The sequence below is a fragment of the Phaethon aethereus genome (assembly GCF_964289735.1).
Source record: "Phaethon aethereus genome assembly, chromosome: 8".
In the NCBI taxonomy this organism is placed as follows: domain Eukaryota; kingdom Metazoa; phylum Chordata; class Aves; order Phaethontiformes; family Phaethontidae; genus Phaethon; species Phaethon aethereus.
In genome coordinates, this window is record NC_138584.1 from 33,365,321 (window position 1) to 33,436,911 (window position 71,591).

Here is a 71,591-nt window from a genome sequence, read left to right on the forward strand (position 1 = left end):
AGACTTGGTGTTACACCGAATCAGGGATTCTCTTTAGGTGTTTGGAGGCTCAGCGCAGAACCGCTGTGCCATCCCTCCGCCTTCAGACTGTAGGACTGGCGGTGTCAGCCCGTAACGCGCCGACCTTGGCCCGTTCCAAAGGAACGCACCTTTCACTGGCGTGATAGGTCTTAATGTTGATCGCTATTTCGAGAACCTCGTCAGGCCGGCTGTACAGCCGAACCCTCCGAGCTGAAGGGCCTCTTTTGGGAGCGGGATGTGTTTGCTAGAATGCAGGGATAACAGCCCTGGGGCAGGAAATGGTGTAGATCCAGCACTTCTCGCTCACGAACCGCTCGGCGCCGCTGACACTCGGGGGACCTTCCCCTGCCGAAACCGCCCCGGCCGCAGCGTGGCCGGTACCTCGTCACCTAATTAATTTGACGACGTTTCTAGCGGGTGCCCGGCCGCCTGGGCCGCGGCCTCGGCGATTGCTTCCGGGCTCCGGAGGGGCGGGAGGGGGCGGCACCGGGTAGGCGGTGGCGAGCGGGCGGCCGCCCAGTCCCGTCCCGTCCCGTCCCGCCCTTCCCCTCCCCTCGGGCCGGCCGGAGCACTTGTCTTCCCCTCCTGCCGGCGGCGTCAGAGGAGGTTCTCCGCCCGGTTCGCCCATGAGCCTGCTCGGGAGCTACCGGAAAAAGCCGGGCGGTGACGGCTATGAATCCTTGCAGCTGGTGGACAGCAGCGCTGACGGCGGCGGGGGCAAGGCCGGGGCCAGCGCGGCGGCGGCGACGGGCGGCCGGAGCCCGGCGCGGCAGCAGCGGCAGCAGCAGCAGCGGCGGCAGCAGCAGCAGCAGCAGCAGCCCCGCGCCGAGGGCGGCAGCACCATGGACAGCTCAGGTAGGGGCGGGCCCGCCGCCTCCGCGGGGGTCCCCGCGCCGCGCGGGGGGGTATGAGGGCTGGGGGGGGGGGTGTGACTGTGTGTCCACGTCTGCTGCGCGGCGGCGGAGTTGTTGCCGTTGCGTGGGGCCGGGGAGCCTCTCCAGCCGGGGACAATAGCGGCCCTTTGTCCCAGCGGGATGAAGGGAATCCGGGCGAGGCTGGGGGGGCCGGGCGGGTCGCGCTGCGGGAGCCAGCGGCTAATGACTCCTCGCGGTCGGCTCCTGTTTTCAGCCCCGAAGAGGAAAAGGTGGTTTGGAAGCGAAAATGGATGGAGTGCTTTGGGATCTTTCCCCAACTGACTTATTTCCCAGCATCATCATTACTTCCCTCCCTTTCCCCCCTTCCCCCCCCAAGCACTCGTCAAACTGAGTTGGATTAATTCTAGTAGGTGCTGCACTGCATGCACCATTTTTTTTAAATCAGGGAGTGGGGCACCAGATGGTCTTTACGACTGATAATGGGATAGAGAGCTCTTCACCTCCAAATCACAGGTTCCAATTTGCCTGGGTCACCAGTAATCGAGAGTACCCATCTGACGGCTTTTCAGTGATCTCGTGAAACAAACTGGCTCTGGTTCTGTTTGCTTAGATGTGTGCCCATCACAATGAACATCTGCAGCCTTTGCAGAGAACTTATAAAGATCAAACTCGTCCAGGGAAAGACCCTGTTTAGCTGAGGGGAACCAAATTTGATGTCTGCCCATTGTAATGGGGGGGATCTTGCAGCAATACCTGTACTGTTCCATGAAAGAAAGGAGTGGGCCCAAGACAGCAAGTATTTAAAATACGTTGCCTTTGTTTTAATGTGGTAACCTCTTCTCGAGGGGAAAAAACCCCTAATGACCTATGTCTGGACTTGAGTGGGGAGAAAATCCCCTAATGACCTGTGTCTGGACCTGGGCGGGGAGAGCTTTGCCTTGAGTTTTCTTTCATGTTTTCTCTGATGTAATAAGAGTCATATTTTCCTCTTTCTCCTTGCGATTTGAATTTGCTTTCAAGAGTTCTTTTTGGGGTTGGCTATGTTTTTTAACTTTTTTTTTTTTTTACTCCTGGACTTGAGGAATGTATTTGAATTTGCTGCTATGATCTCTCTGCTACAGTTGCTGGTAATCACACTATGTGTCAGTAGGTTCTTACACACAGTAGGCTGCCGTGTTACAGTTATTTGGATTCTTACATCGGCATCTGCTGAGACGGTTAGATATTGCAGTCAGTCTAACATCTATCATTAAAGCAATTATCTGAATGAGTTTCCTAGAACTTTAAGAACCCAAGGCATTGGTGTTGTGGAAGGTGGCGTTCGCAGGTGTGGGAGAGTGCCGCAGCTCATGCCAAGTCATGGCTTTTGTCTAGCGTCAGCTCAGTGTATTATTTGAGTGTTGCTGTTGCAATCATTCTGTTCCGTTTCTTCAAGCCATTCCGCTCCCTGCTGAGCACAGGGGAAAAAAAAAAAAAAAGGGCTCACGGATAGCTAGGCAATACCTTTACTTACAGGTTTTGTGCACTGTGCAGCCATTTCAACACTGCAGCTGCTAACTCTGAAGGCATCCCAGAGCATTAACTGTACTAACGCTTTCCATCAGTTTCCAGGGTGTTCTCCCCTTAAACACATGGGCTCGCTCAAGGGCTGTCTCTGGGCTTTGGAAGCTAACGGTTAAGAGACCTGTGTTAATCAGAGTTTGCTTCCTTTTGTTCACTTTGGTACTCTTGCTGCCTAAATTTTACAGGCTCTCTAAACAGTGACACACCTGACACTTAAGCAGCAACCAACCTCAGGCCTTAATATGGCCCTTGAATTGAGTGTATAGGATTTTTTTTGTTTTTAAAATACCTTATCTGTTTACTAGGGGCTTTTTGGTGGGTGTTTCTGAATCTCCACATGAAGTTGAAAAAAGCTGTATGGAGCTTGATGCTCTGTTCTAAACCTGAACAAGGGAGATACAAGTAAGAACTTCATTTGAACACTTTGAATAAATGCCTAATTTTTATCAGTTCATTGCAAAGACATTTGTCTTTGCCAAGTATGAAATTCTAAAAGCTTAAAGAACCATATCCACCCCTCAGGTGTGGTTGTGATTTCTAGAGATTTGGTAATTGAAGCTGCTCATGAATTGTGGGACATGATTTATCTTTAATGCAGTGCGAAGATAGATGGTGGGGGGAATTAGGGAGCAGCGGAAGAGAAAGACAGGGAAATACGGTGGCTTATCAGGAGCAAGGGAAAAACAACCCTCCACCTTCTGTGTTTGTTGGTTTTGTAATAAATAAAATAGAGAATATATTCATATTAAAAATACTTGAGACTCCTCCCACTAATGATGCCAAAGCCTAAATTCCCAAGATGTGCAGTGGTGGAGCGTATTTCAGTTGGGAAAAGAGACCCAAATTCCTCGGGAAGGAGAAGAGCGAGATAAACTGGTGACATTTAGGGAGGTGTGCTGCTGGGTTCTGGTGGGGCAGGGGAGCCTCTCCTCTGCGTCATTAGGTGGCAGACCCTGAAGGTGAAATCCTGGAGGTGCCCTGGCCAAATCAGAGCTCGCTATGTACTTCCCACATGCCTGACCTCCCTTACGTTTCAGGGTTTTTGAGGTTTTTTTTTTTCCTGCTTTTAAATGATGGTTTCATGTGTGGCGGAACAGCTGCTGCCTGAGTTGTCAAAATGGCTGTTTGCAGTTGAGAAGTGAAATAGTCGTGAGGTAAAACCCTCTGTCACCAGACCATTTGGGACACGGCGCAGCAGGCTGCGAGCGCCGCGCTTTGGCTTGTCTGGCTGGCAGGGTTATTGCCGCGCTCGAGCCCAACGTCTCTGGTTGCAGTTAAACGGCATCTTCAATGAAGTTAAATAGTTGGAGAATCCAACCTTCCTCTTCTCTCCCCACATCACGCACTGGAACTGGCTGCCCAGGGAAGCGGTTGAGTCACCATCCTGGAGGTATTTCAAAGACGTGTAGATGTGGGGTTTAAGGACATGGTCTAGTGGTGGGCAGCGCTAGGTCAGCGGTTGGACTTCATGATCTTAAAGGCCTTTTCCAACCTAAACGATTCTATGATTTTATTACGTTTCATCTGCACCAGGGCAGTGCGCTCTGGGCATATAAAAATGGCCTTCGCATCTGGAAGATGTGTGTGTAGATTCATATTAAGCAATTATAGAAGTTAGATGGGTGAGGATTTGTGCTGAAGGCGAATTCTGGGGCAAATTGCCGTTGGTTTAGCTAGTGTGGCTGTATTTGCTATTGCTGCAATGACACTAACTCGCATGAATTGAGAAAGTGAGCCCCTGTTGGGTTTTTCTATTAATTTTTTTTTTTAAACTAATACAGAGTATTAGATTTTAAAGTATCATCTCTTAATGTGGGCTTGCAATCTCATAAACAGCTTTTTGCAATGAAAATAATCAGCAGTTACAGCCTTGCTGTAACTTCCAAGCACTTATGATTATTGGCTTAATATTTTTTTTGTCTAGTATTGCTTAGTGTCAAAAGCAAAAAAAGCCAGGAACCAGGAGCACTGTGTGCGTGGGAGGGGGGTGCTGTTGGGAGGCAGGATCCTTTGAGGGTTTACCTCAAAGCAGCCAAGAGCGGTACCTTTATTTCGGGTAGGGTGGCAGTCCCGGTTACTGCTGGTATCTGATGATGCTTCTGTGGTGACCTTGCCTTTGGTTGCTTTAAACTTTGCCAGATTTACACTGGTCAGAAAGAAACGTTGGTCAGGGTGTGGTTTAAGTCTCAGGTTTAAATCTCACAGGGTGGTCTGTTCATACAGGGTTATGCTTAAGTTCTGCAATGCCTCGAGTGGGCTTTAAAGCTCCGTGCAGGTTTAGCGCGTGCCCATAGCTGCTGGATGGTCAGCTCCTGCTGCAACGTTTTAAACAACCCCTATGGAATATGCCGGATGCGATACAGTAACGTGATCATAGCGCGTAACTCTAAGGGGACCTATACGTTACTGCTCGCTGCCAGTTCCTCCAGAAAGCGTGCTGGACTTGGCTTGGAAGTTTGAGGATGGAAGGAAGGGGAGATAAGGGGAGACTTGAGCTGAAGCTAGCAGGACACAAAACATTGCAAATTTAAAAAAAAAAAAAAAAAATTCCAAGAAGAGCATCTGTGTAGTACTCCTTTTGTCTCTTTATTTTCAAGTTGCTGAAAGCGCTCACAAGATGAGGAGCAGGCAGTGAAGCAGCAATTTATTTAGGTTTTTGCTGTGGTATTCAATAATGCATTCTTAGCAGCTGGCGGAGCACTGAAAGAAGAAGAGGTTCTAGGAAATAAGATATAAAAGTAACAGCAAGGGTACATGTTACGAAAGAAAAAAAAACCTCTGTGCTCTTCTGTGGTGTTTATAAACTAGCTAATCTACAAAATAGCTTTTTAATGCGCAGGGGATAGACTTGCTTGTGCTAGGTGTTTCCTCAGGCAGAGTTAACTGCAAAAGAAAAGCATTCTAAATAAATTGCAGGTGCTGAAGTTGAGATTTCTTGAACTGTTTTACACTTGCGAACATAATCTCTTGTAGTCTGGTGATTCCTCTTCACTGAGTCAGAAGAGAGACATCTCCGTGTCACTGGCACAGGGACAAAGACCGTCGCTGACAATGTTGTCTTGTATTCTCTTCTAGCTGCCTTTTCAAACGGGGAGGTTCGGTTTAATAACTCTTTTGTTCGGTTGGTGTTTTTTTGGACACTTGAATGGTTTGGTGTTGGCAGTAGCGCTTTTCGTTTCTTGTTGTTTTGACAGGCAGGAGAAGCAGAGAGAATGTCAATCAACTTTAAAGACCAATTTCATGGTTTGTGCTAGTAGTTCAGTATTCCAGCCTTGCATGCATTTTGCTCACTGTAGTACGAGCGTCAGAAGTGAAAATATATAACAAATGAAACAATTTAGCATAGCACTGGGGGGTGATTGAGTTGGGTGATTCCCCAACTCTCCTAAAAAAGGAAGCAAAACTCCCTCTTTGCAGAAATCCTCCATATGCTTCTTGATGGTGCAAGCAGCATTCTTTAGTTACTATTTCTTAAGCAAAAGCAGAAATATCTTAATTCTTCAAATTTCCATGAAACTTACATTTAGGCAGTCTCAAATGAAACTTCAGATAAAAAGCTTTGGGCTCATGCAATATTAGTTCTAGCATTTCATCACAGAAAAGCACAAATAGAAGTTGTTGAGCTTCTCTACCCTACAGCATGCTACAAGGTGCCAGCGGCTCCGAGTGCTTCTTAGGGGAGGTCAGGGACCCTGTCCCAGCCCACACACAGAAAGGGACCGTGATTTCTCGTGGGAGGGGAAATACAGTTTTCCTGTAGCCAGAGCAGTAATCAAGGAGGGAGGCAATGCTGCTTGCCTGGACGTGCGTTGCCCAACAGCAGCAAAAATGCACAGAAATCTTCCTGTGCCAGCGATTCCTTAAGGTGTGAACCCAAACCTCTTGCTATTCGAAGCACCTCCTTTACAACCTTCTCGGTTCCTCCTATCTCCTCTCCTTCCTCCCAATGTCTATAGTATATCAGCCCCTTGCAAGGTTATCACGGCCCTATTTTCCCAGCCTAACTTCATCTGAAAGGACTGCTCATAGATTTTTGGGAGTGAGAAGGGCAGAACAACATGGGGTGACCCCTCTGTTGGAGGTAAAGCTGTCAAGAAGTCCTTGGGCAGGTAGTTACGCAATTTTGGGTCTTGAGGCAATTTCTATTTGACGTGTTGGCTATTCCAGGCAAAAGGCCTGGAGAGGTGCAGTGCCAGCTAATTGCTGGAAAGTGGCAGTAAAAAAACCCATGAAACAAACAAACAAAAAACCCCAAACAACAACAAAAAACAACTACTCCCTCATTTGAATAAATTATTGAAGATGTCTTGATGCTCGGGATGTCTGCACCAAAAGATGGGTCTGTGCTGAACCCTCCGTGCACTGAACCGGTCCTTACGATGGAGGGGGCAGATACTGACTGGGGAGCAGTGGCTTTGGCAGCTGCCTGCGCTGCCTGTCCTTGCCTCCTGAAAGCTGGAAACTCCTGCAGTGCTTACCTCCTGTAGCCCATCCTTCTCCCGACCTCGCCTAGCATTGCTTATAGACTTTGCATTACTGCCTCTGCCTGCGTCCTCTGCTAACTGCTTGCGAAGGAAAGAAATATTCTGAAAGAAATATTCTGGCTTTCCCCCCGTGTTTCAGAGCTGGCCGTGCTCTGGGGGAGCTCCCTGTGGCTGCGTTTCCTCTCTGGGTAGCCAGCCCCCAACTCGCCTCCGGTGAGTCCAGCTCTCCCCTCCGGCTGACGAACCGCTGGGTTTTGTCTTGAGCAGTCTCATCGTTAATACGCTTATGGCAAAATAGCCAAACTGCGTGGGTTTTGGGGTAAGGGATGACACTGGTTTATAATCTCACGTGACTTGTGATCCGATGGGCCCTTATCTTGCACCAGGCTCCTTGGCTCATAGCGCATCTCCTGCTTCCCTGTGCCCTTAGAGTCCAAACATCTTCATAGCCTGACGTTAAACTTCCCTTTGGCCACGCTGAAGTCATTCACATGGGCTTTAACCTCTTTTCTTGGGGATCACGCTTGCTAAAGCAGCCTTCCACTTGCGTGCCTCCACTGTGTATTTTAAGGCATCGGGATAAGTGAAACCTGGGTTTGGGGGTTCTTGGCGATGGCGTTATCAAATGGTAGGAGCCTGTTCTGCTGCTGTGGTCCTGCAGTTCTACTCTGCATGTGTTTTGCTATTTATTTTTACAGAATAACAGTTTAAGATATCTGTGCTCAGCCTTGCAGGGAATCTAACTCTACCAGGAATCTGGGGCAGCGGTGGAGGAGGGGACAGATGAGACTGGTAGCAAAGAAAAAAGGAAAAAAAATCAGTCTTCAGGGTCTGTGTGAGTCTGAGGAACTTCCCAAGTAATTTCCGCAGGTAGAAGCGCTCTCCTTCCCTGCGAACGCTCCTTTGCCGCTGTTTTAGCTGCTGCTCCTGCTTTCTCCTCAGCCCCTTTGCAAACCACCACTCAGTGCCCGTTAAAAAAGCTGATGCAATTATGACACCTCTGCTCTAAGGGAGGATGTAAGCGCATATAATAGCCTACATGTTTTAGAGCCTTTGCTTAAATACGATGAAGCTCAGCGGCCCAGAAGAGAGCGACGTGCTGGAAGGAACGGTTAGGGTGGATTCGTCGTCGGGGCGCTGAGACTGTGCTCTAAGACGTAGTTGGCAAATGAAGCGCTCGGATCTGAACGCTATCGATTATCACTGGGTGCAAAGGAGCCGCCCGCCCAGAGATTTGAGTTTAGAAATACTTGCCACCCTCCCCCTCCAAACGGGAGTTTAAACTCTTCCAGGAATGTCTGCAGATTGATTTGCAGTCCCCTGAAAGACGAAGTGCTGAGCATGGAAGATAGACTCAGTGCGGGGAACGGCAGGAGCTGGGGATGCTGGGGGTACCCAGGGATGTGGGGACGCTGCTCTGCCTGGGCTGGTTTGGCTGTCTGTCCGTTTTTTGCACGCATACACCCCTCCACACGTGATGTACCTATACGAGGATGCTCTGATCATTTTGTGGCGGGGATGGCTCCTCCGGGGCTGCTCCTCCTCCCCGCCGCATGCTGTGTGGGCTCTCGTGCGATGCTGGGGTGAAGCCCATAAATACGATGCCGGGGCCACGGTAGCCTGGCTTTATGTCCCTTAATGCTGGTGTGAAATCGCGTCCCACAGGCTTTGCTGGGGGAGCTGCGTGTGGGAGGAACGTGAGCTGCGGCGGCTCCTCCACCGGCTGGCGGGGCTGCTGCGGGGAGGCAGGAGCACAAATAGTATCGTTTTTTGCTGAGTGTTCCTCAAAAACAATTTGGGCTTTGTTGCCGAAGCCACAACAACAGCGGCTCAACTTCTTTCCGTTTGGGGACATTTAAAAGGGCCCTTTCTGCCAAGGCACAGGGCAGCCTCCACCGCACCCCTTGCTCCCCTCTCATGCCCCGGCAATAGTTTTGGGGAAAAGACAAGCAAACAACCCCCCCCCCCCCCCCGCCAAAAACCTTGTGGGGAGGGAGAAGGCTGCGGTGAGTGGCTAAAAGCTTCCAGAAATGTGGAATTTTTGACATGTACACAGCAGCTAACAAGTTTTTTCCTCATCATAGAGTCAGGCTCTTGCGGTGCTGCAGAAATAGAATACAGAGGTGCATTTAATACTCCCAAACTAACCTCTTTTTTGGAAGGGTGGGAGATGAAGGCTTTAATGCTTTTTTAGAGGAGAACCCTGGTGAGAACAGGCAAGGTTTAGCTCTTTCCTCACTCCACCTCTAAAGAAAGCACAGGCAGTAGCTCTCTGAGGGAAAAAAAAAAAATAAAAATTTGACATTGAAGATACTGTAAGATACTGTCACATATAGTCTGGGCAGACTGAGGTAAACCTGCTTCCTTGCCTATTGTTTCATGTCTGCTTTTTGTCTGCCCTTTACAGGCAAAAAGGGTCTGTTTACTCTTGCTAAGTAACCTGTGAAACGCAGTACTTCACTGCCCGTCTTCAATTTCTAGACGTCTTGCTTTCAGCTCCCCGCTCTCAAGCGAAGTATTGCTTCATCAGCATAAATATTCTGACTGACGTGGTCTTAAATGCCTTTTAAACGTCGGCTCATTTCCCCCTTAATTCTCTGGAGAGCTGGAATTCATGCCCTGTGGTTTGTAGGGTTTGTGGGTTGGCTGCAGGGGCTGCTGCTCAGGGACTCCCCAGGCAGACGAGGACCACGACGTGCAGCTCTGGCAGGGAAAGCGTCCGCATCGGGCATTTCTCGCTTGTTCCAACCGGTGAGTGTCTCCAGCAGCTGGTGGTAGTGTGGAACCCTCTGTGGCTGGCCCCTCCGCGGTTCCCTGCAAACCCTCCGGCTGCAGGTGGTGGTGGCCGCTGCCGAAACATCCCCCGTCACGCAGGGTCACACTTGTTTCATTCACCCATTTCTGGCCCCAAAACCCAGTCTTTAAAGCTGGGCTGGTTTCAGTGTCTTTGCTTTTGAGACTGAGCACAAACGCTATTTGTGGGACTGCAGCAAGAGGAGTTGAGGCGAGTGGTCCTTCGTGGGGGTACGGGAGGAGAGAGGTATTTCCCTTGCGGATACAGCGCAGTTTCTTTCTCTGTCCACGTGCAGAAGATGAGTTTCCTAGTTTGGCTGATATACACACTTCAGTGGTTTTGCTCTACCAAGGGACGACAGATCACAGCGGGTCTCTTTTGACAGTATCGATGAGTATCAGTCTCTCCATAAGCTCCCGACGCCCCAAAGCTGTCCTGCTAAAGCACTTCACATCGCTCTGGCGTAACGCCTGTGCCTTCGGTGAGCAGGTCGCGGCGGGACGGCAGGCAGAGGAGCTGTGCTCAGCGGTCGCCGTACGGGAGTGCGTCCTTCTGAACTTCCCTGGTGATCACAGCGGTCTCCTCCGAAGCTGTGCACCCACTGCGGCGGGACGTGTCTATAGCGGCGCAGGGTTTGCTGCGGTGTCTCGGCCTCGGGAGAAGTTCTTCCGTGCTGCACGTCCTTTTCCTGATATTCCGTAAAATCAGCTGGAGAGCAAGCAGAGAGCTGAAGTGCTTTAACTAAGATTTCTATGCTCTCCAGCTTTCATCCTGTACAGCACAAGGCTGGTGCTGTCAGCAGAGGCTCCTTCAGTTGTAATCTGCTCAGAGCTGCAGAAATCCCACCCTTGAGCTGATGATGGGAAAGGACCGTGATAGGAACGCTACTAGATGACACCTTTCAGTTTTGTAAGGAGATGCGGCAGGTTGTCTCTGTATGTGGTGATTTGCTGGAGGTTTATTCTGAACGCAGAATAGTCTCTTCTCAGAGCAGGCATTAACTCAGAGCAAGTACGTCCAGCCAGAACGAACAGAGGTTTCACCTTGTCAGCTGAACGGATGAAGTGGTCTCTTTTCCATGCCACTCCGTTGAATTGAAGCGTTTCAGTGAGGAGATCATCGTTGCCATCACCTGGCAGAGCTATTCCAGAAGAGCAGTCCCGGGCATCCCGGGCACGCTTTGCCGTGCACGCGCAGCAGTAAAACCGCCACGTTACAAGTTCCTTTATCAGGAAACGAAAAGGCTGCCGTTAGCCAGCGATCCCTCGGAAACCTGTGCTACAAATACAGGTCAGAAGCGTGTCTCCGAAGCGCACTAGCGTTTCGGGGAATATCCAGTAACTGAGTTCTTGCCGTGTAAGGAACAAGATGCATCTCATATACATAGAGACTAATTCTCCATAATGAGACTTCTAGACAGCAGCTCCAACCCACGGTCAACGTGACCTGAACTGCTGTGTGACAGCATGCCGAAAACTGGGATCCGAGCCACGTGGCAGGCTCCTGCATTTAGTTTGCTAACTTGCAGCAAACTATTTCTCTGCAGACAAGCTTGCAAGCTCCTGTTTCTACCATGCCAGAAGATGCTTCTGGGGCTTGTGTGGGGTCTGAGAGTGTTAGTTTTGGCTTTGGCCGCAGCATAAGTAAATGTGCGCACAGGATGCGGTTCCTGGTGTGGTGGAGGGGAGGGAGGGGTGTCACGTGTGTCATGTGAATGCCTTGGGCACTTCATTTTAATACAAAATGTGCCTTTTGCCTTTGTGCTAAGGGAGAGAACTGTCTGTCTCTTCTGGGTTTACCACCCAACTCTGGTAGGAAGACCTTTCCGAGCAGGGAAATGCTGTTACACCGCTAACTCAATATCCTGACCAAGCTGGTGGTGATCACCTTATCTGCATGGTGAAACCTGAACATCCTTCCTGCCCTGCTCCCAGAGGGAGCAAGGACGGGCTCGTCCCTTCAGGCTCAGCGAGTGTCCTTGGTCCTTCTGCCACAGAATAGGTCGCGGTCCTCTGCAGGCTGGCCAGTGTGCTTGAGGGAAAACTCAACTGCTCTTTTCTCGGGACTTTTGTGCTCAATAAGAGCAAGCAGATGAAGACAGCTGTCTCTGAGCATGGTTCAGGGACGTGCAATGGCAGCGGTAGGTGATACCTGGCCAGGTGGCTGATTTCCACCGGAGACCTGTGGGACGTGGGGCTCAGGCTCCCTGTCCTGGTGCCACGTTCCAGCGGCTGTTGCACGTGGCCCAGGGAACTGCAGCCGTCCTCTGGAAAGGTCTGTGGTAGCTCTGAAGGTCTCCATTTACAAGAGGGACTTAGCAGAGAAATGTTTTATCCAGCAACAAATGCAGGGGCAGGCTACCTTTTTGGCTGTTCTTGTGGGTTTCTGTATATATTGTCAGGTTCGTGTGTTAATGCATTAACCCTTTCTGCTCCTTTATACAGTTTTGTGCTTTGTAGGAGATGCTGCCTGGCAAAGGAGCCTTTGAATGTATTTATTTTTGTCTTCTATGAACAGTTTGTGAAGACCGTATCCTTCCCAGTAACTGAGGAAGGCTGTCTTTGTCAGCACCAGGGATGCGTTCTAGTTCCAACTGCTGCTACACTGTAGGCTTCCTCAGTAGCTTCACCATATCAAAGTAATACTTGCCTCATGTTATATCTCAAATACGAGTTTTGTGCTCTTGGTTAAGTAGCAGCAGCTTGCATTTCTTCATTAGACATCCTTTCTGTTTCTCTGTTTTAGTGTACATAGTAAACCTGGAATTACTTGCTGCTGCTTCTAGAAATATAGTGAAATTCTTCTCTCTTTTTTTTTTTTCCTTAGGGTTGGTTTCTAAAGATTCTAGGCTTTCCATGCTCTTGAAGCCTTTCTGTTGCTCTCCTACAGCATTTCCAACCATAAAAATTTGTCGAGTACCATTGGTCCTCTGATCCTTTTGCCCCCCTTCACCTGGTCCAAGTTATCACCTTTCTGCCTTCCTTTCTTTTAAAAGTTGACCTGCTGAGCTGAAAGTACCTTTTGAACATTGCCTCCTCCTTCCACCCTTGGCTCTTCTAGCACAGAGTAATAAAAAAGCAAAGTTTTTGAAGGGAGATCAAACACTGATTCCATACTTGGAAGCCGACAAGCTACTTTAATTTTTTTTTTTTTTTTTTTAATCATTCTTGAAGTAGATACTTGCAAGTCATTTGGCAAAAGAAGTATTCCTGTGCCATGAGAAGGCATCTTCTGTTCTGAAGCTGGAAGAGTGCAGAGGAGAAGAGATGGCCTCTGATTTTACTGGTCTAGCACATGGATCACATGCATGTGGATCATGACTACATCAGAGTGCATTAAGCAGCCTCTGTGCATAGGGGAATAAATAGCATCACTTTACCAATGGAGTCTCCACTTTAAAGATATATATTATATTTATTGATAGCTCACTCCAGGTTTGAAAGAGTGAATGCTATTTAAATGGGTTTGGTAATCTACAGAGTAAATCAGTGGGAGCTTTTTTAGATGTAGCTTTTTTCATGTTTCTTGATAGTCTGAATGCTTGTAGAATGTTTCTTCTGGTCATGATGATTATATGAGCGATATTTCAGTAGCATGTCTCTAACACCACTCAGGGATGTGCTGTAGCACCAGAGAAATGATAGCTGTAAGGTCTTTTTGTAAAATGTATAATAAGCACTGGCAATGCCACCAGCCTGCCTTAACCATGATAAATCATTTCTGGGTGCTGGAGTAATTAATAATGACCAGCATGTTCATTTTACAAATCAGCTGTTCCATGGCTCTACAGCAGGACAAATGTTCTCAGACTTTCTTGGTGCTCTGGGAAAGTCAACGCTTAGCAGATGCTATCTTGATTATGAGTAGTTAAAATTTGCTAAGATCAAAACAGTTGAGGCCTAGTGACAGAAAGCAATTTAAATAGTCAAAAGCTTAATTTATAGCTAATAAGCAGTTAAAATACCATTTCACTAGGTTTGTGTTTAACAACTCAATTCTGCAATAACACAAAACCACATTTACTCAAGTCTACATCCAATTTATTACACTTAACTTTTCTGAGAATGTCTGACGCTATTAACGCAGCACTGCTATAATAAGGCAGGCTGCAACAAATCGGTTCTTGGTTACGACAGTGGAATAGTTATTCTATGATAATTGCAAAATGCAAACACTTGAGGTGTATGGCCATATCACAGTCCACCAAAATAACACTTTAAATGGCTCTTGCTCTATGTTAGTCTTCTGTTGACTTTGCAGCTTCATGACATGTCAAGCTGTGAAAGAAAAGATTACCGAGGAGGTCATCCCTGCTCTGTGTTAGCCTTAGCAATTCGCTGAGTCCTGTACTAAGGCTGCAAACATACAAATATCCGAAAAAGTTCTCATTCTCATCTGGAAAGTTTAATTCCTGAACTTTCTTCTTTTCTTGCCAAACCCCAAACTTTTATTTTCTTCCACTCAAGCAAATCTAACTGGACCCTTAAGTGACGTAAAAACCTTCTGATGACTACTTCTATATCCGTAGAAATGGATAGTTATAAGACAACTTTCAGTCGTCTAGCTGCAGTCAAACTGGCAGCTTTGACAGTTAGGCTGAAGAGCTGTCATATATACTAGTGCCTTTTTCTTAGCCCTGTGGAGGTGGTTGTTGATTTGGTCTTGGTTATGACCAGCAAATTAGCTGCATGCTGAAGAGCTGGTCTTGCTTTGGGTTGGGTTGAGAGGTGAGGGAGCTTGTATGGTGGTTGTCCATACTGTGCTTATACTAAACAGTAAACCTACGTACAACGCTGAGAACCGATGATGGTTTCTGAGCCCAGCTGGCAAGAATGTGCTCTCTCATCTCTGGAAAATCATGACTTTAAAACTACCTTTGCTCTATGCAAAATTCGGTCTTAATAGAGCGGTGGGTTTGTTGGCTCTGTGGATTTGTTCCAAACAAGTGATGTTGGCTTTGGTTTTGTTGTACTTGAAGGTGCCTCATCACCAGACATGGAGTCCAGCTATGGGGGAGGCTTGCTAGATATGGTGAAAGGAGGAGCAGGGAGACTCTTCAGCAATTTGAAGGATAACCTGAAGGATACCCTGAAAGATACATCTTCAAAGGTCATGCAATCTGTTGCCAGGTACAGTACAGCTGAAGCTGCCTAACACAGGTAAAATCACTAGCTGCAAAGTGCTGGTCTGAGCTGCCGTCCTAACCAGCACAGCACAATTTCCAGCTAACCTAAAAAAGGAAGGAAGTGAAAATCACAAGTGACTTCTTTGATTCTGTCTCATAATTGACATTTGGCCTCAAGGAAGAAGGAAAACCAAAGTAAAATATCTAAGCTTCTTTGTAAGTGAGCATCAACATCCTGACAAAGGCCCCAAGAGTGAAAGTGGAGCACTTGGTCTCCAATTCCTTCATTGACCCCTGTGATGTCCTTCTACTCAGCCACCACTTGAATATTTTGTCACTGAAAATTGGCTCATGTTGTATGCCTTCCCTTTGCCGTGCAAGGAGACTCTTCTTGCTGGTGTAACTGCTCCCTTCGCTATAGCCGCTTTCTGAGTAGAAGAAAGAGCCGAGGTGACTTTGCTTTGATTACCTCTGCTGGTGGTGTCCCCTGTGCTTGGCACTCCACCTGCCTCTGAGCCATATGGGGCTATGACAAATTACAGGAACTTAAGCAGGCAAGACCTCAGAGGCTTCAAGGGATCTGCAAAGTAGCAAACTACTAGAAATTTCTCCTGAAATCCGGCACTGAAAATTAATGACAAAAGGGAAAAGGGACCTTTTTTGCAAGCTTCTGCATCCAGTGAATTGCGTCTGTAGAAGGGAGGGCTGGGTCACTGTCTGCAGGAAGCTATGTGCACCCTCCTCTTAAGGCATAACGATAAAGTACAAAGAATCAGTTTTAAGATTACTCTTTGTCTCAAAAGCAGATCTTTGCAGGAAAACACTCTTCTCCTGTTTCCTGTAATGGGCTGTCTTCTGTAAACATGTGCATAACGTCTGTCTCCTATTTTGTCTTCTTTTAGTTACACCAAGGGAGAGCTAGATATTTCATACATTACCTCAAGAATCATAGGTAAGTACTGATCGCATAAATAAAACTATCCCAGCGTTCAGAAGTCCATAAACACGCTCAGCCCGGCTTCTTCTTACGTTTCTAGTAATGTCTTTTCCGGCTGAAGGTGTTGAATTGGGATTCAGGAACCACATTGAAGATGTACGGACGTTTTTGGATTCCAGACATCCTGACCACTACACAGTCTTCAACTTGTCACCCAAGTATTATCGCAGTGCCAAGTTTCACAACCGGGTGAGTGTCTTCCGAGAAGTTAACAGGAGCAGGGCAGGAAGCCTCTTGGAAAAAGAGGCACCAGGTTCTGTTTCTGCCTAACCTGTGCGTGGCAGAATGTAAGAAGATGGAAAAGGAATTACAGAAGTTTCTAAGCTGCTGTGGTCGTTTCTGGGTTTTAGCTGATGCCTGGAACCACGGGAATTAAAGAGCTGGAAAGTTCAGGGCATAATGCTTGTGTTAGGAGCCTGTGAGAGTACACGGGATTGTGCTAAGTTAAGCCTGTGCTGCTCTTGGCTCCTACATAGCTGTTAGAAGTTGCTGCAGAGAAATAAGGAGTAAAATGAAAGTTCTTTGAAATAAATTACTGATAAAAGAAGGTAGATTATTTTCATGTTGAACAATCCTTCAGTTGTGCTTTCATCAAGCAGGAACCCTTAACAGGTGAAGCACAGGACTGAAAACTGGATCTAAGGGGCATTTTGGCTCTTTCACTAGTGTATGACTTTAAAAACCCACCTCCACTCTCTGCCCCAGTTTCCTTCTCTAAAACCAGAGCAGCATACGGGAGCATTGCAAGACTCTGGTTCATTAATGGCTTTTAAAGGAAATCTCTACAAAATATTGCTGTTGAAATGCAAGATTAGATCTAATCTTTCAGAAAACTTCCTGTCTTGCCACAAGGGAGTGATGATTTTTAAAATTTTATTTTATTTTTTAATTTCTTATTTTTTGTTGCCTTCAATGAAAAAGGCAGTAGCAGTTTCCAGGCTTAACCCTCACTCAGGGTAAGCGAATCTCATGCTGCATAAGCCTCATTTCATTTTAATTTGAGGTATAGCTGAGTCTATCTTTAGCAATTGCTCTGATCACCAGCAATCACTCACTCACACTTGAAGCAAATTTCTCAGTGGCAATCAGTAACCAGCCATGACCTCAAATATGAGTAAAGGAACACGAAAAACTAATTAAAAGATATCAAGGGCTCTGAATCTTCAGTCTCACTTGGTTGTGGTGCATCACTCTTGCTGTTGGTGGGAGGAGAAGGACAGATCTACTTTTGAAAGCCCAGCATTAAACATCTGTCGGTATATTGCTTGACCTGGCCATAACTCGTCCATCCCCTGTGCTTTATCTCCAACCCTATCCAACGGCTTGACAGATGACTTTGTTGCTCTCAAAGCATGGCTAGGTGCTTTGTAAGCTATTGCCTTGACACACACAGAAAGAAAATGAGGCATCTTTTATTAAAATATTGTACTTTCACGTTATGGGCTAGGAAATACTGATGCCAAGTACTTTTCAGGAAAATGAAACGTGCAGAACACAATACATGAGATCAGATGAAACATGAAACAATTATAAATATGAGGTTAAACTTCATGTATATTGGAAAAAATACTAACAGCCTATTAAAGAGGTGAAATCACATTAAGAGTATTTTCTGCACTGGATGAGGATGCCAGACGAGCTGAAGTTTTGAGACACACACTTCTTCTTTGAAAGTGAAAGGCTTTTGAATTCCTATCTTCTTTAAAACCCTTTTTTCCCCAAGATCGAAGTAGGTCACTGTGCTGTGTAGTGGCACAGGAGAGAGAGGAGTTAATGTCCTGCTGGGCCATTTTCCTGCCCTGACGTGGCTGTGTGGCGCATGAAGCCCCAAGTGCCCAGTCTATTGAGGAGAAGAGGGGACTACGACCACTAAAAACTGCTGCTCAAATCTGGTTGTGCTCTGTTGTCCTCCCTGCCTCACCTCCTGGCAGGAGAGGAGAGCTCACGTCTGCTCGAGAAAGTGTGAGCCGTTTGAAAACATATAACTCAAATATAACATTAAATGAAACCAAACTTCCAAGTCCCTGATGGGTTATGTTCTTGGCTGTTGCTGCCCTACTGCTAAAGTAAAACAAGCACTGGCTGCTTATTTCCAATGCTCTAGAAGAATTCCTGTTACTTTTCAGTAAGGTTGTCTTTCATGAGGGGTGGTGAGGTTATGTTTGAAATACAAGAAATGCTACATAGCGCGTCTTTAATACCCTAATTGCGAACCAGCAGGCAGATGTGTAATTATAGGAAAAATAAATATATAATTACGGACTGTTGGGAAATGTATGTTATTTACTTGATGGCTTTTCCAGATGCCTGACAGTGTGTTGTCATGATGTCTGTTCAGAAGATCATCAGTGAAAGGGTCACTGATCATATTAATTCTAAAAGCCGCTTGGAATCTGAATTGTGTTTTAGTGGTCTAATTGCAAGTGGATCTTGTGCCTCCAGAAGCCTGCTGCAAAAGTGTTTGGGGTTGGGAGGAGAAGACTTCTGCTTGATATAAAAGAATAATTGCTGTGATAACATAAAATAATTGATAATATAAAAGAATATACGTCATTTACGGCATCGGTACTCTGGCTCTATTAAAGAATTGAGTAAATGTTTATGATTCCTCCGTAATTCACGTTTCACAATGGTCCTGTAACTGCAGCAGTGCATACCCTGCCAGGTCCATGGAACAGAAAGGTAATGCTGGCTGTTCCTGCACTGGGGGTTACCACGTAGTGAACCTTTGGGTGTTTTGTGCCCCGCTCGGTCCTTCCTGAAAAGGCACAGAAAAGGAATAAGCAAAGGAAAATGAAGTGTATACAACAGGAGCAATAAAGTAAACTACAACTCTCGAGACAGGAGAAGGTGGGGGATGAGGATAATGCTGGAGAGAGGGTAAACAGGGAGCGGGTGTTTGCTGCCTTCCAAAGCTTGAGCATGGATTGACTTTTTGGGTATACAGTGCCAACCCTGCACTCATTCACCAACTGCACAGCTGAAATTCAGGTTATTGTGGAGACCAAAAACTTTCAGGAATCTAAAAAGCGATTAGACAAATATCTAATCTGATACTCGATTAGACAAAATCTCCCAAATGTTAAGCAGAGGTCCGGCCAGCTCGGAAAGGCTGGCAGCAGGACGGATGCGCTGGCTTAGGCAGTGCTGCCTACTTGCTCTGTCCCTCTATCCTCCGAGTGTCATTGGAGCCGTTGTTTGAGACAAAAACACAGCTCGGTAGCTCTCCAGTTTGAGTCAGGGTTCCTGTTTCTGCTATAAGATGTTGCGCAGGTAGGTGTATGTATTTAAGGTGAGAACCTTAAACACAAGCTTTATGAAACCTGGATCACTTCCTTCCTCTGAGGGATGACCTGGTCAGGTATGGAAATTATATGGCTATTTAAGAACATCTGGACAAACTATCTCCTTCCCACCCCCGGTTCTTATTAACCGCCAAGAGAACCAATTCTTTGTCTGAGGACAAGCCTTATGATGTTTCTCCTTGAAATTTCTTCTAGCCAGAAATGCCTTTTAAAAAAGATATTTCAATTAAAACCAGATGAAACGGAGATATCCGTGGAAGACTATTTGATATGCTGTTTGCGACTGCAAGGACTGTTCTTGAGATAAGTGTTATGACTCAGAACTAGTACGTGGATGAATAGTAACTAGGCATACTTTAGGATTTGTGGTTTTTCAGCTCTAAGAAGTCATTGATTTTTCTGGCTCGTATCTTAACTATACTCAGATAGGATTTTATTTTTTTTTAACAGAAATTTCCCTTTCATCAGTCTACTGTCTGTCAAATAGGGCTTGAAAATCCTATGACACAAAATAACTGAGAACAGATGCTCAGTATCCTCTGAAATCCAGAGCCAGCATTTTTAGGGACAAGTTGTACAAAGGCTTTAGACATAGCAGAAATCAACGCGCTGCTGCGAGACTGGAGTGTTATGAAGGACCACTCAAGATTATCTGACTCGGAATGTAAATTTTTTAAAATGTGTAGTCAGTGACAATACATCAATATTATGTTATTTAATTGAGAATTGTATTTTGTTTGTCTCCTCATAATTCATGAAAGTCACAGAGCAGGATTATGCATGAGAAGAGATGGAGTAGGTTTCAAGCACGTAGCTGTAGGTTGTAAAAGAGAAGTACATTTCTTGGCAGAAAGCATTTGTAAAAGCACGCGTTGTTTAATGCTCTTATGAAGCTGCCTTTTGTTCACTGTGCGATTCCTGTAGGTATCCGAATGTAGCTGGCCAGTACGACAAGCACCCAGTCTGCACAACCTCTACGCCGTCTGTAAGAACATGCACAACTGGCTACAGCAGAACCCCAAAAACGTGTGTGTCATCCACTGCATGGTAAGTACACCAGAAAGTAACCAAACTTTTAGACCTATGAGTCATAAGTCATATTGCACATTACATGTCTAGAGTCTGTGTACAAGGTTGATGATAATTTCTAAAAGAAATGTAATAAAATGGCCCCCCCTAGAAAGGGACATCATCTTCCACGTGCAGCTACATAGCTAAGCTGGAAGACCTAACACTGAAGCAGAAGCAGGAATGCAAAGCAAGAGAGGTCGCAATCATTCTAGCAGTGAACTACTAGAGGTGACGTGTGGCAAAAAGGGTTGGACTTCACCCGAGAACTGACTGTAAGGACTGTCAGCCTGCTATGGCTTTGCGTTCTATTGTAAGTAGTCACAGGACGAAATGCAGCCTCTAGACTGAAGGTTACTGATGGAAGTTGGGAAGAAAACACGTAGTTGTGAATTCTGTCAAACTGTGAAACTGAGATTCTTAAAGTCTCTTGCAGTCGCTACTTGTCAGGCCTGGCAGAAGAAGTCGGGTTGACTTCTGCTCCTCTTTGTGCACCACACCTGAAATGGTTGCTAAATCCCCTGCCAGGGTTATTCACTACTGGGCAACATGTAGGTAGGATCCATGAGGGTGGTGTGATTCTATATGACTAATTTGTAATTTACCCCATACACTTTTAATATTGACAGTAATGCCCGAAAGGAGAATTCTGGTTTGCTCCTGGAGCCTAAATTAAATGCAGGAGGCTGTCAGCTCTGATCAGCATAAACTGGAAGGAACAGGAGAAATGACTGATCCCAAACAGCATAGACCTTGCATACGAGTGGCATTTCTGCCTCGCGTGGCACAGCCAGCAGCTACGGGGTATAAATTCCATTCGGAGATGAAGATGCACTTGATGCCTCCAGTCCTGGAAATCTAGCTCAGGAATCACATTTCTTTACTGTCCTTTGAGCAATGAGTATCAGGATAATGCTGTAAAGGACAGGGAGTCCTTTTCAACACTAAGAAATCTGCAGAAGCCTACCTAATTTACATGAATTTGAGAGATCTTTTTCAGAGCAACTGGCAGGGGCTAAATCTTAAAAAAGCAAATAGCCTGTTAACCTCGAGCATGTGCTCAGGCTCAGCAAGTTACTGGGGTCTGGGTCAGCTCTGGTATGGCAAATCCTACAGGATGGCTGCAGTGCCTAAAATAACTAATTGCAAGGAGTCTGAGTAACTTTTAATTTACGTTTCAGACTTTGAGGGTGACTGCCTGCCTGATGGGGCAGTAGGTTTCCTGCTTCTTCCTTGTCAATGAGTCTTTACTTCTGGGATCTTCTGTCACTGGCCGACAAGTGGGAGACGAGCTGGGTGGCATGGCACTCGTAGTACTGAGCGGGCTCTCGTACCCACCACTGTGCCGTAAATGTGCATCCAAAACTAAGCAGGCATCAGACCTGGATTTTGGTGGAAGCTGGTAGAAAAAGCTGGGCTTTTTCTTTTTGTTTGGCTCACCAGTGTTGGGGTATAGTCCATACAGCTCATCACCTTATATATTCTGGGGTATATCAGGGACCTGGGGCACTGGGGATACTTCGATTCTCTCCTGCTCTTTCTGTATTTTTGGTCTTTTCGTATCAGTCTGACTGAGCAAACACAATTCCCTTCACCATCACCCTCAACAAGAGGTAGAAGTGTTCAGGAGCAATCTGTAGGCTGAGGGCTGTGGAGCTGTTTGAGTGCAGGAACCTTGGGCTGGATTTTTTGTTTTGTTTTGTTTGTTTGTGAACTCTTCTAGGTTAAAATTCTATGAGATGACTGTCTGCAGCTGTGGGACGGGTGTACTCTGACCCCTATGGTCAGTTCCAGGCCTATGTATAAAATAATTATAATATTACAGCTTGGGAGCAGCCATGAAACACCAACATTTGTAGACAAAATGCACTTCTGGGCTTTTGAAACAAGTCTAAACCGTCCTCAGCTTTGGCTGCTTACTGGATATTACCTTAGCTTTGATCCAGGCCAGTGCCGCTCACTGAAGTCCTAGGTATCAACCAAATACCACAGCACCAGAAATTCCTCATTCTCATGCGGTCTCATTCCTAGTCTTTCTGGATTAAATTATTTTGTGTGATTTAAGGAAGAGTGGAGAGCGTTCTGCTGAAATTTAAAGGATGTCTCTGATACTTACACCTCTTTCTTTAACAGGATGGCCGTGCAGCCTCAGCTGTTCTGGTCAGTGCGATGTTCTGCTTCTGTCACCTCTTCCCTAATCCAGGCCCTGCCATGCAGCTGCTGAACACAAAGAGACCTGGAATTGTACTGTGGCCATCTCACAGGAGGTAGAGTATACTGGCTAAATGCTATGCGCGCGCTATATTCCTCACGCTAAAAACAGCCTAAGCAGTACTCGTGTTAGCCATGGCACGTAGATTTGACAGACTGTAACTGATGTTTATGGCCACTTCCATTTTACCCACATTGATATAACAGGATTGGAGGAACAAAATCAAATATTACAATAGCTTTGCTCACTAGTTCAGGAAAGCTGACAAACCTGTAGTTAACAGGACCTGGGTGAATCCCTCTCCCTATGTCAGCTTCATCCTTACAGGAGTTTACACTGCGAAAGTGTCTTTTTTACAATTTCCATTAAGCGGAGGAAAAACTGCCTCTCAGACCAAACCAAAGACCTACTGTTATGTGTGTAACAATAATGATCCTTCAGTACGTGGCTAACAAAGTAATTCATCTGCTGTGTGCATGTAAAATAGAAGGCAAACTTCTACTAGCAAACCAGAAAAACCATTGCTCAGTACCTTCTCTCCTAAAAGCTGAGGAGAAATGATCCTCATCTCAGAGCGAAAGGCAAACTTCCTTCCTCTTGAGCTCCAGTTCTTGTAATTAAACAGGAACTGAAGCATAGATTTTGTGCCAGCTGCAAGGATGCTGGAGTACATGGAAACTCCAGTCCTGGAACTGTGAAAGAATTGTACTTTCACTGGATTTCAAGGTAGGCTTCAAGTTCAGAATGAAAATTAGTCACTTAGGACAGAGCTTTCAGTAATGGCTTTCTCTGTCTGCAGATACATAGGATACATTTGTGATCTAATAGCAGACAAGCCCGTCATTCCTCACTGCAAACCACTTACTATCAAGTCAGTCACCCTCAGTCCGGTCCCTTGTTTCAACAAGCAACGAAATGGGTGCCGGCCCTTCTGCGACATTCTCAGTGGAGAAACCCGAATCCTTACCACTTCCCAGGAGTATGAAAGAATGAAGTGAGTTGCTGTGATCTCCTACCGTCCTTAGGAGCGTAAGACAAGGAGGCTTTCGTTTTGCTGTAATGTGTCTAATATCTGTGCTGCAGTCATTGCCAGACTGCCTGATAAATGAAGAAGTGCATATATTAATTGAAAGTTGGTGCCTAGTGTTGAAATAAACTGTCAGAGTGAGCCTGAAGGTGTCATGCAGTCGGATGACACAGACGCAGTTCAGTGCTGTGTTGGTTTCCCCTGTGAAATGCTTCTGTTTCAGCTAAGCCTAATGTTAAGCAGAGCACTGAATGCACCTTCTGTTTGCTTGGCCTGAACGAGATGATAGCTTTTATGTTGACATTGTTGACGGGTGGTAATGGCATTGTGGAAGGGAGCTTAACTGTGGATTTCCTTCTCTTCCCCTCAAAGAGAATACCGTGTGCAAGAAGGGAAAGTCTTAATTCCGCTGGGAGCCACTGTCCATGGAGATGTTGTTGTTTCTGTCTACCATATGAGATCAACCATCGGGGGACGCCTTCAAGCAAAAGTATGAGTTTGTTTAACTTCTCTTGCACGGTAGAGGCAATGTAGCTAACTAGGAGATGGCTAAACGTGGGGTCTAAGAATGCATGCGGCACTCCTGATGTAGAAAGTTTCATTACTTGACAGTAGACGTAACACAAATTTGAGCAGTGCCAAGTGAAAACAAAAAACTGCATTTGGAGAAGTCCGTGATACCTCTGCTATCTCTTTATGGAGGTGGTGTCTACTGACAGGGTGTAGGATCCTTCCAGCTGATGTAGAAGACCGAAACTGCCCGTCAGTAACCACCTCAGGACAAACCACCATCAAAGCCTCTACCTACACACTCTAAGAAGATGCAAGAAGACTTTCTTCTGCTCAAATTAGAATGACTTACTGAGTCATTAGAATGACTAATGACTCCTGCATTGTGTCTGTTTTGCGTGCTCTAGAGCAGCCTTCACCTTTTTTGATTATTAGGACAAAAAGGCAATTTGTGTGGATTGGTCAGGGATAGAAAAGACCATTTGAGCCGTGGGCTCAAGAAAGAGCCTGCAAGCTGCTCTCAAAAGACAGCCACCCTCTTCAGAGCTAAAAAGCCTCTTAATACTAGCAGTTCAAAGAAATGGGAGACAGTGGAAACTGGGGAGAGAGAATAGAGTGCTGGAGTGAGCATACCCTGATGTCTCCTTCCCATAACACAGTAGCAGCGCTGGAAGTGAAAGTATGTATTGGTCTGTGCTGTTCTAGGCTTTGAGACTGACTTTAAAACACTGTTCTCTGGCTCTTCTAATTGCAGAGGAGGAATTTGGAAATGCAGTCTCTTCAGACTAGAAAACTTGGATCTGCAAAAACTGAATCAGTAGTTGTCATACACGAAGTTACTCCGTTAACCTTTGTAGTGATGAGGGTTAATTGGCTCACTTGGTGAAATAACATGTTTAAATTGTAGTGACTTTGTGCAGAGCACAAGAAATGAGGGAAGAATCAAGTTTTGTCCCACCTGCTTTGAGTACCACCTCATTTCTCCCTGCAGACCGGTGCTGCATGGCTGGCCAGGCATAAACTGCTAGGGACTCTTGCAACCAGCTGGATGTGGTGGCTGCGTTCTCGAGCGGTCACTCTATCCCTGATGCTTTAATGTGAGATCTTGATAGTTTTCCTGATGATATGTTTGAACTCTTAATATTCAAGCTGCAGAGTGACCAACGAATGTTTTTCTCCTCTTAATTTGTTCTTGGTGCTATTTGCTGTACAGATGACATCTTACTGAATCCTCTGCTGCAAGTGAAATGGTCGTATATTTTCCTGGGGTACAAACCTGTTGCTCCAATGTATTCGGTGGCAACAGATACCCGTTTCATTTAACTGCTAAATTGTCAAGTAGATCGAAGAAATAAAGACAAGCAGGGAAAGAAGCCGTATTCCTGAACACTGTGAAGGCACTCTGCTGTATGGAGGCAGCAGCAGCAGGGGTTAAGGCAGATGGAAATATTTGGGTTTGAGAAGGAAAAGCTCTGCTTTCTTTACAATAAGCAGAATGAATTAGCTTATATAGCAGTTATGATTAGTCTATATAGTAACTGGTAGTAAGGTAGACTTAACTAACTGTCTACATGTTACAACAAATATTTTAATTTCATGAATTTAAGCACTTGTTCAGTCTGGTGCTCTGTTTTTTCAGATGACCAACACACAAATATTCCAAATTCAATTTCATACTGGATTCATAGCCCTGGGAACAACCACACTAAAATTCACCAAGTGAGTATTTTAAGCTGAATATTAATCAAACCTGAAGCATAAAAGCCTTATGAAGACTGAAGGAGAATATTCACAGATGAAATGTGAAAAGTCTGTGTCCATGCATATATCGGAAGACTTTATATAGCTTTGCAGAAATAGCCTTTCCTTTTTAACTGTACAACTCTCGTCCCCATTTAGGCCTGAACTGGACGCCTGTGACTCTCCAGACAAATATCCTCAGCTCTTTCATGTTATACTGGAGATAGAAATACAGTCTGCTGACAGACAAACCGAATTAACTCCCCCATGGGAGAACTTCACGACAAAAGACATCAATCCAACCATTCTTTTCTCCTCTCATCAGGAGCATCAGGACACTCTTGCTTTGGCAGGTAAGAGCTGCATAGATTTATTCAATTTACATACTTACCTGCATGCTGAACTTCGTTTTGCTTGATTTTATTTATTTGGTGCTCTGTGCGGCAGGCAGAGGTCCCACTGATTCACCCCAGGATAACATAAGAAATGTTGGACAGAGTGCATTCTTCTCATCTCTCAGCTGGCAAGGTATGCAGACTTGGTCTTCAAAGTAAAATCTGCTTTGAACACAATAAACAACTTTTTTTCCCCCTCCCTGGAGCACAGAGTCGGGCTGAAGGATCTGATCGTAACATGTCTTTCCCATTAGATCACGATGTATTGCTGGTCCCACCCTTATGTTGCAATGGAGTGGGAATTTATTTCCTGCGACGTCCTCTTCAAACGTAGCCTGCTTGTGCCGTACATGACAATTATTGACATAGGTCTGGTGTAAAGCTTTGCCTGAGGCCTCCTTGACGCTAAAACCAAATTTAAGCTGCTTTTTTCCTAATGTTACACGTTCTATATAGTGCTACGAGAATGTAGCACCGAGAGTGTTTGTCTGAGAGGCTGTTTAATAATGCTGAACGCCTTGAAAATCTCACAGCACTGCTGAATGCAGTGTTCCTCCTCTGGCATCAGTGCCATGTTCGGTAGGAAGCTGGTGTAAAAGATCCTCGTGGGCACAGCTAGGAGGGTGGTTTCTGTCACTACTCCTTTACCACGAGCCTAATTTTTCCTGGATTTTGAGGCATGCTTGGAGATCATCCTGCATGCTTGGTCCTGACCCAGAAACTCATTCAGTTTGTATCTGTGGGCGTTGCACTTGCTGGCTCTTCAGGCTTGAGGAGAGTCACTTAACCTCCGTCTCTGTTTCCTGATCAATAAAGCTGTCTCCTTACAATACAGACCAGCAAAGACTTGAACTTAATCTTTGCAAAGGACTCTTACTTTAAAATCTAGTAAAATGCTGCTGTGGTATTCTCAGCAGCTTTTTGTTCTGCTTGTAAGCTGATTTTTATGGGACCTTTGTGATGACAAAACTAACAGCTACCTAATTTTATTTTTAATCATCATTTAGATCAGAAATCTGACAAAAGTAGCTCTCACCCCACCTCAGAGGATCGAGCAGCGTTGGTGCATGAGGAAAGCGAACAGTCAGATGACGAACTCTTGTCCCTTTCCAGTCAGCACAGTAATGCCAGCGGTGACAAGCCTCATGGGACACCAAAACACAGCAAAAAGCAGCAAGAGCCTCCGGTACCACCTCCGCCTGAAGACGTGGACCTGCTGGGCCTGGATGGTAGCCCTATGAGCAAGAGTTTTCCCTCACAGCCTACTGCTGCCCCCTCTAACTCAGACTTGCTGAATGATTTGTTTGGGGTTGGCGGGCCAAGTTCCCAGAGTCAAAGCGGACAGCCCGCTGCTGAGGAGGTCTTCCATGTGGGGGGACCCGGATCTGTGCAGTCAACTCCTCGACGTTCCGCAGCTTCGGCATCCCCATCCCCGTCCCCAAGGGTAGGAGAAGGTAATAGTGGCTATGCTTAGTGCGTGACTTGGGGCACATGCTTTGAGAAGCCTACTTGGGTGATCTGCTTAGACTGTTGGATTCCTCTTGGGTAGACTCCTTTCAATTAAGAGCTGCGAGGGATCCCAAGGGGCTAGCCAGCTCCTCTGCTCTGAGACAGGAGTTGGTGCATCTTCACAATCAAGAACACAAACCAGATTATCTAGTTTGTTCCCTAAAGTCTCTACTGGAGCTCACCCAAGTGTTTGGCTGGTTCCTTATGTTGACAGCCTCTGGACATCATCAGTTTTGGTCTTACTATGTGTCCAGTAATGCATATAAGGAGAATATGTATTAATTTTTTTTTTTTAAAAGAAGCCTCTTAGGTTTTGGGTAGAACCATAGCAGGTTGAATTTAATTTCTCTTTTAACTTTGAACAACAGTTCAGAGCTATGATACCAATCCTGGACTATGAAATATTGCTACACAGTTCTGCTGTTTCTGATCTTTCTACAGACAAGATAGGCAATATGAGAAGGTCTCTTGTTTCTTCAAAGACATACTGAGATCAGGCTGGCAGGAGGAGCGGTTGAACAGATATTAGGAAGAGGGATCTTTTGGAGGCTTAAGTGAACAGAGTGAAAATCCTTTGTGAGTGAACAGCCCAATACAAGTTGCTCAGGTTCACTGAGGGCCTCTGGAATAGACAGTCAGTTTTGCCAAAGGCAAAATGCAAAAAAAGTGGCCCAGTCTGACAGCAGGTCCCTATGCTCCACACTAAGCTTCACAGCCTCCCCATGTTTGGTTTGGCCTAATCCTTTATGTTGCAGTTTAAGAGCTGACGTTGTCAACATGTACCTGATTCAAAGAGCACAGTATGCTTACTTAGCTTTTTCTCAGCAACTAATAACTTAAAGCATTTGCGACGCCTGCCAACTTTCTTGTACAGAAACAGTATTTTTTCATTTTGTTAAGGAGGCGCAGGCTTGGCTGATGCTGGGGCTGACACTGGTAGCACCTACCACAGGATGGCCATGCAGCCGATTTCTGAATATTCTTCCTGAGTCCTCCTTTCTCAGACAGAATAAAAAAACTGAGAGCTTGGGGAGGTTTGTCCACTAGTACGCCCAAAGACCAGATTTGCCTATAGTGTTTTTCAAAGTGAAAGGGATAGGAGCAGTTATAATCTCCCTGTACCGAGACTTGTGAAGTGAGGGATGAGGAGACTGAGGACTGGACACAGGAGAGGGGAGACGAATACAGGTTTCAGCAGAAGAAATTGGGACACTTGTCTATGGAGAACAACATCCACTTGCTGTGGCTGTTGTATGCTCGGTGTGAGAGCTTTCGCCCGGGCGTGGGAAGGTTGTGCAGACACCCACCTCACAAGGCAGAGGTGCAGCAACAGTGTCAGGAAAAGATTTCTGGGTGTTATTGTTGAGCAGCGTAACAACAGGAGTTGTACGTGCTGCTTTGCAGAGGCCAGATTGGTGCTTGAAGAGGGGAGGGAAGGTGTTGCACAGATAAACTGTCCCAAGCCAGGAAAGCAAGAATAAGAGCCTGCGAGATAAGTGAAAACTAGTAATTTATGGAGTATCCTAAACAATGAGTAACGTAAGTAATGAGTAGCATCACTAACACAATGCATAGTGTCTCAGGTTCGTATCTTTCTTACAGTAGTATACATTGCATCTCTGTTCAAGATGCTCTTTACCTTAAAATTGCTGGCAAATAAGAATTTGAGTGACTTTACAGGCTTTCTTTTTTTGGTTGGTGTGGTGGGTTGACCTTGGCCAGACACCACGTACCCACCAAAGCTGCTCTATTACTCCGCTTCTCAGCTGGACAGTGGAGAGAAAGTGTAACGGGAAGCTTGTGGGTTGAGATAAGGACAGGGAGAGATCACTCAGCAATTACTGTCCTGGGCAAAACAGAATTGACTTGGGGAAAATTAATTTAACTTATTACCAATCAAATCAGAGCAGGATAATGAGAAATAAAACCAAATCTTGAAAACACCCTCCCCCTTGCCTGGGTCCCCCTTGGGTGCCGTCCTTCAGGAACAGGCTGCTCCAGCCTGGCCCCCGCGGGGTCCCAGGTCCTCCAGGTCCTGCCAGCAAACCTGCTCCAGCCGGGGCTCCTCTCTCTCCCCACGGGGCCACAGGCCCTGCCGGGAGCCGGCCCCAGCGTGGGCTGCCCGCGGGGTCACGGCCTCCTTCAGGCATCCCCCTGCCCCGGCGTGGGGCCCTCCCCGGGTGCGGGTGCAGATCTGCTCCCCGTGGAGCTCCATGGCCGCAGGGCACAGCCGGCCTCCCCGGGGGCTGCCGGGGACCCTCTGCTCCGGCGCCTGGAGCCGTCCTGCCCCTCCTGCTCTGGGCTGGGGGCTGCGGGGCTGCTGCTCTCGCATACCCTCACTCCTCTCTCCGGCTGCAAATGCCATGTGCTGGGTTTTTTTTTTTCCCCTTTTTAAATATATTACCCCAGCGGCGCTGCCGCCTTTGCTGATGGGCTCGGCCTTGGCCGGCGACGGGTCCGTCTCGGAGCCGGCTGGCGTTGGCTCTGTCAGACACAGGGGAAGCTTCTGGCAGCTTCTCCCAGAAGCCGCCCCTGCAGCCCCCCACTACCAAACCCTTGCCAAGCAAACCCAATACAGTTGGGTTTGAGGGTTTTTTACATGAAAAAGTAGGCTAAACATTGCCTGCTTGACAGTAGGCTAAACAAATTGATCGGAAATGGAGTTTGAGAATGAACTGGATTTTTGTAACAAGTGATGCTATGTAGGAAAGATACCAGTTATTTTCTAAAGCTCTAAAAGACAGTCCTTTTACCCTCAGTTATACTCGACATGTACAACCTTTGACAGCTTAGAATCATCTTGGACTCCGTTCAGCTCTTGAGCAGAAGCAGGAATTGTGCCAGGGTGCTAACGCCAAGCTCCAGGCTGTCCCTCACCATCCATTTATGTATTGGCAGTATGTGCAAGTTGAAACTTCATCTGAAGTGTCTAAGTATCCAAATACCCGCTTCGGCTGCTCCTAAATTCAGCCCCTCTCTTTGGAAAAGACAAGACGGGATCAACAACTGTGTTGCCATGGCCAAGTCATGTGGCTCTTATGTGCCCTAGCATTTGGCTAGGGTACTGGTCCTTGCTGGTTGCTCTCCCACAGTTGCATGCTGTCTCCTGTCTGGTATCTGCAGGTATTAGGTTTTCTTCTCCACACACCAGCGTCTTTTCCCTGAAGCACATTCATTGCACAAGTTAATGATTTAGTTTTCTCAAACATGTTTTTACAGCAACTGCCTTTGATCCGTTTGGAAGTAGCCCTAAGCAAACTGGTCCAGACCTCCTGGGTTCCTTTCTTGGTTCATCAGCTGTCCCTGGTGATCCTTTCCTTCAAGCAACAAGAAGTCCTTCACCAACCGTGCACAGCGATCCTTTTCACATGGGTAAGAAAGTGAGGCTCTTCTAGTGTATTTAAGTAAACGTGAAATGCTGCTTTTAAATAACGATGGAGCTGTTAAGTACAGGCTGATGCTTACCGTGAAATGACTCTAAACCACAGAAACCCCACTAAACAGGAAAGAGCTTTTTGTCTCTAGACTTAAAGCATATTCATAATTTGAAGTGTGGTAGGATGAGACTTGTTTTGCTCAAGTCTTATGCTTAATTAGTAAGCTATTTATATACATGAAAAAAGACACCATGAAGAATGTCTGCCTTCATATTCCTGTGGTTATGAGGTCTCGTTTGAACCAAACTACCATTAATTGAGCTAAATAGAGCATGGCATATTAAGCCTGCTAGAGAAAATACACGTCCTTTGGTGATTTTAGTCACAGGCATCTGCTTTCTTTAGATCTGATAGTAATCCTGGCCAAATTCACAGTTGAATTTGACTTGTATTTGAAGAGAAGGAATTTTTTATTCTTTATCGGACTTTTTTCTTCTTTTACTTTGTTTGCAATGTCCCTTAGTTGTCCCATTCTCCCTCTGTGCCAAAATTTAATGTTGTAACCTTCTCTGAAACACATTCAGATACGAATTCATATGCGTCTGATCATCAAACACACGTCCCTTGCGTGCAACAGTCTCGCTGGAAAGCCCAAATGACAAAGGAGGGAACTAGTGTGCTGCTGGCACTGCTCGCACCCTTGCTTTGCCAAACTCGGGTATTGGATATTAACTCTGTGACTAAGACGGTTGGGTCACGCTTGGAGCTGGCTGCACTAATGAGAGGAATTTAAATAGTATCACAGCATGATGAGGTATTATATTGCAGCGCTAGTGTCTACGGATAATGAACTGCTGGCAGGGTGAACTGCGTAGATGCACAAGCTTTATTTGATACAGGGTTAAAGGAAGGACTGTGTGTGTTCTTTCTGCTTTACATCTGTGTGGGCTGTTTTGCTGCATTTGTTTTCTCCGTCTTTGCCTTTTGCATGTAGAATATTTCCTTGGGTTGAGCTGTATTCAGAAATACAAAACCCCGTGTGTTATTCTGGTGGTAAGGCTTTCATAAATAAGTATATAAAGCCTCTGACCAAAGCCACCATAAAATGAACACTGTAAATCTGCGTCCTTCCCCACTTACCTCTGTATAGTATAAGATCAGAAATCAATGTTAAATTTGTAATGCCCATCATGGGGGAGAAGTTAATTTCTAATTAGCAAAAGGTAGGTTGACACAATACTATCTCTCCTGCTGCTTGCCCCCTACTCTTCCTAGACTCTGGATTATGTTGGTTTTGCTCTACTAGTTTGAGATATTTATATGTAATCATTCTGCTTAGCTTCTAGCACACCAACAGTTTCCATACAACCAGATGTTTCCGGTGGTTGGGACTGGCCCAACAAACCAGGTATGTATCATAAAAATTCATGACACTTAATAAAAAACCCTTAAGGAGTCCTGAGAGAGGAGAAGCAGATGGAAGATGCTACCAATGACTGTAGAGAAGTCATTTCTGCTCTTTCTGCTGCTTAGCACTTTGACTAATACAACAAAACTTAAATCAGGATTTTAATTATTCTCATCTCAATGGCAGCAGCTATGGTGCTTGTTGTCTTGGTCTCCCAGTCATCCAAGCGAGGATCTGGCTAAAGACTGCCAAATCTTTCTGTTAAAAAATCTGGGTTTCGTTCCTTGAGAAACCAGGTCCTGCAGTGGGACAGATTCTCTGTGAGGATGTATATAGTTGTGTTTCATTCCAGTGTAGAGCCAAGAGAAGGACCTGGGAAGTGCTATGCGTTCCTGAGATGCCACTAAACAACAGCATGATTCTTTCTAATCTTGGGACAGTATGTATGTCCTACCAGAAGTTGCTTCCTGAAGGCTTCTAGTTCTTAAAATACATCCATTTTCATAATTACTCTGTCACCGCAGACAGTCTAGGGAAAATTTTTGTTGCTGAGCCTAATTGTGAGTGGGTGTGCAACTAGTCTGGGCCAACGCTGAGCTGAGACTGCTTAGGAACCTGACAATAGTACACTTAATTGTAACGGCAGTCTTCTAACATCATGTGGCTAAGCACTGGGTAAAAGCTGCACTCATGTAAAATAGGGATAAAAACTGAGTTATTTTTTTCTTTTATCTTTCTTTTTTCTTCTTTTTTTTCCCCCTCCCTTTAAGGTGGCCTAGGTGTGGGAAGTAAGTCAGCTGCCACCAGTCCTACAGGATCCCTCCATAGCACTCCCACTCATCAGCCTAAACCCCAGACACTGGATCCATTTGCTGATCTGGGGACTCTTGGAGCAAGTTTAGCAGGTTTGCATCCTTTATTAAAAAAAAAAAAATTACCAGCTCTGTTTTAGAGAAAGAGGATGAACAGCCTGGTATGTGACAAAGAGCTCTATGGGTCCTCTCAGCCTACCTGCATGCCAGTGCTGCTTTCAAGCTTTCCCTTCTGCCTGATTCTCTGTAAGCTCTCACAAATCTCTGCTTTTACTGATACGTGAGCAAAAAAAATGCTAGGACCTTGATAGGCTATATGGATTTCAAAGCGTAACCTCTATCTCCTAAGACTAAACACCCTTAGTCTCTGGCTAAGGATGCTCTGCGTGTAACTCGGACTGGAGAACTGTTGCTACAGACCTGGGAGCAGTGCCTTGGAGAGGAGACTTTGGCTCTTCAAAGCCACTGGGGTCCTTGTGGAATGGTTTCCTTCTAGACTTCGCTCATTTTTTTCCTTTGTGAGGAAACCTGTGGAACCTCACCAGTCTGCCTCTAATTTGCAGTATTATCTAAAGGGGAGTCTGAACCCATTTTCATTTGCACCTGGCTACAAAGGACTGTTTATTGACTGCTTAGACAAGTATTTTCTCCTTGTTTTACCTCAGAAAACAATCAGCAAACCCTCTACCCCAGTGTTAAAAAGGCAGTTCTGACAAATTATTTAAGTTTTCCTTAAAACCCAGCATGTTGGCTTCTCTGACTCTGGTAAATAGATTTTTCTTCCCTTTGTCATGGCCCTCAGCTCCTTGCAAGCCATTGTGGTTTTATCTGATGTTTGTTTTCTCCTTTGCGTCAGTACCAGCATGGTTCTGGAATTAGGTTTCCCAGTTCCCTCTGCTGGATCACAAGCTGCTCTGCAGGAGCAAAATAAAAAGTATGCCAAGGCCCATGTCAGAGCCATCGAGGTGCTTTTAAAACATGTATTCTGTAGCAAAGTTCTGGCGTTTAAAAACAAATGACTTGGTATCCACAGGATATGTAACCACACTTCTGTTGTTCATTACTAAGTCAAAAGCACTTGATCCTGTTTCCATGACACGTTTCAGAGCTCAAAGTTGAGTGTGGGTGTTAGTCTCAAATAATAAAACATTAACACCATGAACCTTCCACCACAAACTAAGCCAGAGGAGCATCCCCTAAAGTAATAAGGTGCTGGAACACACAAGTCCGTGGGATAGTATTACATCAGCACAGCATAAGGAGATACTATTTCAACATACATCAACTTGGCATTGCCGCCATAACACACAGCAGCTGTGGTTCCCAGTTAGCTGCGCGTAGCTTTCCCTGCGTTTCCCCAATGAGTCCCTATTCCAGTTGCTGTGCAGCCTTCAAAGGCAGGTGCTGTCTTTCAAGTGGCTTACAGAGCAGCGACAGGAAAATGGAAGGGCTTTGCTTGATGTTGCAAAAATAAGTGGCAGAGCTGAAAATAGAAGCCAGCTGCCTGGGAGGTTTTGTTTAGGTTCCCTTTTTGGAAGGCAAGTCAGTATTCTGTTGGCTCACCATCACTCCTTTCCCCCTACTCTGCAGGTGGCCCTTCGTTTGCCAGTAAACCGACCACGCCGACAGGCATGGGTGGAGGATTCCCCCCCTCGCCGCAGAAACCCTCTCCCCAGCCCATGGGCGGCAGCGGTTGGCAGCAAGGAGCTGGCTATGGCTGGCAGCAGGCACAACCCAAAGCCCAGCCAAGCATGCCTCATGCCTCTCCCCAGAACAAGCCCAATTACAACGTGAGTTTCTCAGCAATGCCGGGAGCACAGAACGAACGTGGAAAAGGACCAGCTAACGTTGGTAAGCTTTTCAGAGTTCAGCATCCAAAAGGCTGGCTCCTTCTAATATTGTTTAATGCTCAAACGCCTTCTAAGCAAGGAAGTCATGCTGATCATTTGATGATATATAAAGTTCAACACTAGTTGTCCTGTCCTAGACTCTAGAGTGTGCTGATATTTAGGAAATCCTGTATTCCAAATTGGCTTCAAGAATAATAATTCAAAAGTAACATTAACCTATACCTCTTCTGTGAGAACCTGCACACTCGTTAGCACTGGGAGATTGTTACAGTGATAAGCGTGGTGGGTGGCTTGGGTAGAAAAGCAGTGTTAAATCAACCTGTATTGTGATAACAACTTCAAATCTTTTTGTTTTTCAAGATTCAAAACCAAAAGTGTCTGCAGATTTCGAGGATCTATTATCCGGTCAAGGTTTTAATGCTCACAAGGACAAGAAGGGTCCCAAAACAATAGCTGAGATGAGAAAAGAAGAAATGGCTAAGGAGATGGACCCTGAAAAACTGAAAGTAAGCAACATTCTTGTTTATGGTCTTACAGTCATTCAACACGTCTTTTGTTTTCCTCAGGCAGCGTTTCAAGCAGCCGCCAGCATCTGAAAGGTGGAGGGGGCAATAAGCCACCAGCCATCCTGCATGCGAGGCAGCTGAGCAAATCTTTCAGATCATTTAGCGCCGGAAGCTATCCTCCCGCTTTAGCACTTCCTTTAGCGTCCAGCCTCCACAGCATTGCTGGATCCCAAGGACCACGTGCTATCTCTCGTGCTTGGCTCCCATAAAGAAGGTGTCTAAACTTCGTAGCATCATAAACTGCTGTGCTTCCCATTTGCATGCCAGACAGCAATGAGCTAGCGTGACCAGAAAGGCAGTCATAATCTGAAGGTGTTGGGGAATATCTGGGAAGAATTTTCGCTATCTCTCATTCTGATGCGACAGTACTTAGTGGTAAGCTTGTAAAAACTCTGTTCTGAAAGAGCTTCTTACAAATAAATCAGATAAAAGAGCAGTGACCATCTCTGCCAGTCCTTTTGCCAATGCCAGGTTTTGGTGGAATGAGGGATGCTCTCCCCATGATGAGATTGCCTTGGTGCAGAAAGTGCGAACTTCCTGCTATTTGTTCATATAGCAAATTCTCGTGCCTTCCCTGGAGATGCAAACATCCTTTGGAATAGATTTAAAACTCCAAGTTTACATTTCTGTCCTAAACCAGACTGTGACAAACAGTGGCTTGCTCAGTGTTACTGTCAGGGCTGCTGGTCTTCCACATCATTCCAGCCCTGATTAGCAGGCACAACTAATTGAACTAATCCTCTGTCTCATTAATCTTGCCTGTTTTGGAATTCTCTCATCTCTCCTCAATAAATTGGCAAACTGCAGATTTATTATGAAGGGAAGGGAATTCAGTCTGTCCTGCTCTACATTTGAAATATGAAACCACGAATTATAATTACAGAAGGATACAGAACTGAGAGGAAAAGCCCAAGCAAAAGCCAAGCAAACTTCTAGAAAACATAATGAGTTAATTTAGAAAAAAATGGTTTTTTTTAGTCTTGTGGAAAGGTTTTCACCATGGTTGCTGGTGCTTTCCTTAGGTTAACGGGAGCATCAGCCACTTGTAACCAAGACGGACAGCTGTCAGGCTATCAAGTGGGCGGTAGTTTTCCCAATTCATAAGCTGTACAACTTCAGCAATTCATGTGGTACTACTTAATGTGTGCAACATTTTCCCTCCAGCAGGCTGCCGAATCACTGACGCACCCAGCTGATTCTCCCTTCCCAAAACACTTCCCTTTGCTCTGATGCATTTTATTTCATTGAGTCACTTCAGCCTGGAACTGTTCAATCTATTTACGCTTTGTTTTTCATGTTTACTTCCCTTTCCTCCTCCCCTTCGCCAGCCTAAGGAAGGGGGAACCTTCTTAAGGTAGGCTAAGATGGCAACCACTAAGGGGTGCTACCTCATCTAGGAAAGTGGACTACCTATTGCTGTATTTGACTCCTGGATTGGAGGAAGCAAATAGGCACACGGGGAGAATGAGGCTTCTGACTTAGACCTTAAACAGATTTGTATTGAAGCAAACCTTCAACATAGGATAATTTGGATTGGAAGGTACCTTTAGAGATCATCTAGTCCAACCCCCCTACATGAGTCTTTAGAAGACTTGCACAAAAGATACACATCCACAGGAGAGTTCTAGTCAAGTTTACTTTAGGTGTGCAATTAAGCTTGCTAAAGAGCCACACAGTTAAACATTTAATTTATCTTTTGACTATTCCATCTAATGACTGTTCATAAGTGTTACCAACACAGTATTTTTAGCAGGAGTGTTGCTCAAGGTGTGTCTTAACTTTCAAGGAGTGATACAAAAATTAATGACAAAGTAAAGACTGACAAATATCTTCCAAAGGTTTTCTAAAGCTTGGAAAGAAATGTAAGATCCTCCTTGGAGTCATTGCTATTCAAATGAAGAAACTTTTTCCTACTGTGATATCTAATGTAAGGCATAAATTGAGACCTGCATTCTTCTCTCCAGGTCCTTGAATGGATTGAAGGGAAGGAGAGAAATATAAGAGCGCTGCTGTCCACAATGCATACTGTCTTATGGGCAGGGGAGACCAAGTGGAAACCTGTTAGTATGGCAGATCTTGTCACCCCAGAGCAAGTGAAGAAGGTCTACCGGCGGGCAGTCCTTGTTGTTCATCCTGACAAGGTAAGGTTTTCCTAGTTTCACATTGCTCAGGAATTGTGATTGTTCTCTTAATTATAAAGTGTTGAATGTGGTTGCTTAATTTATTGGTGCCAACAGCTTTGTAGACAGTAGTAGTTCAAGATTTTTGCCAGTTTTTGAAAGGTGGGAACTCTAACCACTCCCAGCCCCAAGGCTGTGCTTGGTACACGCTGCTCCAAGCAATAGAGATTCAGACCTTCAGCTTTTGTCACCCTTACTTTGACTCTAAGCCATACTGGTGGTGAACAACAGTCCAGAATATTGTGCCTACTAAAGGAGATGAGGGAGCAATAAAGGCATATGAATGGACAGGTGTCTTAAAATCAAACTTCTAAAATAGAAGAACCAGGTTATCTGATTCTCCAACTTGTAGCTTGTGGTTCTGCTGCTTACGCTTGCCAACCAGAGTGCAGTGACACCATCTGGGAAATGGTGAGGCTTCCACTTTCAAGGAAATGAAGGCCCTGAGAGTTTCAGGGCAGTGAGCAAGACTTGAGACACTGTGGGCTGCCCAGAGGCTTGCAGGAATACTGCTTTTATCAAGGAACTGCATCAGGTGGCAGCTCTTTCCCTTCAGTGCAGGTAAAATGCCTCTTGCAAAGTCTAGATTAAATTTTTTTGCCCTTGGGACTGTAGTGCTTTATCACACTTGAGGGGGTTATCAGCTCTGAAGAGCAAAAGAGCTGAAGAGCCAAGAAACTCTTAAGCTGTAAACAAGGTAAGCAGCCCTCAACGGTAGCTTATTCTTGTCAAAGAAAAAGTGAAAACCATTCATGGAAAGTGAACGATAACTGCTTGAGAATTTAGCTGCTCGAATGTCAACTTTTTGTAGTCTGATTCGGTAGATTTGATATCACTCTTTCTGTTTTTATTCCAGGCTACTGGGCAGCCATATGAACAATATGCAAAGATGATATTTATGGAGCTAAATGATGCCTGGTCAGAATTTGAAAACCAAGGACAAAAACCCTTGTATTAGGTACTTTCTCAGTCTCCACTACAGACCTGTGCTAGTGCTTATATAGTCTCTTGTCACAAATGTCACAGATCAACCAAACTCTGGCTGGAAATTCAGAAGTTTCAGAAAACTAAGAGCCTAATACTTATCATGAAGAACAAGAGAAAGGTTTCCTTATACTTGTATCAAGAATCCTGAGCTCGGAGGAACTCTAGCCACTTGGCTTGCTATATGAGAGCCACGGGGTTACAGTTTCTTGCAACTTTCATATTTTTCTTTGGATTCAAGTGGGGCGAGAGAGAAAACGTTCTGGGAAAAGGTGGAATTGTTCAGTCTCCGACACAGTGTAGCTGGTGAATTTCCTACTTTTTTTGTGATATGGCAACACTTCAGTTGAGTTCAGTAACTGGTGGTGAAGCCCAAACTTTGACGTACTTTCTTCCTAGGTTTGGATTGAACTTTATCAAATTTAAGTGCTCGGACGTGGCTTAGGCACATTTCTAACAGTCACCATTTGCTGCTTAATTGCTCATATAGTATTGTATGCCTGAACACAGACAAAGCTGAATCCTGGGTTAGATCAATGCGGCAGCTCACTGCTACTTTACGCATTAATACCGTACTTCACCTCACAGTCCAGCAGTGAAATGTGCAGAAGAAATTCCCCAACATTATGGAGCAAGTGTCTTTTAAAGCAAACAACAAGTAATTGATGTTAAACAGCACCTTGTTGGTTAGTTAAACAGCAGTTCTGGGGGAATAGGGAACTGGGAGGAAGGGTGAATCCACATTTGTAAAAGTGAAGAATGAGCATGTACTGCATTTCCCATCAAGTTCCCATCAATAGCTTCAAACCATCAAACAAAAGAAATATCAACAAACTAAAACTCTGCTGCAAAGTTTCAGAAACTTCCCAGTCTTTAGGTAACACTTCCCCTCCTGAGGATTCAGAAGATTTTTTCCAGCCCACTTGTATCACCTCTATGCCTTTATCAGCTCCAGAGCACTTGGCAAAGGCTCTTGGCAGAATGCAACCTGTGCAATTTCACTTTTCAGACCATGGTGTACAAGCTGTCATGTAGTCATTTGTGGACCAGGTCTGATTTTTGAGGTAATTACAGTGCAAATTGATTATCTTAAAAGCTTATATTGGACCAAAGCAATAATAACACAACGAAGTATCTTTGATGCTAAAGCTGAAGCATCTTTAGTTAAAAAGCAAATTATGCTCTTCACCCCAAATTCTGGCATTCTCCTTTGTAGAATAACTAAAACTAGCCATTTATTTACCAACATGTTGTATCTGTATTTGAGCTTTGAAAGGGCAGGTAAATTCAGAAGATGGGCAGAGAATCATTTGTATTTACTGCTTAAGGAACAGGTTGTTATCTGATGCGAGTCTGGTGGTTTTTAAAGACAATCCACTTGTTGCTGCACTTATATTTTCAAGTGGCAAAACTTTTACTGCAAAGACGGTGTGTCAAAGTACATTGCTTTCTGTATAAAAGTCATCCTTTTGTTGTATTGGTCCATTATTTACTACTATTACTTCAAAATGTGAAACCAACACATAGGTCTCCTTTTATATAAAAGACCTTGAGATAATAGTAACAAACTGGATGTTATTTATTAATGTTTTGATCCAGTATGTGCTTGTCTTATTTAAAGAGATAACTGGAATGTGAATCATGTTCCTGTGATTTGTTGGTTTATTGTTTCTCATTCACATTTGTAGATATTGTGACCTATGCCTATATAATAAAAAGGATCTCATTACTATAATGTACTTTTTTAATAATGAAAACTACATTAGCTTTGTATCAACTCCGTCATGGCACATAACTCTGGATACTCATATCTTCACAAAATACAAATCCATCATTAAACTTTCTCTACCAGAAGAAACCACCCTACTTAACCTTTGATTACTTCCATCCCTAATGTTTTTATGGATGCATGAAAGTATTAGGACATATGTATATCAAAATAATTAACTAAAAAAAATTTTCTTGTCATATCTGGTAGTGACAGAGGTTATCAATGTTCAGGTTTACTGTTTGACTAAATTATTGTAATTTTTGTAAATAGAGTATATACTCAATGAAATTGTGACTGGTCTAAAACATTTGTATATACATTAAAGAGCTCAAATGAACATATTCGGGTATCTTTTGTGCTTGTGGGGAAAAAAAATCTACCTTGCTTTAAACACAGTTCAGGGTAACTTCTCTGCAAATGCTGGAGAAAAATCCATGCACATTAAATGGAAACTCCTTTTGTCTACACAGTCTTACATGTATGTCTAACACCTCTGTTGCTCTAGTGTAGGGTTGGGCAAGACCCGTGTGGTACACGTAAAGGTAACCATAAACTACTTTCTGGAGAGAAATACTTGTTTTTCCTGAACTTTTATTTCCTCAAAAGCAAACGAGCTACATGAAGCCGCCGGTTGCCATTACTGCGAGTAGATTATAAGAACAGTAAGGGCTTAATTTAGACAGCATTTGCAAGGGGAGAAGACGCAGCCTTTCATGCTTAAGAGAAAAACCCTTCAACCCAGCTGAAACAGAGATGGTAACTAAACTTGCTTCTACCTTTTGATTGTTTAGACAAGTCAAATCAGGTGTGTGTGTGTATATATATTTATTGTAGATATGAAGCCATTTACATTAGCAGTTGCTGTACCAAGATGTAAGCTTGTATTAAAACTCCGAGGGCTTTTTTGCTTGTTGATGGCAGCCAAAGGATTTACAGTATGGGAGGGTACAGTGAAAGGGTCTCCATATCGTTTTCTGTTTGCATGCCTCGAAATAAGCCCAGAAATGTTGAGCTTGGTTGCTGCTCGCAAATGGCGACGAGGCCACAAGCTTAACATCACCCCCCAGCTGACACGATACGGGTGGTGTGCCTCGGCCAGTATCAATATGGCCTCTTAATGTGGGTGCTAATGCCATGTGGTAGTTCACAGGTTGGCATTCCAGGTGGTTTTCCCAAATTAAGACATTCTGGAGACAATTTGCCACTTCCTATTCTTATGCTACTACGCTTCAGAGACCTGTGGCCAAGCAAGTCAGCAAGCATAGCACCTAACAAAATTTTCCCTTGAAGCATTTAGCTACTTAAGCCTGCTGATTTAATTAGGCAGCCTTCTCGGCTCTAAATTATTTACAATTAATAAGGAAATTGGGAAAAAAAAATCTGTATCACAGAAGACCTGAAATGAGAAGAAGAGCTGAGAGGCAAAGGTGGGAGATACCTAAAGAAAACCTCCCCCGGGAGGTGTATCCACATGGCTATGCAAAATCTCCCTCAAAAAGGCCGTTCTTGGGTCAAAAATGGCATCCAAAAAACGAAAGCTTGCAAAATACTGCACTAAAATAAAGATGTGTCCTTCTTGGTGCAGATTAGCAGAAGTGTAGGGCCCTGTCAAGGGTGGATGATCCAGAGCCTGCGAAGGCACCATATGAAACGAGCAGGTGGCTGGGCCCATTTTTGGGGGTGAACACTTGGGTTTCAAGCAGCAGCCTCCAAAATGGCAGTGACTGATGGGAGGGGCGCCTTTAAAACTGTGTTTATGTATTTAAATCGTGCCCGTGCACACATCTATACATCTGTTTACACATATATACACCTTACACATACATAGATGTGTCTCTTTGGGGTATATGCATTGAACACCGGCCCCATGGCCTGGCTGGAGGCAGCGAAACACCGCCCCGTAACCATGGCGACGCGAGGCTCCTGGCCCAAGCGCTTCCCCACAGCGAGACGCCGCCTGCGCCTTAAAGGGCGCAGCGCTCCCGTTCACGGGAATCACCTCGTTAGGTGACGCGGGCCCTTTAAAGCGGCCGCTCACGTGATGCAGGAGGAGGCGGGGTAAAGCGGCCGGTAGGCGGAAGTCGCTCGCCGCCACCTCAGCTCGCCGTCGGTCAGAGCGCCGAACATGGCGGGCATCAAAGGTACCGAGCGTTGCCAGCGGGGAGCGGCTCGGAGCTGCCGTTTGGCCAAGGCCGTCACCTTCTGAGAGAGCAGAGTGACCGGGTTGCGCTTCCACTTCCCGGGCATCGCGTCAGCGGGGGCGGGAGTCGCGGGGAGGGATAACCGGTAACCGGTGAGGCGGGAACCACCTCACCACCTGCCTTGTGCCGTTGCAGCTCTCGTGGCGCTGTCCTTCAGCGGAGCCATCGGCCTGACGTTTCTCATGCTGGGCTGCGCCCTGGAGTACTACGGGTGAGCGGGCTGCCTTCCTTTCCAAAACTTCCCCTTCTTAATACCTGTTAATTGAGGTGTTAATCGTATTTAATCGAGCTGTTTGGCTTTAGTTATCTTCCAGCAGTTGCCGACTTTCTGGCTCTTGGCACATGGTAGTTCGTTGTGATTAAATAACTGCCTTCTTAGCCAGTACTTGCATTTCCCTTAAAAAAATGACTGAAAACAGCTCTACGCTTCCTCAGGAAAAGCGGTGCCATCTTGCTGAACGGTCATTTTTAACCTCGCACAATTCTTTTCCCTTACTTCCCTGTTTCTTTAAACAACCCTCCTACCACAAGACTCCACCCAGGTTGTCTATCACACTTAAAAATCCGGGTGAAGCTAATAAGAGCTCTCGCCCAGAGCTGAGCGTGCAAGGGTGTGCCTTCACCATCAGCTTGTTTATACTCCAGGATCCCTCTAATTTGGGAAAGTTCTTGGTTCCCATCCCGCTTGCATGCGTTTCCTGTTCCCTGCGTGGTGATGGTCGTTTTTGTGAGATGGTGGTATGAGTTGAACCAGTAAGGTGATGCAAATTTAAATGAATTAACGTTTGGTTGTGTGAGAGAGTGGATTTTGCTTTACGTGAGGCTGTATGAGTGCTTGTGCCAGTAAGCAGGGCAAAACGAGGTGGGATTGCCCCTTTGGGTGAAAGCTTGTGGTTAAATCATGTAATCCACTTTTCAAAACATAAGGTAGGATTACAGCTATTGCAATTACTTCTTCTAAACAGAAGATACTTTTTCCTGAAGCATCCACCTAAACTGATTGCGTATTTCCTTTTCTCCCCCCTCCCCAGTGTATACTGGCCTTTGTTTGTCTTAATATTTTACTTCATCTGCCCCATTCCCCACTTCATTGCAAAAAGAGTAAGTGATGACAGTGATGCAGCCAGCAGTGCCTGCAGGGAATTGGCATATTTCTTCACAACTGGAATTGTTGTTTCTGCCTTTGGATTTCCTATAATCCTTGCACGGGTTGAAGCGGTAAGTTCTGCTTGCGAATTTTTATTGTAAGATACCAGTTACTGAGTATAATTAAGTACACTGTTGCTGCTTGTAAATCCCATCTTTAATTTCATTGCTGTGACATTTCTAGATTCTGATGAAAATAATCATTCTGCTGAAATTTCATCTGTCAGTGCTGCTTTTTTGGCCTGAACAAAGGACTTGCATTAGTAAAAACTTTTTAGCTGGTTTTTTTCCAGATTTGTTTTGTTCCAGCACAAGATGATATCTCTTCCTACATCTCATGCCTCTGTGTCTCATCAACTTTTGCACTGCTTCTTGCGCCACCTTCCTTATTTTTATCTCAGAATGTCTGCTTTCTCCATATAGGATGCTGAAAACTTGGTGACTGGAGTGCATTATCAGTTAAAAGATAAAAGGCCAAACTTCCAGAGCTGCCCTTCTGGTTTTCAAAGCATTTCCCAAGCTTGTGCTTTACCCCTCAAAGTCTGAGGAAATTCTGCTAGCTTGTTTTCTCTTTGCTTTCTGAACTGCTCTTCAGTGGTGAGATTTTTGTCATGTTTGTTTTGCAAGGCAAAGAACCCTGTCTACCCAATGGCATTTTTGTGTTGCGTTGTTTTTCCCCTTCAGTCTTTCAGTTTTGCTTAAAACTTGTGTGCTTAGTTAAAATTTGTAATGCACAATTTCCCTGACACTGCATTTGTGTTTTTGTGGACCTGACAATAGGCAGGACCAGAAGTGACCACGAGGGGGGAGTCTCATTCATAGCTATATCTTTTAAACTGTCACTTACTTGAGTAGATTTAGTCGGGCAGATAGCTAAAGAGAGTTTTTTGCCTTTAAGACCACATACTGTTTTCCATGCTTGTTACTGGCATTTATTTGAAAGGCCAAATTTTTTTTTGTTGTTGCATAGCAATTAAAGGAGAGCATTAGTTTCACCATTTTTTTTTCTGTGACTTAGGTATATTTTAGTGACTTCTATGGCAAGGTAATTAGCTTGTTCTAAAACATAGCATTATTAGCTTGTCTTGTTGAAGTGCTGTATTAGTAATATGAGTGGTTGCTAATTAAATAATTAGTCACATAAATTAAATTATTGTTTGTCTTTTTCCTTTATGCTTTTAGCACCTTTCTGTAGTATATTGTTTAGTTTAACTAATGTGTATAAATAACTGGCCTGAACCTATCTTATAAGAACTGCTTTTTTGATTGTTTAATTTCCTTGCATTTCAGATCAAATGGGGAGCCTGTGGTCTGGTGCTGGCTGGCAATGCAGTCATTTTCCTTACTATTTTAGGCTTTTTTCTTGTGTTTGGTAGAGGAGATGATTTTAGCTGGGAACAGTGGTAGGACATCGCTCTGATGCTGGTAATATTTTACAGCATGTATCACCATATGTATACTCTGTGTGTGTATATGTGTATATATTATAACATGTGTGTGTGCACGCCGAGATGTACGTATGTGCTTATGCACGTAGTTTTATATTATCAGATCATAACATGCTTTTTTAAAAGGCATTTTGGCTAAAGGGAATAGGCCCTTGTGACAGCTGTCTTAATGTACTCAGTAAAAGCTGGAATCACGGTTGCAAATTTGTCCCAAAATAAGTTTACAAAACATAAGCTGTTTTACTAATTTTTTCACTATGTGTGCATTAACTTTTGTTTTAATCACAGTCATATTATTGATACATGTGATATTGGTCAGCATGCCTGTTGGGTTTTTTAGCCACATATAGTTAATAGGCCAATATAAAGATTATCCTACTTGGTATTATTCAACTTGACCGATCTTTCTGCTTTGATTAGGGATGAATGAATACTTGCTTTTCATTTGAGTAACTGTAATTTTAGTGTTTTTTCTTGATTACATAAAAAGCAGCATAGGTTATGCCAACTCCTTTACTGCCTAATGAAGGAGAAAGAAAATAACCCTGGTTAAAAATCCTTCCTTCCACTTACGGTGTTCACTTATAAAATAATTCCCTGCCCAAGATACTCAGGCTTTGTCCCTGTTCAGCTTAACTGTGGATGTATTTTGGGAATAATATACTTTAATGCTTCTCTAATGCTTAGAGCTGACATTACTTCTCTTATGAAGGTTCACAAAAGAAGAAACTACGCCCAGGACTCTTACAATCACAATGTTGTATACAACTCTGTATTCTTATGTGTGAACTGCCTGAATTGCCAAGAAGTGAGTGATCTGCTGGGTAGGACTTGTTATCTCCTCAGTTCTAATTGCTTTGAAAACGTACTTAATAACTACTTTTTTTGTCTGTAAGAAGAGATTGTTATATTAAAACTATATTTTTAAATGTCATTATCCTACTAAACATTCACATAATCGCACTTATAAAAGTAAACTTTATTACTGTTTTGACTTGCAAACTATGGAGGCATGTAGTTCCGTAAACACGCATTCTGATACAACCCTAACTCTAGAAGATGTTCCAGTAATCTGCAAACAGGTAAAGGAAGAGACACCTTAGTTTATTCTTTAATAGAAAAATGGACATAAGGAGGTTTCTGCTCTATGAAGTCAGAACCTGTAATTCCTGCATAGGGTATGTTTTACTATTTCAAGTTCTTTAGACTAGCAGATTGCAAATGAGTATCTTATAGCTGTGTGTGTTAGTTCACAGCTGACTGCTATCGCCCTGTGTAGCTATGAGGGACATTGTATAAGTAGACTCCACCCTACAAGATGTGGCAGCTTCATCAAGGCAGTGCTTTTTGCCCTCTAAGTTGTATGGAATTACTTCCACTGCTCTCCAAACTCTCTCAATACTCGTGTACTGCAAAATGGTGTCCTGTGGATTGCTGTGCAGAGCAAAGGTTCAAAAATTAATGAATGTTACATGAACGGTCTGATACTGGGTCTTTTGTTTGTGCTCAGTGCCCTAGAAGGGTGCAGAAATCATTCTGTGGTCCAAGTAGTGTAGTATCACTTCAGTAGGAATGGGATATCATGTTTCAGGAAGGTTAATTACATGTGTTTAAATTTAAAGATGTGTGTAAGGTGAACGGTTCAGTGCTGAGGAATGCAAAGTAGCTGTATTTTATATTGCAGTGTGTCTAGGCTGTCATTCTTGTAAAAGAAGAGTTAACTTTTAAATGGCAGTTTTTTCTGGATGTTGGTGTTTCAAAGACATAGCAGGAATATACTTGTAAAGATGCTGTGCATAAACAAGTTCTCTTACAGTGTCTTGTTCCCTTGTTCCTGACTTTAGGTGAAATCTGTTGGACCCTACTGATTTGTAGAGTACTACTGTGGAAATTATTTGTTCTAATTATGAGCAAGGTTGTTTAGAGTAATCATAGTTTCCACATATAAGTCCTGCTTTGATTTTTGAAGAAGATGTATTTTTTCCTATACTATGGCATTTTTCATTCAAATTGGTGAATTAAAAGAGCAACAATTTAAAATTTAAATTTAAACACTATTTAAGTGCCTGATCCTGTAAATGCCTAAAGTAATTGCTAACAATTCTATTTAACTCCTGTTAAAGTATTTGTGTGCTTGCAGTGTTAGGTTCTTGAGTATTTTTACTCCTTAGAACTTATGTACCAAAGGCTGTATAGAAGTCTACAAACCTACTGAGTTACTGATGAAATTTTGCTTACAAGACAGTAGTGTGAAAAACAGACAAAATTAATTTTTCTTTAAATTAGAGAATCATTATTTGTAGAATCTGTTCTAGATCTACTGGTAAATAGTGTGCTTGTGGCAGATTGGGATACAGGCAGTAAACATGACAATCTAAAATGAAAAGGAGGTCTTGAAGAGAGGTTGCTTTGCCAAATTGTTCTGTTGTACTGTATTTCCTTTGATATTACTGTGGTTGGTGGGTACCTCATGAAATGGCAGGTAAATGTTGAATGGAGAAAGTCAATGTTGGTTGTTTTTCTTTTGAAGCAGCTACATGCACTAATCTTAATGTGAACTTCATGCAGTTTTCACCATGGGCTCTTATTTTAAAATGTTTAAAAATTGTGTTTAAAGGTGTTTAAATCATGGAAATCTTCTTTAACCTCTTTAAAAGTAAATTTGCTTGAATGAGTCTTTGATACCAAATAGTCAGGGTTAAAAAAAAAAAGTTTCAATGCTTTTTTTATCAAGAGCTTCACTCATTCACACAAACTGGTGCTTTGATGGCCAGTACTGGGCATAGTGTCACTATCTACCAGTAGCAATTCACTGTGGTTTCTCTGAAATTGTTTTCCTATATGGAAGTGAATACTATGTATCCAAAGTGCCTTAATTTCAACACTATGCTGTTTTGTGAATGCATATACATGGCACTATCACTATGTTTTGTAATCAGGTGAAAATCTGTTACTGCATTTTATAAAGCGTCCTTGTCAACTAACCATGTTTTCTGTAATTCGGAATGCAGTGCAGCTTTTGTAGCTTTTGTAAACACTGTTTTTATTTTCTGTGATTGTCAGGTTCTTGAGGATGACTTATTAAAACATGGACATTAAAACATATTCTACTTTTCTTTTTGAATTGTCTAATAAAAATGACTTTTTGAATTGTCTAATAAACATATCTGACGCTGAAGTATTTGTCTGTCTTAAATTTCAAGAGGTGACAACAGACTCGTGAGTGAGAGGAAAGATAAGAGAAACAACATATCCAGTGGTGCTTTCATAATGGTATTGTAGCTGTCTGGCATGGCCACAGTAGGAGGTAAATGAGCAGTTCAAGTGTCTCTTGTACTCATGTTGATATTTCTTAATTGCTGTGTAGTGAAATGGGGTCTTCAGGTGGATTCTCAGTATTGGGACCCTTGGGGACTATTTTGCCAGGTGTTCTTTCTCCCAGAGCTCCTTCACATCTTTTTCTAGAGATACATAGTAAGCGCTTGTGGTTCCTGGCTCTGCAGAGGCTTTGGTACTTGGGTGCTTGGTCATCAGGAAGGTCAGTCAGTGCTGATGAGATCAAAACACGGGGGAACAAATTTCAAAAGCCATGATCTAGTTGCAATAGAATTACTGTTATGTCATGCATTATTGTAGAGGTTGTATTCAAATATACGTGATGATAATTTACCTGCATCTCTCATGTACATGGTAAATCAGCGAGCTTTTTAAAGGTGTTCAAAAAAGGATGGTATGTAAGGTAATACTTGACCTCTTCCACTTTCCTTGCTTCAAAAGAGTCTAGAGTAAGACACATTTTAGGACAACCAAGGGATCAGGCTCAGCCAGCATGGGTTCATGAAAGGCAGGTCCTGCTTGACCAACCTGATCTTCTATGACCAGGTGACCGGCCTAGTGGATGAGGGAAAGGCTGTGGATGTTGTCTACCTGGACTCTAGTAAAGCCTTTGACAGTGTCTCCCACAGCATTCTCCTGGAGAAACTGGCGGCTCGTGGCTTAGACAAGTTTACTCTTTGCTGGGTAAAGAACTGGCTGGATGGCTGAGCCCAGAGAGTTGTGGCGAATAGAGTTAAATCCAGCTGGTGGCCAGTCACAAGCAGTGTTCCCCAGGGCTCGGTTCTGGGGCTGGTCTTGTTCAATATCTTTATTGATGACCTGGATCAAGTGCTCCCTCAGTAAGTTTGCAGATGACACCAAGTTGGGTGGCAGTATTGATCTACTGGAGAGTAGAAGGGCTCTGCAGAGGGATCTGGACAGGCTGGATCAACGGGCGGAGGTCAACTGCATGAGGTTTAATAAGGCCAAGTGCCAGGTCCTGCACTTTGGTCACAACAACCCCATGCAACGCTACAGGCTTGGGGAGGAGTGGCTGGAGAGCTGCCCAGAGGAAAAGGACCTGGGGGTGCTGGTTGACAGCCGGCTGAACGTGTGCCCAGGTGGCCAAGAAGGCAACAGTGTCCTGGCCTGTATCAGCAATAGTGTGGCCAGCAGGAGTAGGGCAGTGATCGTGCCCCTGTACTCGGCACTGGTGAGGCTGCACCTTGAATACTGTGTTCAGTGTTGGGCCTCTCACTACAAGAAGGATGTTGAGGTGCTGGAGCGTGTCCAGAGAAGGGCAGCGAAGCTGGTGAGGGGTCTGGAGCACAAGTCTTATGAGGAGCGGCTGAGGGAACTGGGGTTGTTCAGTCTGGAGAAGAGGAGGCTGAGGGGAGACCTCATCGCTCTCTACAACTACCTGAAAGGGGGTTGTAGTGAGGTGGGTGTTTGGTCTCTTCTCCCAAGTAACCAGCGATAGGGCGAGAGGAAATGGCCTCAAGTTGCGCCAGGGGAGGTTTAGATTAGATATCAGGAAAAATTTCTGTATGGAGAGAGTGGTCAAGCGTTGGAACAGGCTGCCCAGGGAGGTGGTGGAGTCACCATCACTGGAAGTGTTCAAAAAATGTGAGGACATGGCACTTTGGGACATGGTTTAGTGGGGCATGGTGGTGGTGGGTTGATGGTTGGACTTGATGACCTTAAAGGTCTTTTCCAACCTTAATGATTCTGTGATTCTGTGATCTGCTCTGTCAGCACTGATGGAACCAGGGATGCAGAAGGCATCAAAGCTCTCTTTTTTTAGGTCAGTACTCCCATAGTTAAGTTGGTGAATATTAAGTGGGTGATTTTGATCCCATCAGTGCTTGTGAAAATGAAGCTTGCGCAGTTATTTTAATCCATTTGTGAAAGCACCCGCCATCAGGAGAAGAAGGCTATAGCATCTCTGTTCTGAATAGCTGATGCTTTCTGTTTACAGCAACGATTTGGCCAACCAGGCTTTGGGGAGGGGAGTGTAATTTGTGCTTTGAATCAGTTAGCTGCTGGCTTTGCCCTGTTCTGCAAAATGAATGTTTAGGTCTGCGATTCTGTACTGCCTAGCTCAACATGCTTTGCATGTAGAGTAACTTCAGGCTCCAGGCTTGGTTCCTGAGCTCCCTTATTTAACCTGGTTCTGGATTTGCTAATGTTACCTGTATGGCATAACTTTTATTTCTTATCTCTCCCACCCTTGTTCTTGTAGCTGCTTGTTTTTGTAGTTAACAGAGCTGTTCCCTGTCAACTTAGAGTTAGCTGGAGGAAAAAATAAAATATGCATAAGGGGTCAGGAGCGGGGGGTACTGGTTATAGTCTTGCATTGGTTTTGTAGTCTGTTCAGTCCTTTAAGAAAGCTGGTAACCTCCCTAACTAGTTATGACCTTGGGTAACTTCCTTAAAAACTTTTAAACAGACTTTAATCCCATAAAATGAATGTAAGCTCATTAATACCCAGGAGTTAACCAAACAAACTTGTCCTAGTAAGCCACATGCAGATTTTTGTTGTTAAACTGAAAATTATGTAAAGCTCTAAAATGATCTCTCTAACCCCAATCTCAATTGTTAACACAGCATGACTTTTAAGATACTGCATCATTTACTCTGCAGGGATTGTTTCTGATCTATGATAATGGATAAAAAAACTATTTCATTAAGCTGGGTGCACACCAGGTACTAATGACTAATTGATTTGTTTCAGTGGCCCCTGCAAATACATGACCAGTATGTTACTTAGAGGGCTTTACAGGGAAGTGTCTCTTGATAAAACATGTAAGAAAGCATTGACTGGTGAACTGGATTAAATTTTAAATATCAGCTGGATGCTCTTAGAGAAACACTTTCTCCAATGGCCTGTTCCTATATTTATCTCTTGTTTTATTGTTTTGCTTTTGCTCTTTATGCTGAAGTTTATTTCAGCTGTGTCTCTGGGTTATTTTCAAAAATTGGTTACAGTTGTTTATACCCCATGACTAGCATTTCAGCTGGATGTACTTCACTTAGCTTTTTGTAACTGCTACTTCCCATAGACTAGTTCTAGATTTTTAACAAATATTCTGGACACTGGTTCTTTCTAATGGCTCCTTTTAAATGGACTGGTTGATTATTCCCTGCTTCCTCTTCCGTGAGGGTGACCATCCCTTGTCTGCCTGTGCAGATGGCTTTCTTCCTGCTGGCCCTCAACATTTGGAGGTCCTTATGGCCATCTATGAGGCAGATGCTGCTGGGGAGAGCACAGGGATTATAAAAACATGCTAGTTCCCCCCAGAAAATCCTGAGATAAGAGGAGGAATATTGTTTTCAAAGTGAGACCAAAGCTATGACTTTGTTTAATGAAGTAATATACGTATAATGAACATATCGTGCAGTTTTGCACAATTACAGTCTTGCTTTTGAGCCTTTGCATATAGTGAAGACTTCTTCCTGTGAAACATGCTTGTAATATCGCTGTCTATTAAGATGAAATATTTTAGGTATGTAGTTACAGCAGTCCTCCCAGGTGTTGTGACCTGAAACCCTGACATTTTCTTTGTTAGCTGTCTGCTTCCTAGCAGATGAACTGGCATTCAGTGGTAGAAGTTGCCTGTGTTATATTTTATTTTTAATTGTATGTTTTCCTGGATAATGCTTATAAAATTAACTGCTTACTTCTGTGGAGTTTAAAAAAAACACCACCACCACACAAAAAAAAAAAAGCCCCAAATCATATTCAAGTTCAAGTTGTATATAGTTCATTTGAAACCTTTAAGTGGAGAATAGAGTCCTGAGGCTCAAACAGAGCTCAAGGCAAAAAGGGATGTTGATGTCCAGGAGGTCAGCTGAGGTTATTGATGTCTGGGAATTTTGGTTTTATCACCTGCTTTGAGCTTCACTTTCTAATATCCTGGTTAAGGTTCTTTAATTTTCTTGGTCAATATCAATAAATGACAGATGCTGTTTGGATGTTTTTATTTGCTTGAGGGTTTGGGGAGAAGTTAAACAGTATTTATCACGTTTTACAAAGCATATTGCTTGGAATAAGAGGATTGATCGTGACATTTATGTTTTGCTTACCCGTTGTTGTGACTGTTTGATCTGGGCTTGTGATTTTGTTATTCATTTAATTCTTGCCTAAGACTGGTATTTCGCAATATAATAGGAGCCTTTGTTACCAGTCTTCCATGTTTTAAAAAGAAGCCTTTACACAACAGAGAAACAAAAGCTGCAATAGTTGTAACTTCCTGGCTCCTGGTCAAGTGCTCCCCTTCTGAAGCTGGCAGGAATTTGCTGTTGGGGTCAACGGGCTGGGGAAGGAGAGATGAGAGAGGCCTAATCCCGTTAGATGCTGGAACGCTTCGTGTCTGCGGGCAGCCTGCGAGCGTGCTTATGAGTCACCTTATGGAACAGACTCTCCATCTTCTCGGAGTGTCCGTGTCTCCTGGCTGCACCACACAGGATATGGGGCTGATGCTGGCTACAAAAATCCATATGCTTGTATTTCAACAGAGGGCACTTTACTCCTGGAGAGGATTTAACAGCTTGTTCTTGTTTCTAATAACATGGCTCAGTGTCACCCTGCTTGGCCAATCTTTCTTTGGTGGTCTGTTTTTTTCTAACTAGATAAATGCTAATGATTGCAATGAGACATTAAGGTGCTTGAAACAATTTCATGATGATAAAACAGTTTCCCATATAATAAGTCTGGAAGGAGAACTTTGCTCTTGGTTTAATTTTAATGTATTAAGAAATGCAGAATATTTCTCATATGCACACATAAAGTAAATTTTACCTTTGAATCAGATAATACAAAATAACATACCACAGACAGTTCAGAGCATGCTCTCCTCTATTCGTTCCTTCAAAGACGACTGCATTCTTAACAAATATTTTGCTGTTTAATTAAAATCTACAGAAGAAAATTTATTTGTTTACAAGAACCTTTTAACAGCTAGACAGATACTCATTAGAAACCATTTCCAAATGCACAGTCCTTATCTGGTAGCCTCATAAATGAGCTATGTCTAAAGTTAATTAGGATTCAGCAAATACCCTCAGTTAGGATTCAGATTAGTCAAATCCCTTTAGACACCTGAAGACAGTTGCAGGTGTCTCTGTTCCTTTCCTCTTTTCCAGTGTTGTACCCCACCATTAGTCCGTTCTCTTCATCTTTCGTCCCCTTCCCCCAGGGCCCAGCCCGGCATGAAAAGCACCGAAGGTCCCAGCTCCAAGTAGGTGTTGAGCTGCAGCTCTGTCCTGACCTTCATCCTGACTCCTGGGGTTGCTCGCAAGGCCCTCGGATCCCTTACCTGACGCCAGCCTTCGGTGGGGCCTAGAGGGTGTCCTCCCTGCTCCACATGCGCCTTTAGCTACAATTCTGTACAAAACCGACCCAAAACAACCCTCTCCCAATTGCTGGCGGTTCCAGGTTCTCCGGACTAAGAGGGTGAACTTTAAACTCCCAGAGTCAGTAATTGCAACCAGCCCTTGCTTCCCTGCCCTGAGCTCTTGTCAACTCTGGGTGTCACAAGAAGCTGAGCCAAGAGCAAGTCACACATTCAAAACAACTTAACAAACACAGATTTATGGATAGTCATAACGAGATGGAAAGAAGGGCAGCCAAGTGGCAATTTAGAAAGGACTATGTCATAAGATACTAATTGGTTCTGGATGCGAATTGATGGCTCTGACTTCCAATTTCTAATTACTTAAAACTTGTGTTTAACAGAAAGAAGCTAAAAATACTCAGTGCTCTTCTGTAAGGACTGACTTTCTCGGATACACCAAGAAGCCATTCTGAGATGACAGTTTCTTTAACCAGAGAGAAACAGTTGGGCAATTATAGTTCTTCCTTTTGAGTGCTGTTGTTTTGATTGTCCTCGCCCCATTTTCCTTCATTTGCCTTTTGGTGTCTTTGCTATTAAAGCCAGGATTTCTTGTATAACTTGCTATAGCAACATGCATATAAAAAAAGCAATTTTTTTATTTTTTTTTTTTTTTTTTAGCACAACCCTGTTTAAGGAAAAATTTGAGTTTGCATTTTGTAACCACAACACTGGCTAACTTTTAAAACATCTTGTCTGTCCAAGGTGGATGCTTGGCCTTGAATTTGGGAGCTGCACAACAGTTCGTGTTGAGGTGCTGAATGCTAACTCCCGTTGTTGTAGTCACCTTTCTGTCAAATGCATTAAAGAACCAGAGGGCTTGAGTAGAAGGACAAAGTTCATTCCCCAGAAGGTCTCCTGGGATGTAATGAGGATTATCCAGAGCCTCTTTAGATGTGGTAAGACTAAGGAGAGCAGATGTGTGGGTAGCCTTGAGATAGAGTCCATATTTTCACAGAAATTAGCACATGCTCTTAAAGAATGTGCTTTTTGAGCATCACTTATTAATGCATTATATAAATCCAGCATTGCTAGACAAGGCCAATAATCACTATGCCAGGATGCATTTTATTAATCTTATTCCAGTACAACTGGCATAGCAGAAGTGTCGAGATTATATCCCTGATTTGCCCCTGTGTACAGAAAAATGCTATTTGTTAAAAGTTCAGCATTTATCTTCACTTAAACTTCACCCAAAATCCCCTAAAAATCAGTGGAAAGCCTCCTGGTGGTTTCAGTGAATTCTGGATGAGATCCTGGCAGGAACGGTTTTACATACGTGCTTCCAACACCACTTCCAGCCTGGGATTCGAGTACTGAGTTTGCCGCAGAATATCTGATAACCAAAATCCTATAGTAGGTCAGGACTTGTGCTTTTCTAGCAGTGTCTAAAGGTATGTTTGTACAGCCACAGCCGGGACGTGTCATGGTAACGGAGAAAAGTGGTAGCTGTCTGGGACAATTCCTGTTAAATGTGTAAGTACATACATATATATATTCATATACTCCCATGCAGACTTTTGTAGGTATAATTTCTTTCTAAAATACAGAATATTCTGCATAATGACTCCAGGATGAGGAAAGAGTCATCTTTTTCACTGTGACAGAACTCAGATTTGAACAGGGAACAAAATATCTGACTTAAAATAAAAACATGGAGTGTACATTAAAAAGACAAATCTCTTTTCCTGCAGGAAGTCACCTGAAAGACAAAAAAAAAAAAAAAAATCTTACAGAAGAACTTTTCTCTTGTCAGTGAGTTTTCTGGGGGTTGAATTGGACTAAATGATGGTGGTAGATTGATCATTAACTAGTGAGAGGATTCCAGCATGAATAAATAAGTCAATTCTGCTCTTTTTCAGAGCTTGATTCAGCTCCTGTTGAAATCACTGGGTTTCAAGTTAGGCCTGAATTCCTCCAGTCCCTCGGTGAGCAGCCCATAGTTTGGTACCTCCATAGTCCAATCGAATTTCAGTAGAAATCATTTCATTAAACTTAAGAGAAAGAGTGCAGCTGAAGTAGATTAATGTCGTGTGTGGTGGCTTTTGAGAAGGCAGAATGCAACGGAGTGCGGCGCAAATGAAACGGTAGCGGTTCCTCATGGCGCGGCTCCGCGTGAGACCGTCAGTAGCTGTGATGCTGCACAGGTTAAAGTTTACAGGTTTTTCTTAAGATGCAGTGATGATATTTCTGATTTAAAAAAAAAAAAAAAAGCCACAGATGATTGTAATTGGGCTGTTTTATTACCTGTCTTTTTAGTGGTGAGATATACAGTAAATTCCTTGTGCTAAATCTTGAAGGCTTTGTTAATAATTTTTAAAAGATAAACTTTTTCACTAGCTCTGGCATATTTGGATTTTTTTAATATCCTGTTTTAAATATGAACTCTTACTCATGTCCTAAGCTGTGTGCGGAATTGAGGAATTTTTATTAAATATAGAAACCTAATGTCTGCTTTATAATTCTTGAAAGTATATGCTCTGGCAGTGTTTACGATTTACTGTGTTTCACTGTATGACGTTTGTTCAAAAATAATTTCTCAAACTTTGTGGGCTCTAAGGTATTTTTTAAATGTATACCTCTGATTTGGTATGAAAATGGCCCAATTAATTTTAGTTTCATCTTCTGCTTATACAATGAATGCTTCTGACAAGTGATGGAAGTCATAGTTAATGACAGCACTGATATCTACGCATATTCCTTTTTCTTTAGTGACAGAATAATTACACCGATAGAGAGAAATAAAGTCAGTTTTGGTGGATCATTTACAAATAGATCCCGAACTTTCAGATTCTTCATAAAAGGTTTTGGATAAGTAAATCAAAGGGTAAAACCATCATTCTTCCATCTGTTTGTCTGACATTTAAGTGCCCGTTTTTATTGTACACAACTCTTCTCAGTTATGGTGTAAGGTATTATAAGTTACTGAAGCTAATTGTATTCTCTTCACTAAATCTCTCCTGTAATGCGCAGGTAATGAGGAAGTCTGTAGGTAAACTCATTATGAGGATCAGTCAATACGTGTTTTCCTGTAGCGCTTTTAGTAATCGCGTTAACTTGATAGCATTTCCCTGGCCTTCTGAAAACTTTTAAATTGCAGTAATAGGCCATTCGTTATTACTGTATTTTTATTTGGAGACTGAGTGTGGGAACAGGATTTAGGCTATTTTGTTCCCATTTAAACATCAAAACTTCCTACCCAAAATGAAACCTTTTGAAGTTAGTTTTATTAATCATGTTCAATAGTCAATTTTGTCTCTCTCTAACCCACACACGAGGAAACTGGAGTGGTGGAAATGAAAAGCGGCCGGGTGGAGGGAAAGGCAGCCGATGCTTAGCTGGGGTTATCCATGGGTGCCGCAGTATTAGCAGCCGTTCAGATGTCCTGCAGTCAGATGCATGATGGAATAATGCTGCATTAAATATGACCTTTCTGAAGGGAAAACCTGTCTGAACTGAATAATCAAATTACATTTGTGTTTGACACACTTCAAGTGGAGACCTTTTGGCTAAAATATCTAATCAATAAGGGAGAATCTTGATGTCTGGAGATGCAGACTACCTCTAAATGTGCAAAACAAAGGACTGTGACATTTTAACCAGGATGCAAGGCATGGGATACAAGTAAAAGGCTAGTGTATGTTCTGTACCTGAGTCTTCTCTTCTGCTCTAACCTAGTCTTGGATGAGCGGCTCTGGTCTGCGTACAGCACAGCATTTTTGTCTGTGTGTGCAAGGACTGAAATGCATGTCTGCTCTCCTTGTGATCCTGATTTCAAGGTTCACTGGTGTTTGTGTGTGTCCTTGCCAACAGAAACCAGCGTGAGAGGGCTGACTCCTTCCCTGCCCATCCTTCTCATCTTCTCAAGCATCAGCAGTGGCTTAGCCTTTACCTCCTTGTGCGGAAGCAAGAGCAGTTGGCAACGGGAGGTAATACTGTCTGAGGAAACGTTTCCCATGTGGAGTTGATGTGGGAATGAACCATGCCACGCAGATCACCTCCCTCCCCACAAGCCTCCCTCCATGCGTCAGCGTACTCGGTGCCACATGGCACTGAAAACGGGGGTTGCTACAATAGCAAGCGGCTGTCCAAGTCAGTGCTTGTTGGCTTGGTGTCCACACCTTACTGCTCCAATTTTTGCTGCCAAGTGTAGAGGGTAAAAATTTCAAAATCCAGTGTCACAGCCAGAAGTACTCTCACCAGCCCCTAAATACGATACGTACAAGGGCATTGCACCCTTCCTGCAGGCAGCATGGATGCTTCCTCCTGGTAGCATGAGCCCCTTCTCAGGGACTTCAGCCCCCACTTTTGTTTGGGGCTCTGTTTCCCTGTTGACCCTTTCTCTCATATCAGAATCCCATGGTCTTCCCATCGGTCACACCTCCTCTGTGCCAGGGCTATCTGTACACATCATTTCCGCCCCAGCAGGATCCATCTGCTTGTTATTTTTGTGTCTCCCCATATCTGGCCCTTCCTAGCCCATTTTTCCCTGTCTTTCCATCATACACTCTTTCTACACTCTTGTGTTCTTTTTTCTCATGCTGTTTTCCCAAGCTGCGCCCTCCTTCTTACCCATTATTCTTTGTCTAGAAAGTAGTGCAGAATATCAACATCTCAGCATAGAAAGGGGTCCACCCATTCCCCACTTTTTTTCTCCACTCCATTTTTCTGATTTTCTTCCAGAACTATTGGCCACTTACGTTGGAATATTCCCTGATGTTCTGAAATTGTCAGGTCTGGCTCTGAAAAGTTACTGAGACAGAAATGTCTTCACCGCTGCACATAATGTCTCAGCAAACCAGTGCATCTGGTTTTGAGATGCATGTAGGATGTGCTTTCTAATAGGTCTTGATCACAGTGCATCTTAATATGCATGAAATACTGCCAGATTTTGGAGAATGAGGCACAGGTCCTCAAGGGTAGATGCCAAATTCTCCCTAAAATTAGTGCCTAAAGATGTGGTTTGGAGCAACATTGAAAAACTAGTAGCTGAAAACTGGACACAGTATGCTAGGATTTCGCTCAATATTTAGGGAAGATAATCTGAGTTTTAGATTTTTCATTGTTGCAGATGCTTTGGGGCAGATTACAGCATTTGCTAGAAGTTAGGAGAAAAAAGCATGTTCTCAGTAGACACTCGATTATGAAATGGGTCCAAACATGATACACTGAAGCTCGGCAAAGGGCTCCTGCCAAAAAGCCCCATGAAATTAATTAATAGTTGCTTGACAAACCACTCAAAAGAGCAATTGTTGCTGAACTGGAGCGACAAACATGGGATGGTGCTTTTAAGATACCTGGTATCTTCAGCAAGTTGAATTCCTGTGCAAAGAGAGTTTATGTAACAACAGGAACACGGTATGTTGGGCTGCAGAGCGTGTCGTGCTGGCTGGTGCGTTGAAGGTGAGTTCTGCCTGCTCTGAAAATACCACGTGTTCGTGTTGGCATCATAAAATGCTCTGTACCTATTTCTAGGATTTTAACCATATCTTAGAGGTGGTTATGATCACAAGTGGGTATTACTGATATGTCGTGAATGCATGCGGTGTTTGTACCAGCAGTTCATATATTGCAATGAGCTCCATTTACTTTTGACCCTGATACTCAGAAGCAATGCACCCATTCCAAATGCACGGCAATGAAATCTGTTCCATGTACAGTGTATTCTAGTCATGTAGGTATGGTAGCTTACGGTTTAATCACTGCATTTACGTGGTGTTGACTTCAATATTGTACAAATCGCGTAAACCAGATAGATTCCACCTGGAGGAACTTAGTCTCGGCTACTACACAGTGTGACAGTCCATCTGAACACTCAAAATTCTAGTTAATCTCTTCCTCCTCCTTTGTTTTAAAATAATTCTGTCTAAATAATTTAGAGGTGCTTTTCCTTCATACTCTGGTGTTACATGAGAGATGGAAATTGATTTTTGGACAAAACAAATTTTGAAGCGGTCTTTGACTAAGCATTTGGGGGTCCCAGCTAGCGGGCTAGAGAAGTTCTACACACAGGACAGCTTGGGAGAAGGTCAAATGTAGGGAGTGAGAGAAGAGGCAGATATAAGGCTGACCTTGGGCGCAGAGGCACTGTGGCCTTGCAGGTACTGAAAGGACAGAAGATGAGTGATAGGACTGGCTGGAGTCCTGTGAGACTAATTGCATTAAATATGTTTTGATGGATTAGGAATTGGTTTGGTTACGAATTTCCAGTGTAGTTATGTGGCTTCTGTTTTGCAGGATGACGTCTGCGAAGCAATTTATAAAAGCACTGGCTACTCTTAAAGTATAGGAAATATTAACAAAGGGATTCTAACTACAAATGGAATGTAAAAATGAAATGATAGTCAGATCCTTTCAGTCTGCACATGCATTGATGTGAAGGTGGCTTCAGTCTCTGGAGGTCTGGTACTCTTAGACAGTGGCATGTCCAGAATCTCTGCTCCAGTTACATTTGTCGAAGAACATTGTTGGGTCTGCTTCTTTTCTGGACTTGCCTGTTTTGTCCTCCGGTAAAAATGCCTCTTAAGCTATAATGGATGGACATATGATCCTTTCCTTTTTTAGAGAAGAATAATGCATCTGAAAAGAACTATGAAGGATATGTGTGACGTTCTCTCTTATTTAAGAATTTTTTTCCCTTTTGGGATGGTGGGACAAGGTGGGTGAGGATCCTTGTACCCATTCTCTAACTATCCCCTGCTTTCATGGAGAAATGGTGGCATTTTCATTTATTGTGGGCATGAAGTAGATGGGGGTTTCTATTTTGTCTTGGATTCATCCAGCTCGTCACTGATACATAAACAGTTCAAGTAAAATCCTGTTTCCATAGCCAAAACCACAAAAGTGGCCTCAATTTGGATTAGACCACCATTTCATTTGGTATTTTTTCCTCTGTAATATTGAATGCATGAATGTCACACTGGGTAACAGGCTAAACTTCTGCTAGGTTTAGAAATTGTCTAAGTTGCTAAAAGGCCTAGATTTTTTTTTTTTCATTAAGGTACTTACTCAAACCTTCTCATCTTCTCCACCATTTATCTCTCTTTCCAGTTATGTTCTGTGCATTCATATCCTCTGTGCTAGATGACACACTTGAGAAACTCGGGCTGGTGCCAGGTTTTATAAAGCGCTTCTGAAGATAGATTTTCACCACCACACCCTTAGGGAAAAAGTAGTGGCATTTACTTTCCTTTCACTGAAATGTAGTTGAGTAGTGCTCTCATCCTGGCAAGGATTATCGGTATAATAGACTAAACAATGCTTCTCCTCTGAACCAAAAGCAAATCGGGTTCTTTTTTCCATGGATATGACATCAGCTAAGAGTAACTTTACGTGACCAGCAGTGTTTTGGCTGTGCTACAGCCCCATTCATGCCCATTCTCACTCCAGTCTGAATTGACTTTACATCAGGAAGTAAAATGGAAGGAAAAAGCAAGTCAACCCATCGGAGAGGTGTCTGACAGCTCTAGGTAAGTTACCTTCACTCTTTCCATTATCCTCTGCTTTCTGTATTTTCTAGCTGCTCATTTGTTAGGTAAATGCCTGATCACAAAGTGTTTTTACTGGAATCAAGAACGCTGGCTAAAGCACCAATGATCTTTTACCCTGAGCTGCATTTTTTTTAATTTCCCTTTTTTGATCCACTCCTCTCCCCCCAGACACACTTCCCTAGTAAGTGTTTGAGCCCATCTTTGCAGAGGAGAGAAGGCACGGAGGATCTCATTCTGCTGTTGTAAGTTGGAAACATATTAAATCAGAGTCCATAAGCTGACCTCTAGGTAAATGCTGTAAGATGAAGATTTCAGGGAGGGAAATCAACATGTAAGAACATGTAGAGGGCTCGTTTCTGTTTTCCCTGCCACAGGGACATGAGAGGAGGCTTTCAATAGTTGCTTTTATTGTAACTTGATTGTGCCTTTGTACTCTCAGTCTTTATTCCTGCCCGTAATGATATGAACTATGGAAAGGTGCAGCTATAGGCACCTGTTCTCTAGCATTGTATGTCCTTGGTTCAGTTCCTCCTCATCTGCCGAAGAGGGTTGCATTTTGCTATCTAAATATACTGCTTTTGTAGAGTTAGGACAGAGTTTAACCACGCCAGCTTGCAGCAAGAAGACCTCATGGAGAGCAAAATAGGTCTTCCTAAGCTGGCTGAGCAAGGTTGTCTATGTTCTGTCTTGTGATTACTAACTGTAACTTTAATAAAGCAAACTGATAGGTATGCAAGGGTGCAAATATAGGAGACGTAGAGAAGCGCTTGAAAATTATAACAGACCAACTGATAAGAGGTTGGGAAATTAGTGGAAAGGACAGGAGAGGCAGAGCTCAACGTGGGCTGTGCTGCTTTGTGATTCTAACAGGCTAAAATAAAAGCTACAAAGGAGAAGACTATTTGTCCAAAGGAATAATAATCTGTCATTTTACCATGATTCCTGTAAGAGGAAACTAAATGACAGAAGGACTAGAAAAGCAAGATTTGTCTTATTTCCCCATACTGCAGTTTTCTTTCTGCTTACATTCTCCTTGTTCTCCCTGGAATCAGGTTGCATGTTCCCACACACAGGGCTCAGTCATTTAAAAGAAAATTAGATCGAATATATTTTAATTTATAATCTGAGAAGTAAAATAATTAGACAAAAAGACAATTTATTAGAAAACAGGATTGTTGTTTAAAATATTGCAGAAGTGAAGTACAAAGGTTAACATAGCAGATTGGTTTTCTGTATGTCAGAGGCAGCATAAGTACAACCTATGATGTAAATGTTACTATAGTAACTAGTGTTTTTTATTTAAAAGCCCAGCAAAATAGACATATCAAACCCATATAACATGTCAAAATGTAAGTTAAGCTGCAGAGCCTGCTAATTGAAGGAACACTTTTTTTGCCAAACATATTTTTTGCTGCAATTCTCCCCTTGCCCCCCACCCCCCAAATGCACTCAATATTTTCTTCTTGCCAGATTGCATTCTGGCACTCAGGAAATAGGCTTCGCTAATGGTGATAGCACTATTTACCTGGGACCTCTCATGCAGCCATGCAAAGGCTTAAAAAGGGATGAAGGTTCCTTCTAGGGAATTTTCTATAGAGCATTCCCTCCTGCTTCCCCGAAAGCTTATTCCTAACAGCTAGAGCTACCTAACTATAAAAGAATTAAGACTATGTTACAAAATATTATATATTCCTCCCTCCTGTTCCACTGATTCAGCTGAACAGGAGAGGTGTCCCTTGAAGCCAGGTGTGTTTAGTGCTGCTGTTTCCTCTCTTCCTTCCAGTCAGCTGGTGCGACTCCGTGCCGCTCCTGACTCTGTGCTGGCCACAGCCAGGGCTGCCGTCAGTGCTGGCTGTCCCCTGGGGTGTCAGCTCTGCTTTGATTATAAAGTAATTACAGATTTGCATAAATGATGTGTCATATCTTATGAATATCAAAGGCATATGCTTTTTGTGCTCATATTTTCCATTTTGAAAACTTCCCTATGCTTGCTAGCATAAACTCGTGTTAGCTGTTTGCCTAAAAGATGATTAAGAGTGTGTCCTTGCTGTTTAACCTGTGGGTGTTACGTATTCTGTGTTGGACAGTGAGGCTTTTGAGCCTAGACCATTGATGCGTTTAAGTTTGCCAGGAGCAAACTCGTGTTGTGCTGTATTTGACACAGTTTGTTTCCTAAAAGATCACAGAATCATAGAATAGTTTGGGTCAGAAGTGCTCTCTAAAGGCCATTTAGTCCAACCCCCCCTGCCATGAGCAGGGACATCTTCAACTGGATCAGGGTGCTCAGAGCCCCGTCCAGCCTGACCTGGGATGTTTCCAGGGATGGGGCATCCACCACCTCTCTGGGCAACCTGGGCCAGGGGTTCACCACCCTCGTTGTGAAAAATTTCTTCTTTATCTAGTCTAAATCTGCCCTCTTTTAATTTAAAACCATTACCCCTTGTCCTATTGCAGCAGGCCCTGCTAGAAGCATTTGGGAACATCACAAGCTTATCAGGCTCTTGCAAAGAGGTTAAGATACAACCTTTCTGCCAGCTATAAGTTCTCTGAGGGGTTTTGGTACCCTTCAGGCTTTAAGCATGTGGCGTATGTCCTGCAGGGTTCCTGTCTTCTGGGAAGGATGGGATTTGGTGAAGGAGATGTGAAGGGAACAAGCCTCCTAGATAAGCTTTTAGGATGGTTGCCAACAGGATCTGAGGCCCCAGGGAGGCTGAAGGAAAAGTCCTCACAGAGGACTGGAAAGATTGAAAGCCAAGAGGGAGGAGCAAATGGGTGTGAAGCCTGATAATAAAAGGAAAGAACTAGCTTGAAGCTAAGGAACGGGGCTCAAATATGTTGTAAGAATGTCACCCAGGGAGAGAGGGCAGTAGCAAACAGAAAACTGGAGAATCCGGATGCAACTCACCTAGCCAGGGCAGAGAGGGAAAGGCTGTTACACAGCTTGCGATGGGATGGAGGGAGACTGAGGTGCTTCTCCACACGGGAACAGAGCAAGGTACAGTGCACTGTGCTGTCTGGTTAGATCCCTGGCTACGGCGAGGAGAAAAATTTTATGCACAGTATCTGTAATCTGACCTAGCCCATAGAAAAACCGGTGTTACTGTGCAACCTGTGCACCTGGGATTGTGATGTAGATGTAGCTTAAGTCTCGCTTGCTGTCAGTGGTCATCTTTCTCAAGCTGTTCGTTAAAACTCAGTTTTGATATTGCTGATAAGCTGAGATCAGGACTCACTGTGATGGGCAATGAATGAGCGTTTCCAAGGGACATCACTTGCCCAGAGGAGGTTCTACTTTAACAGACAAGACTGAAAGAATTGCCAGCATTGCCAATGAATACCCGATGGGCTGAGACCAGTTCCAGTGACTCAGCTTATGGCCAAACTAATCAAATCTACACAAACATGGTGCAAGCAGTGGAGGCTTTGGCTAACAAGTCCATGTGGCTAGAAGGACACCATGCAAATTTACGGTGTAGGTCCAGGACCGCCACGGACCTGTTCTCCTAGGGCTGTACTTGAGGCACTAGGCTGAGCTTGCAGAGCCGCAATGACTTGCTCTCCAGCGCCTACCAGACCAGTTAGCATGGTGTGGTGGTTTAACCTTTTGGGCTATGCTCGGGCTGTCCTGCCAGTAAGCAATCACAGCTACAGACTCAACTGAAGCCTTGTAAGCTTGGCTGCCTTAGGAAAAACCTTTCTTTGGGATAACATAGAACATCAAATGCATCTTTGCAGGTGTACAGATAGATACAGGAATGCATTCATAAGGGAGAAAAATGGGGGGGGTGTAATTGCTTTCCAGTTATTTTTTAAAAAACATATATTGTCTAAGTTGTCGTTAATTTCTCTTGATGATGACATACAACTCCTACAGCCTTTATGTATTCTGGTCTTGAAAACCTCCAAGGATGGGGACTGGTCTTCCGATTCTACTACTTGGCTGACCTCATGAGGAAAAAGTGTTTTTCTATCATTTCTAAACTCTCTCATTTCAATTTATGTCTGTTGTCTCTTGTCTTCTGACTGAGCCCCACGTTGAAGGGCCTGGTTCTGTCGTCTTGATAACCTCCCCAGAAGAATTTGTGCAGTGCTCGCCAATTTGAAAAAGTTTGGTACTGATGCATCCAGAAGATGACATGTTTTTCCTGCAAATATGCCTGCTGTTCCTAAATATTTTTAGTATTGTTTGTATAGATGCTTCAGACAGACTCACTTTGTAAATCCTGAGGTGGTTCATGGAGGTAACACAGATGCTTAAAAGCACAAGGAAACATAAAAATCTAGAAACCTGATGCGTCTATCAACTTGAATTATTAATGTGTGAGGAAAAAAGCATGATGCCAAAGTGGGCAATTTGTCACATATGAATCAAACTTTTTACACTTCTCTCATGAATAATTTTCAAAGTGTCTATTATCCTCAGAGACTTATCAGCTTTGTGTAATTTCTATCTATATGACTCACTGAATTATTTCATCCTCTGCAACTATTTTCTTGCCGCAAAAACTTCCATTTAAGATGGCAATAGTAGTGTATATGACAATCTACATACATTTATGTCGCTCTCAAATTTTTTTTTTATGTATTAGGAATGGAATATTTGAATGTACACATTTCTGAGCATCTAGAATATGCAGCTGAGCATAAATTCCCTGAGGACAACGCTACTTTCTTCAGCTTGGCAGTTACTTCTTCCTTTTGCTTCTGCGTGTTTCCATCAGGACTGCCACATCCATCTTGGGACACCGATATCCTTCAGCCAGGGTGGGAATACTCGTGCTAGGGAAACTACAGTTAAAAGCCAAACAGTTCTAAATCAAAGCTTTGTTGAATATTAGCCTATTATTTCTTAAGATTTTCATCTGTCTCTTGTTTCTCATCCTTCTGTTGTTTCCTGCATGCTTTCTGGAACCAGGAGCATCCTCTCATAGTGCACTGGTAGAATATCTAAAGCATGAAGTTCCTTGGAGAAAAGGTTTGAGGTTAATACAATTGTGCAGTGAGGTATGTTTTTCATTACTATTAAATTTAACCTCAAAGACAGAACTTGTTAACTCTTTGTCGTAGTTTAGCCATTAACTCTACCCTGGCTGAAACCAGGTCACTCTTTGTCAGTAATTTCACCTGGATTTGTTTCTCACAGGAGAAGGATCTGCTCCCTTTTAGGTGCTTGTCCAGTGTGTCAGAGAGGAATTTTATTCTTTCATATAAAGACACAGATTTGGAATCTCACTTCTCTTTTTCCCAGTGGACATCTTAATAGCATGTTACCAGGGCAGTCTGCAATAACTGCTCTGCAGACAGGACAATTCAGCTCTTCCACTATCCACAGACAAACTGGTCTTATCCTGCCATCCTGTGAGACAAAGATATGAGTCTAAGAGATCTTTAAAAAAGAGAAGATCTAGTCATACTACACTGTTGTTCAAAAGTTTCTCTTGATGCTGGCATAGACGTCTGAGAGTGAGTCAATGTTTTAAGATGCCTATTTTGCTGCTAGCATCTCTGCTGTTAACAGATGTGATTCATTTGTGTACGCCTCCAAGGTGAATCACTGTCAATGAGGTTTAGACACCTAACGATGCATGATTCTGTCCTGGAAGGTAAACGTGTGTGCTCCCAGAGCTGCAATTGTTCCTTCAGTCCAAAGCAACACTTCAACTTTTTGTCCTATAACCAAATGAATCAACAGGGGACTTCTGAATAATAGGGAGGAATTATCCTGCTCTAAATTAGAAAGGTGTGTCTCTTGGATTGTCTTTATTTAATTAATATAGTTATACTTGCATCAGTTTGGAGAGGAAATTTGAGCATGCAGTTGCTAGGGGTTTCCAACAAAGGAGGAACATGCGCTTAATTACCTGGCTGTATTTGATAATGGTATGTCCAATAAGTTTAATGTCTATTCAGCTGTCCTTTCCTCTGGTTATAAGATGACTCTATTTTTTTGATTCTGCAACTAAAAGTTTAGTTTATTGGTGTATTTGATGCCAATTTATTGAATCAGTCAAAGTACAGGACTGTAGTATGTGTACAGCGGTGGGAAACAGATGAATCTCTCGGGGGAAAGAACATATTCTTTGCACAGAACATGTATAATCACCCCTCTGCTATTTTCAGTTTGCAATGTGGATTGCAGAGAGCATTTCTGTGGGTGTACAAAAAGTAAGGTTTAATTTTGTTGGTGGTCTTAATGCAGTAGCAAGCTTTTGGTTGGCTGGTTAGATGTGGATGGTGGTAAAGAGGTGCAGAGAGATTAAATGCAAAACATTCTTTCAGCAGCAAAAATTAATTGCTTTCTGAAAACATCCCCTTGTGGAGGCAGAGCCCATCTTTGCATTAACTTCATAATGAGGACAGACTTTTCACTTCTGGTGGTCATTAAATGATTTAGAAAAACTTCTGATGCATACATACATGTGATTTGTTTTTATATAGAATAACAGTATTTGATTTTTCTGTAGCAGTCCCATAGTTAGTCTCTTCCACCTGTTTAAATACAAATTGGTTAACCTGGCATGAATCAAATTGGATGGATTAGAAGGGGGGAAAAAACCCAAGAAAAATGTTGAAACTCATGCTAAAAACGCAGAAGGAGCTCAGCTGCCCTCAGAAATGACAAATTTAACCTGGTAGAACTGAAGCGGAATTTCTAGCTCTTTTCTATCTCTTTCAGATGCATAATCGCTCAATTTGCACCAAGTAGCTAAGGTTAGTATGCTTCAGATTTCTGCATCTTTATTCAGAACTGGAAACCTCAGACAAGTACTTCTGTTTAGACTTGTTACGTTGTCATAACCTGTCACTGTTGGAATCCCACTTCTCTTTTTCCCAGTGGACATCTTAATAGCATGTTACCAGGGCAGTCTGCGATAACTGCTCTGCAGACAGGACAATTCAGCTCTTCCACTATCCACAGACAAACTGGTCTTATCCTGCCATCCTGTGAGACAAAGATATGAGTCTAAGAGATCTTTAAAAAAGAGAAGATCTAGTCATACTACACTGTTGTTCAAAAGTTTCTCTTGATGCTGGCATAGACGTCTGAGAGTGAGGGCCGATGGCTGTAGCGTTTTTCCTCACTACAGGAGGAAAATAACTGGGTTTTTTTGCTCTTGAGTGGGAAGTTTGCGGGTCTTTCTACAGGGCTAGAAGAGATTTGGTTGCAGTACTAGCTGGCAGCACGATTAGCATTTCAATAGGTATCTATAGGGATGTAAAGCTGTGCAGGAATATAGACACTTTTATTTGTAAGAGGTCAGGGTACTAGCATTATCTGCTGATGCCTTGGCTATATGACTGTATACAGCACGATTGGTGGAAGGGAAGGAATAGTTTTAATGCAGCATTTTTTAAACAAATAAACTTTCAAGGCTAAATAACATTAAGTATTTTTGTTCTGTCAGTGGAACTTCATCTACAGTTACATGTTTCTTGCTCTCAGGTCACTGAAATCTTCTCACATGCTTTGCAAAAACACTTGGGACTTGGTATTTTACGGTATTTTGTTGTTCTTCAATGTGTAACTCTTTGAAAGGCTTCTGGACCTTTGTTATTTTTATAATGCTTCAAGGGAGAAAGTCTGAGGTGAAATGTGGAGGCTGAGAGAAAATAAATTTCCTTGTGTTTATATTTATAAAATTATATTCTCCAAAAAATGTTCCACCATTGTTCCTCTCAGAGGGTGAGGCCCTAAGAAGAAGGCATGCTGTCCTGAGGCTGGAGAACATTGTCTTTGCTCACAGACCTGCTAAACTGGAGTGGATTCCTTTGAGTTCAGACTGGCAGGAGCCAATGTCATAGGCCCAATGGTTAAGTATAAATTTTGGTAACATGGAAAAGGTGCAAAAGCTAGGGAGCTCGCTCACGATACGGTTCCAGGAGCAAAAGAAGGAAAATCATGCGTCAGTTTGCTTAACATCCTGGATGTCTGTGTACTAATGAATAAAGTATGGAGAAACCGAAAATCTTTGTATTGAGTCAAAATTATAACTGCACTGGCAAAACAGAAACTTTGTGCGATAATTCAGAAGTGAAAGGAAAGACTTGTTCAGAGAGGTCTGAAGGCATGGGAGGAATGAAGTCTTTCTCACAAAGATGCATATGATTTTTGCTGAGACCCAGCATATATAGGAGGTGAAGTACGAAAGTGTCTGGGCAAAGATATGAAGAAAAGATCAAGGTAAGTGTTTATTGTATATTGCCAAAGAAGTCAGGTGGATGAGGACCTTTTTAACCAGAGCTGGTGAACATCCTGAGAGAAGACTCTTCTAGATTTCTTTTTTAAATCCTGGACTGAGGAAGAGGAACCACTTGAGAATGTGAAGATGTAAGAACGCAGCAGAATGAAGAAAAAAGTATTTGAGAAAGAAAACTTCAATAAACTCAATTAGAGTGAACATCAAATGGAAAGTAAGTCTAAAGCGAAGAGTTGTCCAGAAGAGTTTGCATTTTCTTGAAGAAACAAACAAACAAACAAACAAAGACCACTACATGAAACGCCAGAAAGCATCTGCTCCAATGTGAATTAAACGTAGGAAAGTTAGTAGAGTAGCAAATAATATTTTCCTCAGTAATGTGAAACTTTAGTTGGAATTGAAAGCTAGGTTAAGTTATTGAAGAGGACTTGTGAAAGGATGACACAAGCATATAGGGTTAAATCAGAAAGACAAAGGACAGAAGAGAAAGGGTCCCTACGGGTGACCAAGAAAACGTTCTTTGTAGTGAGGGGAGTTTTCCTACATATGGAAAACCTATAACATCATAGTTACATTAAATCTTTGGATAACAAAATGTTAGCAACAGTTGCAAACGCTTTAGAGAACAAGATTAGAATTCAAAGTGATCTTACCACATTGCTGAATTGGTCTGAAATAAATAGGCTGTAATTCAGTAAAGACAAGTGAGAAATAATCAACTTCACAACCAAAAGTTCTGCAGAAAGGATCTGAGGGTTAGGGAGATGTGCAAACTGAGCCTGAGTCAACATGGGCATGCTGCTGGGAGGAAAAAAAGCAAACATCCTTATGGGATGTGTAAACAGGGTTCTGTCACGTAAAAAGTGAGATATTTCTTCCCCCTAATAGCACTACCAAGAGCTTTGTTGGAGTACTTTGGCCATTGCTCTTTAGAAAAGAGAGAGAGAGCCACAGGAATAAGTCCGAAGGGGATCAGTAAGCTCTAGCAGGTCTCCAGGAAAGATGGTCTATGAACAAAGACTGAAAGAACTGGAGCTTTAGTTTACACAAAGGATAATCAGTATGAGACAGCAACGTAACATACATCAAAGGACTTCTAAAAGGAGGAATTACCTGTCTTCTGTCTTTCTCGAGTATATGACAAAGTAAGAGGATTAAACTGCAGGAAGATTTAGTTTAAATAGATATTAAATATATTAAAAGAGAAAAAAACCCACCTTTAAATAAGTATGCACTAGTGCAGCTTACGTAGGGGATTTTTTTTTTTTTCTGGTTCACTGAACACCAGTGTTAGATAGGGAAGTGAAAGAAAACTTAACCCTGTCAAATGTTTGTCTCTAGATCTTCTAACCGAAATAGAAAATTATTTTGTAGTGAACCCTCTTTGGATTTTGGCCAGCAGAGACATGGCAGACTAGACAGCTTGTGACAGCTTTGCTTACGTTATGAAAGTCTGGGATACAAAAACTTCAACAGCTTCCTAACCTCGGACACATACTGTGTCAGATTTCCCAAACTGTCGTATTAGAATACAGAAATACTTTAAAAATAGAATTTATCAATTAGAGATGGTGGTTATTTTAATAAGGAGTGAAATGGGCTGATGCTACTTTGAGGAAATGGCTCATGAATTACGAAAAGTCAATAAATAAATTAAAGCCAATCAGTAGGTTTGTTCATACAGCCATGGTAGAACTATTTATACAACACAAGATGGTATGATACTCATGTTGAAGTCTGTTTACTGAGAAGAGCTTTCAGTAGGTAAATAAAAATACTTTTCTTCATACCTTATGAAGCAGAGTTACTGGTTTTGCATTTGTTTTA

General features: G+C 43.3%; 2 protein-coding genes across 3 annotated transcripts; both read left to right on the plus strand.

Moving 5' to 3' along the window:
- Positions 1 to 257: 257 nt before the first annotated feature.
- DNAJC6 (DnaJ heat shock protein family (Hsp40) member C6) lies at positions 258 to 38,776 on the plus strand (the record flags this gene model as incomplete). 2 transcript variants are annotated; one of them, XM_082002965.1, is made up of 19 exons in its annotated part: positions 258 to 876; positions 14,716 to 14,866; positions 15,765 to 15,814; positions 15,900 to 16,048; positions 20,089 to 20,211; positions 22,366 to 22,499; positions 23,244 to 23,438; positions 23,844 to 23,961; positions 25,621 to 25,700; positions 25,881 to 26,074; positions 26,169 to 26,249; positions 27,124 to 27,570; positions 30,845 to 30,997; positions 32,342 to 32,410; positions 33,181 to 33,315; positions 34,813 to 35,073; positions 35,433 to 35,578; positions 37,603 to 37,779; positions 38,675 to 38,776. In XM_082002965.1, the coding sequence occupies exons 1-19, from the start codon at positions 648 to 650 to the stop codon at positions 38,774 to 38,776; spliced, it is 2,994 nt and encodes a 997-aa protein (XP_081859091.1). In that variant the 5' UTR covers positions 258 to 647. The 2 variants fall into 2 exon arrangements, with proteins under 2 accessions (XP_081859091.1, XP_081859092.1); XM_082002966.1 differs by having other exon boundaries at positions 33,181 to 33,306.
- Positions 38,777 to 42,698: 3,922 nt separating this feature from the next.
- Positions 42,699 to 45,327, plus strand: LEPROT (leptin receptor overlapping transcript; the record flags this gene model as incomplete). The annotated part of the gene is made up of 4 exons (XM_082003087.1): positions 42,699 to 42,714; positions 42,910 to 42,985; positions 43,806 to 43,992; positions 45,211 to 45,327. 4 exons carry the CDS (start codon positions 42,699 to 42,701, stop codon positions 45,325 to 45,327), a joined length of 396 nt encoding a protein of 131 aa, XP_081859213.1.
- Between the last annotated feature and the right edge of the window lie 26,264 nt (positions 45,328 to 71,591).